Below are 72,089 nucleotides of genomic sequence, written 5' to 3'. Positions count from 1 at the left end.
GATACTTGAATTCCCACCTATAAACTCCCAAAATTTCTGGTTATGCAATCTGCTATTGGGGATACAGGGGAAGCAATATATATCTCACCCAAAACTAACAATCCCTACATCCAAGCTGTATCCATCCGTCAACACATAACCAATAAACCTTCGGAAATCGTGTACCTCAACCTTCGAAACCATCCATTATACTAGCTATGGAAATACTCCCGAACTCCCGCCCCAGTACTGGGTGGCGTCGAGGTTATCTTACCACTAACTGCGTAAAAGAGATTTTCGACGTCGGTGAAACTCAGGTACTCCAGAACTGCAACGATAAAATTGTGACGACAACACCTCGGAGCTCACCTCCCTGGGACACTGCCACAACCCCTAAATGTCAGGAGGCACCAAGAACAATGTTCTCGTCACAAAACTATCAGAACGAATCCAAGATACCTGCGTGAACCTAAATTTTTTTGGGTGAAATTTGAGGAGAGGAAAGACAAAACATCTACGTCAGGAGTCCTCACTAGAGAGACGAAGGGACTGAGGAGTAAAAAGAATCCTACTCTCCAATATATATAATCCTAAGACTCAAAACATTTTGTTCTAGACTCAACAACGTCAGCGAGTCGATCAAGCAGGGGGCTCCTAAGTCGGGGATGGCTCTAATGTCCAACTAGTAACGCCCACGATGCGGCTATATCTCCCACGTGTTGAGGCATGACTTAGAGGCATAACCGCATTGTGGTTTTGTCGCAAGAAGGGTCATTGTCGGTGTCAAAACCGGTGGATCTCGGGTAGGGGGTCCCGAACTGTGCGTCTAGGCGGATGGTAACAGGAGACAAGGGACATGATGTTTTACCCAGGTTCGGGCCCTCTTGATGGAGGTAAAACCCTACGTCCTGCTTGATTAATATTGATGATGTGTGTTACAAAAGTGGATCTACCACGAGATCAAGGAGGCTAAACCCTAGAAGCTAGCCTATGGTATGATTGTTGTTCGTCCTATGGACTACAGCCATCCGGTTTATATAGACACCGGAGAGGGCTAGGGTTACACAAAGTCGGTTACAAAGGTAGGAGATCTACATATCCGTATCGCCAACCTTGCCTTCCACGCCAAGGAAAGTCCCATCCGGACACGGGACGAAGTCTTTAATCTTGTATCTTCATAGTCTTGGAGTCCGGCCGATGATGATAGTTCGGCTATCCGGACACCCCCTAGTCCGGGACTCCCTCAGTAGCCCCCGAACCGGGCTTCAGCGACGACGAGTCTGGCGCGTATATTGTCTTCGGCGTTGTAAGGCGGGTTCTCCTTCAAACTTCATGTTCCCGTCGAATAGTGTCCGGCTTCCTTATAAATGTTGCGCTCCTTGGCTTTTACGCCCAATAATGGCCTTCTCCCACATGTCGTACGAATGCGAAAGGCTGGGCTATTTTTACATTTTACTCCCTAGCCGTGCGAACGAGCCGCCTATAAGAGAGGCGAGGATGTAGATCCAGCTCACACCATCCTCCATCCGCAAGTTCTCATCGAAGCGCCTCTGACAAAAATCCATTCCATCATGGATAGTCGACGCGGATCCTCCTCTCGCGCTCCCAGCCCTAAGCCAGGAGATTAGGGGAGATGCTCAGTTCCACACAGCGAGCTAGTGGCGCTCCAAACCGAGGGATATCTTCCCCCAGCTTTCATGGTTCCGGTTTGAGTCGGACTAGCCACCTACAAGGGTGGAAAGCAGGCGGAGAGCGTCCCCAACCCTTCCAAAGGGGAGCGGATATACTTTGTCCCCTATCTAATAACGGGACTCGGATTTCCCATACATCCGTTTCTCCGGGGGCTCCTAGAGTTCTACGGACTCCAGCTTCACCACCTCACGCCCGCCTCCATTTTGCACATCGCGGGCTTCGTAGCTCTTTGCGAGCTGTTCTTGGGCATCGAGCCCCATTTTGCGCTGTGGAAGAGATTGTTTTGCCTCGTACCCCGTTCTCATGAGGGGTCGATATATCAAGTGGGCGGAGCCGAAATATGGCGCATCGCCGGGACCGGATATCTATCTGGCACCCCGAAGAAGGCATCCGAAGACTGGCCTTCGGAATCGTTCTACATGGAGGACGCCCCTCCGCCGGATCCAGTTCGGATCGGCCTCCCGGAGTTCAGCAATGCTCCCCTGAAGAAACACCTGAGTTGGCGCCCGCGGAGCCCTCAACGAGAAGATGATAGGAGCGTCCATTATCTGATGGGCCGGATTAGATTGCTGGCCCACTCCGGATTGACCATGATTGGAGCCATGGCCACGTGCATTATGCGAGGGGTGCAGCCACTCCAATATAGGGGCCACCCTATGTAGGATTTCAACGAGGAAGATGACGCCACCCGTCATGGCCGCAAAGGGCCAGGCTCGGCAGCCGATCTAACAAAGATCATGTCCGGCTTGTACAAGGGAGAGGAGGAGGACTTCCTCCGCACGAATCCGTTGAATGGATTCTCTATGAATAACCCTCGGAGCTGGGTAAGCGGATGTTCATCTACCCGATCCATACTTTCAAAGTCAAGTATCTTACTCTGTGATTTCGACGCAAGAGCTGCGCCGGGATGTGGAAGGCATACGAAGCCTAACTCCACAGCCCGAGGATCTGGAACGATCCCTTGATCCGACCTCTGAAGAGGATCCGAACATAAAGGTGGAGCTGATTGACGGGGTGTTCCACCAACTTAGCATGGACAATGCCCTAGTCGCCATTACGGCTGACTACCCCGGTTTGTTTCCGGCCTCCTAGGTGACTACGATCGAGGTCTTGACACCATCATTTGATCCACACTCAGTTATGACCATCCCATACTGATGGTGCATCGCAGGAGGTGCCTTTAAGGCGGGAAGCCGAACCCGCGGTGGCCGGCCAACAAGGGTCAGTCCGGCCCAACAGGCGGAAGAGGAGTGCGACGCGAACCGAAACGTCGCCGCAACGGTACGGAGCACCGCTATGTTTAAGGGAAGGATCCCCAGGAGGTATATTAATGCTCATAACTTTTCCAGAAAGAGCGCTTGCCGGACAGTGTCCGGAGAGGTTGCCAATCAAGCCTCCGCCAGCCATGCTCCAACGCATGGCCCGGGAGGGGAGGCGAATACAAGGCATGAGCCGGACGCTCCTCCGACGGTGGATGCCGACAGGCTGTCCGCCACCCGGTCTGAGGTGGAGAGCGCCATGAATCACAGGCATCGCCGGACAGTTCTTCGTGACGCGTGTTTCTCCCCGGAGGCGTTAAATGCCTTTGATGCGGGAAACGCGCACCTCCGTGCCGCTCAAGATAGGTTAACCAGAGCCACGGAGCAGTATGTGAAAGACATACGGGTAAGTAATTTTAATAGTTATATATGCCAGTAGCCCCCGAGACTTAAAATAGTTAAAATAACTGATTTAAAGATCAATTTTTATGCAGGATCTTACGGAGAAGAATACCCATCTGTACCAGGAGCTCCAAGAGTGCAAGGCCCAACTTGAGGCCGCACTGGCCGCCACAGGGGGAGCCACAGAGACCCCGCTGGTAAGACGTACTTTGAAAAGATAATTAATTAACAAAGTGCAGCGTGAATCTGACAATAATATTGCAGAGGGCGCCGGACTAGATCCGGACAAGCAACAGCTACTGCGTTAGCTAAAGGCCGGCGAGAGGGTGCTTATGAAGGTGCAGCAGGAGAGAAACAAGCTCCAAGATGCCCACACCCAGCTAGGAGAAGAGCTGAAAGGTGTTCGGGCCTAGCTGTCTGGCTCCGTGAAGGAGAATCAGCGGCTTCGTCGTGGCATTTATAGTAAGTACTTGAGCAAATTCCTTTGAAAAGAAGAATTCGGCGAGGAAGTCGATTGACAGAAATAGGTCTTTAGGTGTGCTCACAGGTCGCCCTGCGGAGGAAATGCCTGGGTCAACGGGTGACCAACTTCCCGAGCTGGTGCAATTGCTCAAACGTGTTCAGCAGGCAATGAGTGGCATCGTTCAGGCTTTATGGCCATCCGTCTCCCTACCCGAGGGCCTTGGTGAGCTTGCTGAGAAGCTTCGGGGAGCACGGTTACACCTCCATTTGTGGAAGATATCGGCCTGCCGTCAGGGCACCAGGGAGGCCTGGGCCATGGTGAAGACGCGCTACCCGAAGGCTGACCCAAACCACATGGCCGAGGTCGGACCTGCGGGGCGTGATGGGAAGGAGATCCCTGTGAGCTTGATGTACGGCCAAGTAGAACTGGCCGCGAAATATTCCCAACAGGACTGTAAATTAGACAGCCTGTTATATGGGATTGAGGAGGAGTACAATCAGTTGGTTTGACGATGTAATTTGAAATGACATGTAAAATGCCCTCTAGCCGGATTGTAGATCGTTTGTCTTTGCGGACCATTCCGCTTCAACCTCGGGACCCAATAGTCCGGTGTGTGTCCGAATACCCTTATGGTTATAAAAGAACCGGGGCATGCATGGAGTTAGAACAGTGGATACGTAGTACACTGGTTTTTGAAGAGGGAATCTGTGCCCTTCTGTCTCTCGCTCGACGACGAGTACCACGTTGAAAACTTGATGTGTTGCTGCGATATATAATAACATAGGCTCGCCCAGGTTGGGCGCGGCCAGGACCGGATTTGTTGCTAGTATGTCCTTTATTTCTTCGAGTCCGGCTGTGGCAGCATCCGTCCATTCGAAATGTTCGGTGCGCCGGAGGAGGCGGTAGAGGGGCAGAGCCTTTTCTCCCAAACGGGAGATGAAGCGACTTAAGGCCGCTACGCATCCGGTTAGTTTGTGTATTTGCTTGAGGTCTTTTGGAATATCCAATTTTGATAGAGCTCGGATTTTGGCCGGGTTTGCTTCAATTCCTCTACCGGATACGATGAAGCCCAAGAGCTTTCCGGCTGGTACGCCGAAGACGCATTTTTCTGGATTGAGCTTAATGTCATATGCTCGGAGGTTGTCGAATGTCACCCTCAAGTCTTCTACTAGAGTTTCGACGTGTTTGGTCTTGACGACCACATCGTCTACGTATGCCTCTACTGTTTTGCCTATCTGGGTAGCCAGACATGTTTGAATAATGCGCTGATATGTTGCGCTGGCGTTTTTGAGTCCGAAGGGCATTGTGTTGAAGCAGAATGGTCCATATGGAGTAATGAATGCTGTTGCGGCCTGGTCTTTCTCCGCCATCTTGATTTGATGGTATCCGGAGTATGCCTCGAGGAAGCACAATGAATCGTGCCCTGTGGTAGCATCGATGATTTGGTCTATGCGAGGGAGGGGGAAAGGGTCCTTTAGACAGGCCTTGTTAAGGTCTTTAAAATCAACGCAGAGGCACCAGGATTTGTCCTTTTTTGGTACCATTACTAGATTGGCTAGCCAGTCCGGATGTTTTTTATCTCTGATGAATCCGGCTTCGAAGAGTTTGGCTAGCTCCTCTCCCATTGCCTGTCTTTTGGGTTCGGAAAATCGCCGAAGAGCTTGTGTGACTAGCTTGAATCCTTTTAGGATATTTAGGTTGTGCTCTGCCAGCCTTCGTGGGATTCCTGGCATGTCTGAAGGGTGCCAGCTAAAAATGTCCCTATTTTCCCGAAGGAATTCTCGTAGTGCGGCTTCGACATCAGGACTTAATTGTGCCCCAATGGAGGCCGTCTTTGTGGGGTCCGTTGAGCCATCCCTCTAGTAAGGTTCCGTACCCTTTAGGAGGTTTTTTCTTTTTGGTTTTTAACCCAGGTGCTTGAGTATGACGCACCCTTTTATTTCGGACTGGAGTTTTATTCAGGGCCGGATTGTCCCAAAACATGGTTTCGGTTTTCCAGGCACTCTCCATTGCGCAGTATTTTTGTACAATGGTCGCTAGGTCGGCGAAGCGTGAAACTTCGTGATGACTGATGGCATTTATGATTCCCTTGTCCGTGCAATTGTTGCAGAAGATTGAGATCGCGCTTTCTTCACGGCAGTCCTTTATCCTGTTCATAACCAGGAGGAATCTGGCCCAGTAATGATGTACTGTTTCATCGAGCTCTTGCCGTATTTGAGATAGATCGCTTATGTTTGGGTGGGCGGGTGGAATTAAATTCGGAACCCCGCCCGATCTGAGGCTCAAAGGCCAAGAAGCTACCGGATTCGGAAGCTTGGTTTGCTGAGTGCTTTCCAACAGATCTGGTCCGATGCCTGACTTTAGGTTCAGTATTTGATTAGCGTCCGTCCTTCCATGGGAATCCGACATGGAGGGATCCGGAATCTGGACATAGTTGGATTTTAACATAGAAGAAGAGTCGCCGCATTGTTCCTCTACCACGACAACATGGTGGGTAACCTAGGGAGAGTTAATTTCTCTCAGATCGGTTTTAAGCCCAATCTGATCATCGTCGGTAGCGACTCCCAGGGCGGCGATGCGATCCAAGAGCTCGTTTACGGAGGAGAGCTCAATCGGATCTGGCTGCTCGGCGAATTCCGAGTTGACGTGAAGATTGCTTTTAATGACGTGAGAGGTCATTCTCGGGGCGGTGGCCGAACAGGCAGTCATGAGAAAACCGCCTAGCCGGATAGTCTGGCCGGCGGCCAAAGCTCCCTTGACGACGGCGCCATCTTTAAAGACGGGAAAAGGCATCCTTGCTGATGGTGACGGCACAGAGGAACTCTCAATGAAAGCACCAATGTCGGTGTCAAAACCGGCGGATCTCGAGTAGGGGGTCCCAAATTGTGCGTCTAGGCGGATGGTAACAGGAGACAAGGGACACGATGTTTTACCCAGGTTCGGGCCCTCTTGATGGAGGTAAAACCCTACGTCCTTCTTGATTAATATTGATGATGTGTGTTACAAGAGTGGATCTACCACGAGATTAAGGAGGCTAAACCCTAGAAGCTAGCCTATGGTATGATTGTTGTTCGTCCTATGGACTACAGCCATCCGGTTTATATAGACACTGGAGAGGGCTAGGGTTACACAAAGTCGGTTACAAAGGTAGGAGATCTACATATCCGTATCACCAACCTTGCCTTCCACGCCAAGGAAAGTCCCATCCGGACACGGGACGAAGTCTTTAATCTTGTATCTTCATAGTCTTGGAGTCCGGCCGATGATGATAGTTCGGCTATCCGGACACCCCCTAGTCCGGGACTCCCTCAGTCATCTTCACACAATCCCATGTAATGAACAAGAAAGGGATAAATAGAGTTGGCTTACAATCGGCACTGCACTCAAAGATCATATAATTCATACATCATTTAGAGTACAAACATAGTCCGACTACAGACAAATCCAAATGAATAGAAGATAACCCCAAATGTTGGATCCCCGATCATCCCAACTGGGATCCACTATTGATCATCAGGAAAAAAACACGTAGAAACGGCCAAGGTCCTCGTCGAACTCCCACTTGAGTTTGGTAGCATCACCTGCACTGGTATCATCGGCACCTGCAACTGTTTTGGTAGTATCTGTGAGTCACGAGGACTCAGCAATCTCAAAACCCACGAGATGAAGACTATTTAAGCTTATGGGTAGGATAAGGTAATGAGGTGGAGTTGCAGCAAGCACTAAGCAAATATAGTGGCTAACATATGAGTACAAGAGTAAGGTCAGAAACTACACAACGGTCATGAAACTAGAAGTGATCAAGAAGTGATCCTGAACTACTTACGTTCAAACATAACCCAAACTGTGTTCACTTCCCGCACTCCACCGAGAAGAGACCATCACGGCTACACACGCGGTTGATGTGTTTTAATTAAGTCAAGTGTCAAGTTCTCTACAACCGGATATTAACTTATTCTCATCTGCCACATAACCGCGGGCATGGCTCTCAAAAGTTTATACCCTGGAGGGGTGTCACAACTTAGCCCATCACAAGCACTCACGATCAACAAAGGATATTCCTTGTCCCGGAAAGACCCAATCAGTCTCAGAATCCCGGTTACAAGACATTTCGACAATGGTAAAACAAGACCAGCAAGACCGCCCAACTTGGCCGACAAATCCCGATAGGAGCTGCACATATATGGTACTCAGGGCACACCGGATAGGTTAAGCTACGCGTAAACCCGCCCTCAAGTTTCCCCGAGGTGGCCCTGCAGGCTGCCCAGTTCAGACCAACACTTAGAGAAGCACCGGCCCGGGGGAGTTAAAATAAAGATGACCCTCGGGCTCGCGAAAACCCAAGGGAAAGGTAATAGGTTGTTAGGAAAATGTAAAACCTAGGTTGGGCTTTGCTGGAGGAGTTTTATTCAAAGCGAACTGTCAAGGAACATAACACTGGTATGACGGAAACTAGGGCGGCAAGAGTGCCACAAAACACAAGGCATAAGGCCGAGCTTCCACGCTTTACCAGGTATATAGATGCATTATTAAAATAAGAGGTATTGTGATATCCCAACATAATCATGTTCCAACATGGAGCAATCTTCAACTTCACCTGCAACTAACAACGCTATAAGAGGGGGCTGAGCAAAAGCGGTAACATAGTCAAACAACGGTTTGCTAGGAAGGTGGGTTAGAGGCTTGACATGGCAATATGGGAGGCATGATAAACAAGTAGTAGGAAGCGCGACATAGCGATAGAACGAACAACTAGCAAGCAAAGATAGAAGTGATATCGAGGGTAATAGTCATCTTGCCTGAGATCTCGCTAGGAAGAAGACCGAAACCATGATGTAGACGAAACAACGTAGTCGAACGAATCCTCGCAAACGCAATGTTACTGGAACTATCAAGGAGAAGCGCAACTGGAAAGAAGAAAACAACATGGTAAACAACCATCACATAAACATGGCATGATGCAAAATCAAGTATGATGCATGTCCAGTTTAATGAGGCACGCCATGGCAAAGTGCAGCAAACAATAACACAAATTAAGTGGAGCTTAATATGCAACGAGTTGCATATTGACGAAACACCACATCAATTATTTAGTTCTCTCTCGGTTATGTACCCAATAATATTAAATGTTATTAAACCTCGCAAGGGGTGAAGCATATGAAAACTACCTATCTAGGCAAGTTTAAATGAGGCCAGAACAGCAAACAACAATTCTGGAAAATCCTCATGTCCATATTTCGAATTTGGTACTGTTCTGCCCTAAAACATATTTTAATGTTGTTAAACAGTAAAAAAAAGTGCACCAAGTTAATCTATGCATTATTCTACCCCATTTACATATAAAGTTTATTTAATTCGAAGATACGGTTATTTAGTTATGAATTAAACCATTTTAACATGTCATCTAAGCAAATTAATGCAAACAACAATTTTAAGCATTTGAAAGTGGTTATCATGATGCGGATGACATATTCAAGTTATATGCAATTTTATGAAAATGTTGACATGAAGATGATAAGGAGCATTTGGTCCCCATGGCGGAAAGAATTGGGTGCCACGGCGACGAAAATGGAAATGGTGCCACAGCAACATTCCGATGATCCGACAACTCGTCGAGATGTCGGTGCAATAGAAAGTGTGGATGCGCGGAACATGCAAAACATGGTGGGGTGCTCCCGGATTATCGGGTTCCCATAGGTCGACGGCTTGGAAGACAAGGAGGAATGTGCAATGACAACTCGGACACGGTGCACAAACGAGCATCTCATACAAACATGCACTCGACGGTCGTCTCGGAGGTTATACATTTGTAGCGTGCATTCGGGATGGACCGAGTTATGAGCGGTGTAGAGAAAGTAGACATTCTAAGGACGGTCGTAGTGGAAGTAGTAGTACACGGGACATAGTGGGAAGTAGTGGTGCTATCGGTCATCGACGACGGTAGTGGAACTAGAGGTACACGACGTCTTGTCGACAATCTCGGCGGTAGTAGTTGTACACACGCTGTAGTCAAACTTGACGAAACCAATGTCCTCTAGGGTAGTTGTGGTACTTCGGGTCTTCAGACTTTCCGGTCTCATCAACTCGAAGGGGTACTTGGCGTTTTGTAGTTCCATATCCAGGGTCATCGCGTAGTTGTACATGTTCTCGTAGATGTTTGGGTCATCGGTAGAGGAACTTGACGGTCCATGTAGTTGAACTTGGCGCATCCAAAGGGTACTTGGTGAATCCCCATAGGCGAACACGGGTCTTAGAGGAACTTGGTGTCCCCGGCGAGGGTAGTGGTTCCCTTGGCGCTGTAGTCGTGCATGGTGATGAATGTCGAGGTACTTGGCAGGTTCCACATGGAGAGGCATCGATGGCGCTCGAAGGCAGCAGCGGGTGGCAACCAAACGAGCAAGGGCGCAGGAGGTGAGGGAGATAGCCTGCTGCTGGGGACAGCCTGGTCCATGGCGAGGTGGAGATCAAACGGTGGTGGAGTTTGGTGCAAGGCGAGCATAGAGGCAAGGCATGGTTCGAGGAAAGGGCGATAGGAACCGGTGGGGACACGGGGGAGGAGGTTCAACGACGACCGGTGCTGGGGCTCTAGCGAGCTTCGACCAAAACAAAGGGGAGGAGCAGCGTGGGGCTCTTGCTGGGCGCGGAGGACGATGGTTGCGGGCACGTGAGTGAAGCACGGAGGCGAAGGCAAGGCAGCGTGGCGGCGGCCTGTGCTCACCCGCGCGGCGGATGACAGAGCAAGGACAGGCGGGCATGGCGTAGAAGGGGATCAGGAGAGGCGTGGTGGGTAGCTAGTGGAGGCAGGCGCAGGGCGCGAAGGAAGAGCAGCGGCAGCAGGGCGCGGTCTGACGAGATGCTGCGGGCCAGTGGGGAGGTAGCGGCAAGGTGAGGCGCTTGAGGGCGCGATGCGGCTGGACGGCGGGGTCGGACAAGGATCACGGCCAGGAGGGGATCGGGACGAGGGTGCAGCGTGTGCGTTTCTGTGGGTGGCGGCACGAGGGAGATGGGGATCAAGGAGAGGGAGGCAGAAGGCAATTCCTACTTAGCACTGCAGGCGCCGGTTCCTACTGTTTTTTCTAGTCGGCGCCTGCAGCAGCTACTCACGGGACGGCCCATCTCGCCCCCGTTTTCTGTTTTTTTTATGGAACGCAAAAACTGTACGCGCGAAGAGAATCGAACCTTGGACCTCACGGGTCGAATTAAGCTGCAATAACCACTGCACCAACATGCCCGATTTAATTTTCAGTTCTTCCGACGTTTCTTATTTCCTCTCTCCTCTCTCCTCTCTCCTCTTTCCTTTTTCCTTTTTTCATTTTTTTGAGTTTCTGTTTTTTCCTTTTTTTTCTTCTTCCTGGTTTGATGATTCTTTTCAAATTCGGGAATTTTCTTACAATGGATGAACTTTTCTTCTCAAAATTGATTGTTTTTTATTCAATTCAATGAACTTTTTTCAAATTCAATGAACTTTTTTCAATTTGTTAATTTTTGTTTTTGAAAATTCATGAACTCTTTTCAATTGTGATGAACTTTTTTAAAATTCAGTGAACTTTTTTTCAATTTTGATGAACGTTTTTCAAATCGATGAACTTTTGTTTCGAATTTTCAGTGAACTTTTTTCAAATTCAATGAACTTTTTCTCAAAGTTGACGAACTTATTTTTAAAATCGATGAACTGTTTTCTACATTTGTGAACTTTTTCTCGAGATGATGAACTTTTTTCAAATTCGATGAACTTTTTTTTAAATCGCTGAACTCTTTTTCATTTTAGACGAACTCTTTTGAATTTCTATGAACTTTTTTTTTGCAATTTCATACATTATTTCAGTATTTTAATAGAATTCTGCTTCGAGTTTATACTTTCGTTTTAAAATAATTTACACTAGATATATATTATATATGTTAATTAGAGGAAGGGTCAAATAGAAGTTTTTCCTTTTTGTGGTCAACTGAATGAGTTTGACCTGGCGGTTACGAGCGTCTTCTCTCAACCCTGGTGCTCGGGGTTCAAACTCTGGTATTGATGAATTGCTACAGGAATAAGCTTAGGTTTTTTTTCACGAATCGCTACAGCAATGTTTTAATTGGGCCGCGGCCCGCTGCTGGTCGCTGTAGGTGCCACTTGTCCAACGGGCGCCTACAACGCCAACTAGTAGCTGCCGAGGCAGAAGCCTCGCCAGGTTTTAGAGTGAGGGCAACCGGGCCTTGGTGGGCTAGGAGGAACGGGCCGACCTAGCTGGGCTGCTGCACTACCCTCCCTCTCCCTGAATTTCTCTTTCTGTTTCTTAAAGAAAATAGAACTTGCAAGAAAAGAGAAAGAGGATTAGGAAAAGGGTTTGAGCAAGAGAGAATCGAAAACCCAGTTGGTCTGAGAAGGTCAATGGAGACAAACAGTTTGACAACATTCCACGAAGCCAAGGAGAGAAGCGGCAACTACTAACGGCTACGAGTTTTAAGAAAACATGCGGATGCAATGCGGATGATGCGATCATGAAATGCAACAACACACAGCGAAACTCGGAATAGCTGGAAGTCTTTAGGAGTGTCGGTCTCGGGGCGTCACAATGGCCTTCTCCTAACTCCCAGAATCTATATAAAGGCCTCCCGTGTCCAAATCTGGACAAAAACCACCCCTAACCCTAGATCCACCTCCCCTCTCCGGGCCGGACACGTCCGCTGTCACCGGACGCGTCTGCCGCCGCCCCTCGCCCAATCACGCGGTGCCACGTCGCCACCCGCGCCTCCCACCCTGCCGACCCGCGCGGCCCTGGGCGGGCCCTCCCGGCCCGAGCGCCGCCGCCCCGCGCCCGAGCCGGATCCCGCGCACCGCCGCCCCGCCGCCTGCTCGCCATCGCTGCTCTCGCGCGTCGCCGCCCCGTCGCCCGCACTCCGTCGCCGCCTGAGGCCGCCCGCACCTTGCCTCCGCGGTCCCCTCGGTGTCCGCGCCGCTTGCGCCGGCGAATACGACCGGATCCGGGGCGGCACCGCCGGATCCGTCCTCCCCCGCTCCGCCGGCGTCCTCCCCCACCACTCTCGCTGGAGAAGCCGCTGTCATTGCCATTAACCTCGGAACCCTAGATCCCGAGGTAGTTTTTTTTCACACAGTCCCCAGAAAACTCATATTTTGTTGGATACTTTGGTCGCTTGTAACTTTGTGTTCATTTCTCCGTTTGGAGTGCATGATATGTCAAAAGGTTCATATCTTGATGATCTACATTATGGAGTAGTTTGCATTCACGTTACTATTCATATTGATGCCTTAATTGTCGTGGTGAAACTACTAAGTGATATAAAATGCTGGAATCTGCTGCATGTTAACATCATTTAGGCATCTTGTGAGTGCTGTAACTTTGTCCATGTTGATACTATGGTGATGATCTTGATATGAAAATGTTCATATCAGAGAGCTCTTCATGTTCTTTGTTGTTGCATTCATGTTAGGGTGCATTTTGACATGTTTGTCCCTGTTGCAAAAGTGCTTGCTGATGTTAAATGCTGAAAACTGTTATAACTTGCCTATTTGTCTTTTTTATATCCTTTCGCGTGATTTTCTTTTGAGCATCATGTCCACATGTTTTAGGAGCATAATCATGCCGTTTTTTCTGTGATACAATCCATGTATTTTTATATGCCCTTCAGTGAGGGAATCAAGCTTGTGAAGTGCGCTATTTGCTGTTAATGTTCTGTCAATTCTGAATCTGTTTTATTATGTTGCTATGTTCTCTTGATGCTTAGTTCACATATTTTGATGTACATGTTATTCTCTATCATGTCATGCCTTTTTATGCTTCATATATGTCCTGTAGCATATGTTTTCATTGCCATGAACATGCCTAAATGATGTTCCAGTTTTCTGTTAACTTCATGATGCCATGTTGTGAGCTTGTTATTGACTAATATATGCCAATTTTGGAGATGCTCCAGTTACATGTTGACGTATGCTATGAGTAATTTGTCCACATGCCAATTGTGTTAATTTTGGAGTTCATATGACCTATGTTACATGCTTGCAAACATGCTATGGTAATGTTGCCGTTTTACACTTGTTGAAACTGTTACAACTTTCAAACTTGTCTTGATGTTTCCCACTAATCCATGAGCCATATGCATATTATGCCTTGATATTATTTACTCTTTATTATGTTTACTGTGATTCCATTCCCTTGTTTGCAATTATGGCCTACTGTAGCTCTTTGTTATCAGTAAGTTTAGTTTTACCATGTGAATAGCAAGAGTTCTATGCATCCTATGACCATGTTCTTGCCATGAGTGGATGCAAAAATATGCCTTCATGATGTTGGTTACATTCACTTGCCATGATATGGTTTGTTTTGAGTTAACCAAGCTTCCAAATATGTCTGCTTAATGTTGTTTCTGCCATGCTCATCCCCTCTTATAGCATTGCTAGTTGCAGGTTGTTCCATGTCGGGACATGGATATCTTTGGATATCACAATATCTCTTATATTTAATTAATGCACATATATACTTGGTAAAGGGTGGAAGGCTCGGCCTTATGCCTGGTGTTTTGTTCCACTCTTTGTCGCCCTAGTTTCCATCATACCGGTGTTATGTTCCTTGATTTTGCGTCCCTAACATGATGTGGGTTTATGGGCCCCTCTTGATAGTTCGCTTTGACTAAAACTCTTACAGCAAGGCCCAACATTGGTTTTACCATTTGCCCAACATCGTGTAGGAGTTAGCGCTTCCCGAGGAGTAAATCTACATAATATGGGGTGGCTAGTGTTGATGGTGTTGGTCCCAAACAGAGCAACTTGCGGTGCCACCCCTTCACCAGGGGTTTTCGGTTGCCGTACGTACTGCTCATCCAAACGTGGCCTGAGACGAGATACGCGCGGCTACTATCAGGGTGTCGGTAGCCGGGAGATCTTGCTGGACTTGTTTTAATATTGTCGAAATGTCTTGTGCACCGGGATCCCGAGTCTAATCAGATGTCCCGCGATGGAGGATTTCCTCGGTGGATCGTGAGCTTAAGATGGGCTAAGTTGGGATACCCCTGCAGGGTTTAAACTTTCAAGAGCCGTGCCCGCAGTTATGTCGCAGATGGGAAATTTTAATGTCTGATTGTTGAGAACTTGACACCAGATTAGAATTAAAATACACCAATCACGTGTGTAACCGTGATGGTCTCTTTTCGAGCGAGTTCGAGAAGAGAACACGGTGGGCTTATGTTTGAACGTAAGTAGTTCAGGATCACTTATTGATCATAACTAGTTTGTGACCACTTGTGTAGCTTCTCATCTTATTATTGTACTCGTAAGTTAGCCACCATACATTGCTTAGTTGCTTGCAGCAACCTCACCACTTATCCTTTCCATTCTAATTAAGCTTTGCTATTCTTGATACCCATGGTAATGGGAATGCTGACTCCTCGTGGCTCACAGATTACTACAACAACAGTTGCAGGTACATGGTAATGTGATGATCATGACGTGAGAGCGATGTATGCTTGTCTTGGAGTTCTTCTTCTGCTTCTTCTTCGTTCAGGGGTTAGATTCCTGGCCGGAAGCCTGGGCTAGCAGGGTGGGTGTCATTTGAGTTTTTATTTGTGTTTCATCCGTAGGCAGATGTTGCTCTTATGTATGACGTTATAATATTCATGTGGCATTGTATGCCTTTTGTATGTATCCCATCTATTATGTAATGGTACGATGTAATGATATCCACCTTGCAAAAGCATCTTCAATATGTGGCTCTATCCTTGGTGGGACCTTCGAGTTCGTCTCGGATAGGATCGCATATTGGGCATGACATGTTTGTATCAGGGCCTCGACCGACCATAAGAGCCCCCTAGATTGTTCATAGTTTAGCTGTTGTCGAGTGTAGAATAAAACTATTTGTGAGTCTAGTTATATTGGAGAGTAGGAATTATTTTTACTCCTCATCCCCTTCGTCGCTCTGGTGAGGAATCTTGACGTAGGTGTTTTGAATTACTTCTCTTCCCCTTCAAAGTTTCTTTAGGATCATGCGGTTAGTTTTTTGTTTGTTGTGAGGGCAGCTCTTTCATCCGGCGGACTTCTCCTCGAGTTGATCCGAACCTATTCATCCTTGCAAGATGAATCCTCAGATCTTTCTCAACTCAGTAGTTTCCTGGTCCTCAGTTGTCTTCTTTTTCCCACCCACCCACCCTTTTTCTTCTCGGAGCCGGAGCCCATAATCGAGTATCCATCCTACTCATGCGAAGCCTTTGCATTCTTTCCTTAGTTATTTCAACCAGCGCTTTTCTATTCAAGTTATTCGTCGGTTCCCCATTCCAAGTTGCTTTTGTTTTTTCCCGCCCTCCCACCCATTTTCTTCCCGGAGTCTGAGTCTCTATTTGAGCATCAATTTCATTCGTGCGGAGGTTCATCAGTCTTTCCTCAGTCACTTCAACCGACGAATTCTTGCCTAATTCATCATTCTTCATCTTTTTTTCTTCTCTGGTGTATTCAATTCAAGCATTCGGTGTTGATCATATTCTTTCCATTGATCTAATGATTCCTCTTGCTCGTTCGTCTATCACTATTATATTGTCCCGGAGTCCTGAAGTTATCTCGAAGATTCGTGTTGCAATCAATACTCATTCGTTCCATTTCGAGGTTGTCACCTCATTCAAGTCTTCAATCGTTTTGGTGCATCATTTATCATTCAATAATTGTGTTTTAAACGGTGTTTTCTTTTCAGTGGGCCCTAACCCACAGGTGTTTTCCTAGGATCTACCTAACTCTTCTAATTTTTTCGGAGTTATTCTTTAATTCCGTCCAAGTTTGACGTAAGAATGTAGTTCATCAGTCAGACGCCTCCTTTGATATCGCTTTCAAATTATTTTCATCTTTGGTTGAACATTTCCTCTTTTCATTCTTTTGGAGTGTCTCAACAATTTTGGTGGTGTTTCTCATCGTCCTTCTCTACATTTGAAGACCGAAGAAGAGTTTCTCTTAAACCTTGTCCGTTCTCTCGAAGATTCATTGTTCAAGCTTCAAGATATTATCTAAAATTCTTTCCGATTGTGAGCATTATTTTCATACCCATCCGAAGCGTTTCAGGAGTTGCTTTCTCTCTCGATCATCCAAAGGCCATCATTTCAGAAGGTTTCTTCGTTCTAAGTTTTCAGCTTCGTTCTCCAATTATTCTAAACTGATGCCACTTCGTTCATCTCCATATTCGTACTAGTGCATCGTTCAACAATTCTTTAGTCAGCTTGTGATATGTTCGTTATTTTGCATCTGAATTCACTCAAGTATCTTCATTTGTTTTCCAATTCCTCCCGGTGATTCATTATCTTTCTTCAGTCATTTTCAAATTCTTATGGTGGTTTGTTTAAGATTCATTTCCTTTGTTATCATATCAATTCATTCTTTCTTTCTAATTCTACCGGTGGTTCATGAAGACCTTCCCAAGTTCGCGCTATATCTACGTTTAATATTTTCCAACGCAAATAAGTTCTATGCAAATCCATTGCTTCTCATCAATGTAATTGGTGCAGGATAAGCATAACATAATTCTTATTCTTCTTTCATCAAGTAGATCAATCTCTTCTTTCGGAGTTTGTTCATCCTACCACATTCTTGGTTCCAAGCGTTTTCATCTTTTCTTTTCCGGAGTGCCATGTTTTCTTGCTTATGTCATCCCGAATCTCCATCTAAATCATCGCAAGGCTTTAATCTTATCATTTTCATCCTTGAATTCTATCTCATCATCCTTTTGTCATCGGAGTTCTTCATGGTGGTTGAGCAGGATTTAATTCATTCTTAAAATGTTCATCAAGATTCTTGTTGGAGGAGCGCATCTTTTCCTCTTGCGTCTCAAGTGCAAATAATTCTCTGTCTTATTTAGAAGTGGAGTTTTGCATTTCTTCATTCTTCTCAACTATTCAATCATTTGGCAGTGGCAGAAATTCACCTCAAGTTTTGAGATGTTTACATAAGCCCACGCAAATCAATTCTTTTGTTGTTAAGTTTCTCAACTACTTCGTTCAATCCTTCCTTCTAAGAATGCTTTCAAAATCATTCACAATGGAAGATGTCATTTTCTTCTTCGCTATTTTCATTCCACACTTCCAATTCTTCTAGAGGCATTGTGTGGTTCCTCTCATCAAGTGTCATCCGATTTTGTGAAGTTCATGTTCTAGTCCATTCCATGTTCAACTCGGAGGCTATCTGAATTCTTTTGTTCTTATTTCTTTTCTATCTTGTCCTAACCAGAGTGGTGTCATAGTCTATCTTGTTCCTTCAGCTTTTGATTCTTGTCATATTCGTCGTTCCTCTTTTTCTACCGAGTGCTCTCCACATTGTTCCTCTTCTCTCATGCATTCTTATTCCACCTCATCCTCTTTCTCTCCCGTATCGTTCCTGAGATCTCGGGACGAGATCTTCTGTTAGTGGAGGAGAGTTTTAACGCCCCAAGTCCAATGCGTCAGGTGTCTTCCATTTATTCACCGTCGTTGCCATGTCAATCGCTTGCATGTTGCACTTTGCCATGTCATCATGTGCATTTCATCTACATGTTTTTCAAAACTTGCATCCGTCTGGGTTCTCCTGGTTCTGTCCGTTGTCCGTTATGAGCACAGACACACTCTCACGCGCCCGTTGTCGTGGTCCTAAGACTGACAGTAGAATGAGGGGTAGGTATGGAGAGGCAAGATCCCAGCTATGGTGAAGTTGTACACACAAGATTTACGAGTTCATGCCCTTCATGGTGGAAGTAAAAGACCCACGTCTCGGTGCCCGGAGGAAGTCAATTGGATTATATGCATGTAGAGTTACAGGGGGTGCGAGCCCTTGTCCCAGAGGAGGGGTGGCTTATATAGAGTTCGCTAGGACCCCAGCCATCCCCCGTTACAAAGGGTTGAATGTACATAAAGTTTGAGGCATTACTGGTAACGCCAGCCTTAAGTGCCTTTAATGACCTTAAAGACTACGGAGTGAATACTTGCCCGTTGTTGTTCTGACTGACTTCTGGTATTCTGTAGGTCGAGTGGTTTCTTGTATGGTCGAGTGGTTGACTGGTCGAGTGACATCAGGAAGGAGGGGTACCTGAGTGAGATGGTTGGTCGAGTGGATTGCACTCGACACCTTCACTGGGTATTCCTTGTTGTCTCTTGGATTTCCTTGCTTCTAGGGTAGTGACCTTGGGTAGGGTGTATAAGTCAGGCCTGTGACCCTACCCTAGGTTTGTATCCTCATCATTAGCCCCCGAATGGATTAAGGTCCAAGTTGAAAGAAGGTTGAAGTTGATCTTGTTCCGAGCCTTGCGCCTCACGAGTATTTTACGCAGGATGGATGACTCATGTTGGAACTTCAGCTACAATTCAGTCACCATGATCGATTCAGAAAGTTGCTGAGTGAATTTGTAACATCATATGTCGAGTGTTGTTTCGGGGTGCAGAATCTTTGGCGCGATTGGCTGCAGTGTATCCCGGATCTCACGGGATTCAAAATTTCGGGGAAGCACGCAGGACGGAGCATGCCGAGGTAAGCGGGGTGGATAAGCAGGAGCGCCTCGATCTCTGCGCCACCTTTTTTGCCATGTATGTCGCGCGCGACTGTTGTGGGATTTGACAGAATCGCCTGGACCCATGCGTCAGCCACTCGGAAGCGGACCTTTATAAGGCGACGGAGCCAAGGCGCCTGCACTGTGCGCGTCTATTTTCCCCTCTTTCTCTCTGCTTCTCCACTTCATCTGCCACCTCCGCTCTCGATGCCGCCGCTCTGCCACCATGGTGAAGGATAAGACAGCGGCGCTGGAACGTGCAAAGAAGGCGACGGGGGCGGCGAAAGGCAAGAAGCAGAATCGCGGGTCATCGTCGCGCTCTGCGCTGCCGCCGGGCTGGATCCAAGGCGATTGTATCCGTTCTTCGCTCCGCCAGGAAGATCTGAACGAACTGGTGCAGTCTGGATTGATCGCCAAGGGCACGGCGATGTTGCCGGAGGGGGAGGCGGAGCCGCAGCCACGGCCTGGTGAGTGCGTTCTGCTCGCCACCCATGTCGACCGGGTTTTTTCGCTTCTTTCTCACCCCTTTTTCAGGGGTTTCTTGAACTTCTTCGGCGCCCAACTCTATCACATTTCTCCCAATACCATCACATATCTTGCTGCATTCGTGTCCATGTGTGAGAATTTTCTGGGGTGTCGACCGCACTAGGGTCTTTTCAAGCACATTTTCACCATCCGTTCTGAGTCGGTGAAGAAAGCAAATACGAGTCACGAGAAAACACACGTCATTCAGATGTGTGGGGGCTTGGGTTTCCAAAAAAGGCAGAGGAGCTCTTTCCCTTCCATGACTCTTACCGAATCAGTCAGGGGCTGGCAGTCGACCTGGTTCTACTGCCAGGACCTCGCAACTCCAGGTCAGTTGACCGGACTTACCCACTTCACCTTTGATCGTGTTCACACTCCTTCCTCGCTGAAAGTGACTGCTGCTGAGAGCATGGAGACGAACATGCTAGTTGAGAGGGTGGTCCAACTGATCAATCAAGGCCTCACTGGCATGGATCTGCTGGAAGTATTCCTCAGTCGACGCATCCAACCTCTCCAGGCCCGTGACCATCCTATGTGGATGTACTCTGGGGTCGACGACACTGCTCGGGTCCATCCAGAGGAAGACCAGCTAAGACGGTGGCCATGTGGTTGAAGAGCATTACAGGCAACAAGGACAACCCCAGAGGAGCTAGGAGAGTCGACCCCTTCAGGGACAACAATCTGGCAGACATGGTGCGTCTTCCATCGCCGACTGTTTTTGGGTATATATTCCGACTTCTCTTAAACCCGACTGACTTTTACTCGACTTCTTGTCTTGTAGGTTTTTACTAAGATGTACTCGATGCCCAATGGTGAACAAGTTCTGGAGCAGGGCCAGGAGGGAGAGAACAACATGGAGGAGAGCGGTGAATGGGAATCTTCAGATGAAGAAGACGAGGAGGAAAGCGAGGAGTCGGACGACGAAGAAGCGGTCAACTCGCCGCCTCGCTCATAACATCGATCCAAGCAACATCATGACCCAACAGGCGGGCGCGGTAAGAACGTGGCCCCAAGTATCCAAACGCAAAAGCGTACTCGGACATTGACTCTGGAGCCAATAGAAAAAGTGGCCAAGCAGCCCAAGGTTGTTCCTCCAAAAGCTCGGAAGACTCTGCCCAGGATCAAGATGGATGTTCCTATTGCCTCTGGGTGAGTATCCTTTCTATGTTTTTCTCTACCGACTGACTCTTCTGCTCTGACCAAATGGATCGTGCACCTTTCCAGCCCAACCTCAGCCATGACTGACATGGACGTTGACAAGGCTCCAGGAGATGAGGAGACCGATGAAGCGGCCACCTCCCGAGCTGGTAAATCTGTTTGACCAAAAGCTTATTTTGCCGATTGAGTTGTCGGCCAGTTGAATCTCAGATGTTCTCCTTACGCTGCAGCTGTGATACGTCTCCAACGTATCTATAATTTTTTATTGTTCCATGCTATTATATTACCCCTTTTGGACGTTTATGGGCATTATTTTACACATTTATATCATTTTTGGGACTAACCTACTAACGGAGGCCCAGCCCGTATTGTTGTTTTTTTGCCTATTTCAGTATTTCGAAGAAAAGGAATATCAAACGGAGTCCAAACGGAATGAAACCTTCGGGAGCGTGATTTTTGGAATGAACGTGATCCAGAGGACTTGGAGTGCAAGTCAAGAAGTAGCCAAGGCGGCCACGAGACAAGAGGGCGTGCCCACCCCCTCTGGGCACGCCCCCTATCTCGTGGGCCCCTCGGGCGGTCACCAACGTACTTCTTCCTCCTATATAAGCCTACGTACCCCAAAAACATACATGGAGCCAACGAAACACAATTTCCACCATCGTAACCTTCTGTATTCGCGAGATCCCATCTAGGAGCCTTCGCCGGCGCTCCGCCGGAGGGGGAATCGACCATAGAGGGCTTCTACATCAACACCATAGCCCCTCCGATGAGTTGTGAGTAGTTTACCACAGACCTTCGGGTCCATAGTTATTAGCTAGATGGCTATTCTCTCTTTTTGGATCTCAATACAATGTTCTTCCCCTCTCTTGTGGAGATCTATTCGATGTGAACTCTTTTTGCGGTGTGTTTGTCGAGATCCGATGAATTGTGGGTTTATGATCAAGTTTATCTATGAGAAATATTTGAATCTCCTCCGAATTCTTTTATGTATGGTTGAGATATCTTTGCAAGTCTCTTCGAATTATCAGTTTGGTTTGGCCTACCAGATTGATCTTTCTTGCCATGGGAGAAGTGATGGAGTCATGTACCTAGGGTAGGGTCACAGACCTGATCTAAGTACCCTGCCCGAGGACACCCTTAGAAGAGATCACCTTCCAGTCGACCTACGAGGGACTCACTCGACTGACTTGAAGGACTCGACCACGAAGACTCACTCGACCACCAGAAGGTCAAGAGGCACTCTGCACTGCAGCGGTCTGTAATTAAGTAGACTTTATGATAGTAAAGACACTTTATGTGGGGCGTTACCAGTAACACCCCAGACTTAATGTACCTTAAACCCTTCATTACGTGGGTTGGCTGGGGTCCTGGCGCACTCTATATAAGCCACCCCCCTCCACAGGCAGAAGGGTTCGGCACCCTGTAATCCATATACACATAATCCACTCGACCGCCTCCGGGCTCCGAGACGTAGGGCTTTTACTTCCTCCGAGAAGGGCCTGAACTCGTACATCTCTTGTGTTTACAACCTCTCCATAGCTAGGACCTTGCCTCTCCATACCTACCCCCCACTCTACTGTCAGACTTAGATCCACGACAGTTGGCGCCCACCATGGGGCAGGTGTTTTAACGATTTTGTGGAGAAGTTGCGATTCTTCCGAGTACTTTCATCATGGTAGCTGCTGGAGTTTTGGTCGAGGGTCGAGAGATTCGTCTCGGTGCTCTCACCTTCGTCGCCGACGACTCCGCCTGGCTCCAGGAGGCTCCACTCGACGTCGATGCGCTCCCCGTCCGCGGTGCGACGCATTTTCGCGCATGTGTCCGCGGCGTTCTGCTGCGGCAACCGTCGACCCCATATCGGTCGACTCCCCTATCGACCACCCTCCCGGTCTCCCGCCAGCGCAAGCGCTCGGGTCGGTCGAGGCTTCAGCGGTGGGTGAGACACGCGGTGGCTCGCCAGACGGCCACCACCCAAGTTGCGGCAATCGAGCCCGACGAATCTCTCTACGGCCTGTTCGATCTGTCGACTGGCTCCGTAGAGACTGCATCCGAATGCGATAGCAGTGATCCAGCGGCGGAAATCTTGATGGTCGACGGGCCTCGCAGCCCCCCTGGCTTCGCCCGTGATGGTGGGGCAGGCGACGGAGGCGACCCCGCACGAGACCACGAAGAGTACCAGCCCGAGCCACTCGACTCTCTGCAAAGAGAGGAACTTCGCCGCAGGAACATGGATGCCCTGCATACTCCCATCGCAGGAGAAACCCCCGAGGCTCGCGCCTTGGAGGAGGCACGTTTGGCCAATTTGGCCGAACGCGCTCGCCTGGAGAATCTTCAGCGAGCACTCGACGAGCGCGCGCGGCAACGAGTTCCCGACGCCAGTCGACGTCAACTCTTCCCGCCGACTCAGGTATATCGAACCCCAATCCAGAATTTAGCAGCTGCGACCCGTATAGCAGAGTCCATCCAGCCCTCTCAGTCGGAAGCTGGCAGAGGCTTGATGCAGATCAGGGATCTGCTCCGGGCAGCAGGAGATCAGAATTCAGCCGTGTCGCAGTCGCGCAACAGAATTCACAGTCGATCCGTCGCTGCGAATACGGTTCAGTCGGCTCACAGTCCCAGATCGCCTCCGCGGCGTGAAGGGCGCGAGAATCGGCGAGACCAATATGGAGACCGACACGACCGAGATGATAGGCGTCGAGTGCCCACTTCCCCTCCGAGGGGTGGGTCTTACGCTCCTCGGCAGCAAGATGACAGACGTCAGCTCAGTGCGGGGCGAAGAGTTCCAGTCGACCCCAGAGAACCAGGCTTCGACGCGCGATCCATTATCGTGCAAGGCTTGGTCGACCGGAACAGAGCCCATCGAGGTGGACTCGACAGAGATGCGCCCATGAGCAGTCGAGTGCACGTTTCTGGTCCGGAATGTTTCAGCAGAGCTATCAGAGCCGCAGTGATTCCTCCCAATTTCAGGTTGGCAGCAGGAGTCAGCAAGTTCACCGGTGAGTCTAAGCCTGAAACTTGGCTTGAGGACTACCGAGTGGCGGTTCAGATTGGTGGTGGGAATGACGAGGTGGCCATGAAGCATTTGCCCCTCATGTTGGAAGGTTCTGCCAGAGCGTGGTTGAATCAGTTACCTCCTAGCAGCATTTACACTTGGGAAGATCTGTCCCGAGTGTTCGTCAGAACGTTTGAAGGAACTTGCAAGCGACCGGCTGGATTGACGGAGCTGCAAGTCTGTGTGCAGAAGACCAATGAGACTCTCAGGGAGTATATTCAGAGATGGATCACTTTGCACCATACTGTGGAGAATGTGTCTGATCATCAGGCAGTCTGCGCCTTCAAGGATGGTGTCAAGAACAGAGAATTGAGTTTGAAATTTGGTCGAACCGGAGACATGACCTTGAGTCGGATGATGGAAATTGCTACCAAGTACGCCAACGGCGAAGAAGAAGACCGACTCCGAAGCGGCAAGCACAAGCCGAGCCAGTCGGAGAAGGGAAACACCAGTCGGAAACAGAAGCGGAAGGCTGAACCGGCAGCTCCTGGAGAGGCTCTGGCCGTGGCTCATGGAAAGTTTAAAGGGAAACCAAAAGGATCCTGGAACCCTAAGAAGGTAAAGGATAAAGAAGGGAACGACGTGATGGATATGCCGTGTCACATCCACACGAAGAAAGACGAAGAGGGGAATATCATTTACCCAAAGCATACCACTCGCCAATGTCGACTCCTGATCCAGCAGTTTCAAGGAAAACAGTCTAAAGGACAAGGAAAAGGAGTCGGACAAGGCCGAAGACAAGGAGGACAGTGAGGAAGGATATCCGCATGTCAACTCCACTCTGATGATCTTTGCAGATGTGGAAAGCAAGAGTCGATTGAAAGTCATTAACCGCGAGGTGAACATGGTTACCCCAGCAAAAGCAAATTATCTGAGATGGTCCCAAACACCCATCACATTCGACCAATCTGATCACCCGACTCATATTGCCACCCCTGGGAGGCAAGCTTTGGTGGTCGATCCAGTTGTCGAAGGCACTCGACTGACAAAAGTGCTGATGGACGGTGGTAGCGGGCTGAATTTGTTGTATGCAGACACACTGAAAGGAATGGGCATTCCGATGTCCCGACTGAGCACCAGTAACATGAGCTTTCATGGAGTTATACCAGGGAAGAAAGCCGAGTCACTCGGCCAAATAGCTCTGGACGTGGTGTTTGGTGATTCGAAACATTTTCGCAAAGAGAAGTTGACGTTTGAGGTCGTGGATTTTCAGAGTGCATATCATGCCATTTTGGGGAGACCAGCTTATGCACGGTTCATGGCTCGACCATGTTACGTGTACCTCAAATTGAAGATGCCCGGCCCCAAAGGAGTGATCACTGTCACCGGTGATCGGAAAAAGGCAGAAGAGTGCTTTCAGAAGGGCTCAAAGATTGCTGATTCCCAGGTGACAGCGGTCGAGTTTGAAGAATACAAGCAAAACGCAGATCCGAGTGATTTGCTGCGATCCAAGAAACCCGCCACAGAATCTGCATTTCAGTCGTCCGGTGAGACGAAGCCTGTTCACATTCACCCGACCGACCCCGATGCAGCTCCGACCCACATCTCCACAACACTCGACCCGAAATAGGAAGAAGCGCTCATCCAGTTCCTCCGTGAGAACTGGGACATTTTTGCATGGAAGCCCGCTGACATGCCAGGTGTTCCCAGGGGACTGGCTGAGCATCGCCTAAGAGTCGACTCATCAGCAAAACCAGTCAAAGAGCATCTTCGGCGGTCCGCCGTCCAGAAGAGAAAAGCCATTGGTGAGGAAGTGGCTCGACTGTTGGCGGCAGGATTTATCCGAGAGATATACCACTCCGAGTGGCTCGCTAATGTCGTCATGGTTCCTAAGAAGGACAAATCGCTCCGAATGTGCATTGATTTCAAGCACATCAACCGGGCCTGCCCGAAAGATCATTTTCCTCTCCCTCGCATAGATCAAATTGTTGACTCGACCGCGGGATGCGAGAGATTGTCTTTTCTAGACGCCTACTCCGGGTACCACCAGATCCGTCTGTACGGACCCGACGAGGTAAAAACAGCTTTCATCACTCCATTCGGGTGCTTCTGCTATATCACCATGCCATTCGGCCTCAAGAATGCCGGAGCCACATTTATGCGAATGATTCAGAAGTGTCTACTCACTCAAATCAGTCGGAATGTGGAAGCGTATATGGATGATATCGTCGTCAAGTCACGAAAAGGTTCCGACCTGCTCGCTGACCTCGCCGAAACATTTGCCAACCTCAGAAGGTATGATATCAAGCTCAATCCATCAAAGTGCACATTCGGAGTTCCTGGTGGCAAGTTACTCGGTTTTCTCGTTTCCGAGCGAGGGATCGACGCTAATCCAGAAAAGATCGGCACTATTCTCCGAATGAAACGCCCTGTGCGAGTGCACGATGTCCAGAAGCTTACTGGATGCTTGGCCGCATTAAGTCGATTCATCTCACGACTCGGTGAAAAGGCATTGCCTCTTTACCGACTGATGAAGAAGGCAGACAAGTTCGAGTGGACTCCAGAAGCTGATGCAGCGTTTGCCGAGCTAAAAGCTCTGCTCTCCACCCAGCCGGTGCTTGCTGCTCCAATCAGCAAAGAGCCTCTGTTGCTTTATATCGCAGCCACAGGACAAGTCGTCAGTACTGTGCTTACGGTCGAGCGGGAAGAAGAAGGAAAAGCTTTCAAAGTTCAGCGCCCAGTGTATTATTTGTCTGAAGTCTTGACTCCATCCAAGCAGAGATATCCTCATTATCAGAAGCTTGTGTATGGAATATACATGACCACAAAGAAGGTTGCTCATTATTTCTCTGATCATTCCATCACAGTCGTCAGCGACGCTCCACTATCAGAGATTTTGCACAACAGAGATGCAACTGGTCGAGTGGCGAAATGGGCGATTGAACTTCTTCCCCTTGATATCAAGTTTGAGGCAAAGAAAGCCATTAAGTCCCAGGCAATAGCAGATTTCCTCGCCGAGTGGATTGAACAGCAGCAGCCGACTGAAGTTCACTCGGAGCATTGGACCATGTTTTTTGATGGCTCTAAGATGTTGAATGGTTCCGGTGCTGGGGTTGTCCTGGTTTCCCCCAGAGGAGATAAGCTCAGATATGTGCTCCAGATTCACTTTGATTCCTCCAACAATGAGGCAGAGTATGAGGCCCTCTTATACGGATTGCGCATGGCCATTTCACTCGGCGTCCGTCGCCTGATGGTCTATGGCGATTCAGATTTAGTGGTCAACCAAGTGATGAAGGAGTGGGACGTGAGAAGCCCAGCCATGACTGGATACTGCAGTGCAGTGAGGAAGCTGGAAAAGAAGTTCGAGGGGTTGGAGCTCCATCATATACCCCGACTGAAAAATCAAGCAGCTGATGATCTAGCAAAGATAGGTTCCAAGAGAGGAGCCATTCCGAGTGGTGTGTTCTTGGAGCATATACACACTCCGTCAGTCAAAGAAGATCCTTTCACCGAAGAAGCTCCACAGCCCAAGAGTGCCACAGATCCGACTGAGGTTGAAGTCCCAGCAGTGGTCGACTTGGTCATGGAGGTCTTGGTGGTCATTCCCGACTGGACAGTTCCGTATATCGCGTATATCCTGAGAAAAGAGCTTCCGGAGGATGAGGAAGAGGCTCGACAGATCGTCCGTCGATCTAAAGCCTTTACCGTAATCAAAGGACAGTTATATAGAGAAAGCGCGACTGGAGTTGGTCAGAAGTGCATAACACCAGAAGAAGGTCGAATCATCCTTAATGATATCCACTCGGGAACCTGTGGTCATCATGCGTCCTCTCGGACCATCGTGGCCAAAGCATACCGAGCCGGATTTTACTGGCCAAAGGCGAATGAGATGGCAAAGGAAATAGTGGATAAGTGCGAGGGATGTCAGTTCTACTCGAATATGTCGCACAAGCCTGCATCAGCTCTGAAGACCATTCCACTCGTCTGGCCTTTCGCAGTATGGGGGTTGGACATGGTCGGTCCTTTGAGAACAGGTCGAAGTGGCTTCACGCATGTACTGGTGGCAGTCGACAAGTTCACCAAGTGGATTGAGGCTAAACCAATCAAGAACCTTGACGCCGGTACTGTTGTTAGCTTCATCAGGGAACTGATATTCAGATATGGAGTCCCGCACAGCATCATTACGGATAATGGGTCGAACTTTGACTCGGAAGGAATTCAGGGATTTCTGCAACTCTCAAGGCACACGAGTCGACTACGCTTCAGTCGCCCATCCGCAGACGAATGGACAAGCAGAGCGAGCCAATGGCCTGATTCTCAAGGGATTGAAACCCCGACTGATGCGTGATCTCAAGCATGCAGCTGGAGCTTGGGTCGACGAACTTCCCTCGGTGCTTTGGGGACTGCGGACCACACCTAATCGGTCGACCGGAAGAACTCCATTCTTCTTGGTCTACGGAGCTGAAGCAGTCTTGCCGAGTGATCTTCTCCACAATGCTCCTCGAGTTGAGATCTACAACGAAGCAGAAGCTGAACAAGCGCGGCAGGACGCAGTCGACCTTTTAGAGGAAGAAAGGGAGATGGCTCTGATCCGATCGACCATCTACCAACAAGATTTGCGTCGTTTCCACGCCAGAAATGTGAGGGGTCGAGCCTTCCAGGAAGGAGATTTAGTTCTCCGAGTGGATCAGAAGAAACATCACAAGCTTGCTCCTTCTTGGGAAGGACCCTTCATCGTCACCAAAGTTCTCCACAACGGGGCGTACCGTCTTTACAACGTCGAACATAATATCGACGAGCCCCGAGCTTGGAACGCGGAACTACTCCGCCCATTTTACACTTAAGTTTATCACTCGGATGAGTTGCAATAAAGTACTCCTGTAGTTCATGGATTTCAAAATAATAGTGTCATAGTTCCTCCATAATTTTTGTCACTTTTTATTTTGTCCAATAAAATTTTCCCCTCAGTGGGTGACTTAGCCGCGAATCCGTTTCGCCTAAGTTTGTAAAAATCCTTACCGAGTGGTGAGCCAGACTCCCACTCGGAGGCTTAGCTGCGAATCCGTTTCGCCTAAGATTAAATAAAATCCTACCGAGTGGTAAGCCAGACTTCCACTCGGGGGCTTAGCTGCAGTCCAAGTACTCGCCTAAGTTATCAAAATCCTACCGAGTGAGTAGCCAGACTTCCACTCGGAGGCTTAGCTGCAGTCCAAGTACTCGCCTAAGTTATAAAAATCCTACCGAGTGGTAAGCCAGACTTCCACTCGGGGCTTAGCTGCAGTCCAAGTACTCGCCTAAGTTATAAAATCCTACCGAGTGGTAAGCCAGACTTCCACTCGGAGGCTTAGCTGCAGTCCAAGTACTCGCCTAAGTTATAAAATCCTACCGAGTGAAGAGCAAACCTCTCACTCGGAGGCTTAGCTGCAGTCCAAGTACTCGCCTAAGATATAAAAATCCTACCGAGTGAAGAGCAAACCTCTCACTCGGGGGCTTAGCTGCAGCCCAGTGCTCGCCTAAGTTATAAAAATCCTACCGAGTGGAAGCCAGACTTCCACTCGGAGGCTTAGCTGCAGTCCAAGTACTCGCCTAAGTTATAAAATCCTACCGAGTGAAGAGCAAACCTCTCACTCGGAGGCTTAGCTGCAGTCCAAGTACTCGCCTAAGATATAAAAATCCTACCGAGTGAAGAGCAAACCTCTCACTCGGGGCTTAGCTGCAGCCCAGTGCTCGCCTAAGATATAAAAATCCTACCGAGTGGTAAGCCAGACTTCCACTCGGAGGCTTAGCTGCAGCCAAGTACTCGCCTAAGTTATAAAAATCCTACCGAGTGAAGAGCAAACCTCTCACTCGGGGCTTAGCTGCAGTCCAAGTACTCGCCTAAGTTATAAAAATCCTACCGAGTGAAGAGCAAACCTCTCACTCGGGGGCTTAGCTGCAGCCCAGTGCTCGCCTAAGATATAAAAATCCTACCGAGTGGAAGAGCAACCTCTCACTCGGGGGCTTAGCTGCAGCCCAGTGCTCGCCTAAGATATAAAAATCCTACCGAGTGAAGAGCAAACCTCTCACTCGGGGGCTTAGCTGCAGCCCAGTGCTCGCCTAAGATATAAAAATCCTACCGAGTGAAGAGCAAACCTCTCACTCGGGGGCTTAGCTGCAGCCCAGTGCTCGCCTAAGATATAAAAATCCTACCGAGTGAAGAGCAAACCTCTCACTCGGGGGCTTAGCTGCAGCCCAGTGCTCGCCTAAGATATAAAAATCCTACCGAGTGAAGAGCAAACCTCTCACTCGGGGCTTAGCTGCAGCCCAGTGCTCGCCTAAGATATAAAAATCCTACCGAGTGAAGAGCAAACCTCTCACTCGGGGGCTTAGCTGCAGCCCAGTGCTCGCCTAAGATATAAAAATCCTACCGAGTGAAGAGCAAACCTCTCACTCGGGGGCTTAGCTGCAGCCCAGTGCTCGCCTAAGATATAAAAATCCTACCGAGTGAAGAGCAAACCTCTCACTCGGGGCTTAGCTGCAGCCCAGTGCTCGCCTAAGATATAAAAATCCTACCGAGTGAAGAGCAAACCTCTCACTCGGGGGCTTAGCTGCAGCCCAGCGCTCGCCTAAGTGGATTAAGGAATAAGTCGACTGCAGTGAGCGTCTTGCTTTGAACCTGCAAAAGACATTTCAAGCCAAAAGCAATCATATTCAAACATCAAATTCAAGTTCGGAACGATACCTAAAGGAACCGAAAGTGCTCAGGCGCTAAGCCTGTTAAGGTTTATCGGTTACAACTCCACTCGGCATACCGAGGCAAATTTAAAGCGTCGAGCTTAAAAGAAGTTTTTTACCCCTCCTGTGGAGGGCTGGAAGGTGCAACAAACTCATCAAGATCAATTCCATCTGCGATCCGAGTGGCAGCAGCAATGAAAGTTTCCATAAAGGACCTGAAGTCGTGTTTCTTGGTGTTGGCCACCCGGAGGGCCGCCAGCTTGTCTTCTCGCGCATCTTTGCAGTGGACTCGGGCCAGACACAGAGCAACATCTGCACCGCACCGAGCCGAGGACTTTTTCCACTCCTGCACTCGACCAGGGACCGTGTTCAAGCGAGCCATCAGCGACTCGAGGTCGTTCTGGAGTGTCTCCCTGGGCCAGAGCGTTGAGTCGATGCGAGATGTGGCGACCTTCAGCCTTGCAAGATAGTCCACGACAGCTGCAACACGGGACTCCAGTCGGAAAACATTCATGGCAACTTCGTCGTTCACCGGAGAATTGACGGGGTCAAGGTTTGGTTCCAGCCGGCTAGTCTCTTCTTCAAAGTCTTGACAAAATTCTGCAAGGGCGATCACCGAGTCAAGGCAATGGTCGAATGGAAAAATCACAGTTGAAAATGATTGTTGAGCGTAAAGGTTTACCTTCAAGCATAAGGAACAGCTTCTTGGCAAGACCACTCAGGAAGGCCTCCAGATCATTTTTCTTCCCAAGAGCAGCTTTCAGATTGGTATTTTCTTGTTCAAGCTTGGTGACTGAAGCTAACTTCTCGTCAGCAAGCTTGATCTTCTCAGCTAGTTCAAGGTCTTTTTTCTGTTGGGCCTCCTTCACCTTACCTGCAAGTTACAGCAAGATCAGATTTTGAAACAAATAAAGGGAAAAAGCAGTCGTCGAGGTCTCACCAAACATACCTTTGGTCTCCTCCTTTGCCTTCGTCAGATTCTCCTGAGCCAGCTTCAAATCCAGCTCGAGCTGAATGTGCTTGTTTTCCAGCTCAGTGTAGCGAGCCGCAAGGTCACAGGATCTCTGCGAAGAATCAATCGACTAAATGTCAAAGATAATTCACTTCCGAGTGGAAAAGGAAAAATCATGCGTTTCTAAGACTACAGCCGAATACAAGCATTCGACCGTAGTCTCGGGGACTACACCCAGTGGGTGCACTCAGCGTGCCCCCACTAATCCTATTGAAGACAGAGTCGACCAGTCGACCTCAAAAAAAACAAGATGTATTCTTTAAGACTGTAATCGACTGCAAGCAGTCGACCACAGTCTCGGGGACTACACCCAGTGGGTGCACTCAGCGTGCCCCCACCGGTTTGCGAAATCCATTCGCCATAGTCGAATGACGGAAAGACTGAACTTATAAAGCCTAAGGCCGACTGCCAGCAGTCGACCTTAGCCTTGGGGACTACACCCAGCGGGTGCACTCAGCGTGCCCCCGCTAACACGGAGTTTAAATCGGCACACCCAGTGGGTGATTACTATAAATTCTGGAAAGAAAAGTTTTGATAGCATATCCTAACAGAACAAGCGGTGGTCGACTGACCTGAACATTGCTTTGAAGGGCGGAACTGGCGTCGTAAGCTGCCTGGCTCGCATCCCGGATGGTCTTCAACTGCTCCATCATGATCCCTGCCTGGCGTATCGCCTCCTTCGCGGCGCCAGCTTGGTCCTCTGGGACGTGGTGCGTCGTGAAGAGGGAGGGCTGCAGAGCACTCGTCAGTGGATCTGCGAAGGACACAGTGTGTCGAGTGGTGTTCTCCTCCTCCGCGACCAGAGTCTCAGGCACCGTCACATCCTGGGGCACCCTGCCGGCAGACGCTTTCCTACTCCTTCTGTGCTTCAGCGGTTCCTCATCTTCATCATCATCAGGGAGAGTGATAACAACATTGGATGGAGCTACAGAAAAGAATCAGAATTAGAGATCATGAGTCAGTCGACTAGAAACGGTGTTAAGAGTATAGTACCAGGTTTTGAGGTTGCTGCGTCCTCCATCTCATGGTCGTCAGCCCGGGCTGAGGTCTCAGAAGTAGCAGCACTGCAACTCCAAAGAATCAGTCGACTAACTCCAGCGCCAACCAGAGATAAAGTTCGCACAAAACAAGAAGACTTAAGCAGCATGATTACCCTGATATGGTGGGGATGGACACCTTCATCTTCGGCAGGAGCTTGGTCGGCTTTGACGGGGCCGCCCTGGGCTGCTTCGACGCCTTTTCAGTCGGCGCCGGAGAGGTGGTCCGAGGGCGCTTGGTCGACTGTGTAACAGTCGCAACCCCCTTGCCACGTTCAGTCGCAGGGTCATGGACAAGCTTCGACCGCCTTTTCGAGCGCGGTGGTGCGACCTCCTCCTCCTCCTCTTCTTCGTCCTCCTCCTCATCATCATCATCATCATCGTCATCGTCGTCATCATCCTCAGCGGCGTCCGAGTCCCACTCCTCCTCCTGGCTCTCGCCCCCGCTCGCTTCTCCCTCCTCAGTCGGAGCCTGTGCTCCATTGGGCATCGAGTACAGCTCAGTGAGGGCCTGATAGACATCAAGACAAAGATCAGTCGACCGATCGGCAGAGAAAACAGAAATAAATGTGACGAGAATACAATGGGAAGTGGAGCAGACATACCTTGTTTGGATCACTGTGGCAGTCGAGTGGAGGAATCCTTCTGGCTCCGCGAGGGTTATCCTTGTTCCCAGTAACAGCGGCCATCCACCTTTCCAGAGTGGCATCGTCGACTGCTTCTGGATTGACCCGAGTCACATCCTCAGTCCCGCAGTACAACCACATGCAATGGTTCCGGAACTGAAGAGGCTGGATACGGCGCCTAAGAAAAACCTCCAGGAGATCCATACCCGTCACTCCCTCCCGAACCAACTGAACTACACGCTCCATCAGCATCTTCACGTCAGCTTTCTCCTCCGGAATCACCTTCAGAGAGGAGGGCTTGTTCACTCGGCCCATGGTGAACTGAGGGAGTCCGCTCGACTGCCCCGGTGTCGACTGATCCTGGCAGTAGAACCAGGTCGACTGTCAGCCTCTGACTGACTCAGGAAATGTCATGGCTAGGAAGGTGCTCTTGTTCCTCACCTGGATCCCCAGACCCCCACACATTTGGACAACTCGGGTTTTTTCGTCGCCTGGGCTCGCCTTCTTCACGGTCTGAGAGCGACACGTGAATATGTGCTTGAACAAGCCCCAATGCGGTCGACAACCCAGGAAACTCTCACACATGGACACGAATGCGGCAAGATAGGCGATAGAATTCGGGGTGAAGTGGTGGAGTTGTGCTCCAAAGAAGTTCAAGAAACCACGGAAGAAAATGCTCGGCGGCAAAGAAAATCCGCGGTCGACATGGGTAGCTAGAAGCACGCACTCACCCTCTTCCAGCTGGGGCTGCCACTCTTTCCCCGGAAGCCTCGCAGCTCCATGAGGGATCAGGCCCTCGTTGGCCATGTCGAGGAGATCCTTCTCCGTGATGGTCGACTGAATCCAATCTCCCTGGACCCAGCCTTTCTGTAGGTGAGATCTAGACGAAGACCCAGCCTTCTTCGCGCGTTCCAACACCGCCGTCTTCTCCTTGACCATGGCTGCCGGCAGGATGCGCGAGGGGAAGTTGTGCGGAGGCGAGAGCGAGCGCGTTGGGCGGAGACGAAGGGAACAGAGAGAGAATGCTGAGGCACTGTTCAAAAAACCCTCGCCGGGCGCATTTATAAGATCCCTTCCGAGTGGATGACAGGTGGGCCCGGTCGATCTAATCATATCCTGAACAGTTACGCGGACGCGATACGTGGCGAAAAAAGCGACACGGAGATCAAGGCGTCTATGCCCTGTCCCGTCCGAACACCGCAGTCCGCCCCGCTTCGCGCGCTTCCCCAAATTTCGCATCCCGCGGAATCCGCGAACGGCAGATCGGTCTGCCAAACGCGGGATTTCCTGCGATCCGTCGCTCGGAAATCGGCGAAGTCCAAAAGATCACTCGACGAAGGAAAGGAATGGATCGAGTCGACTGAAGAAAAGTTGCTCACTATCAACAAAGAGATTTTTTGGTTCAAAACAACGCACGACCAGTATGCGAAGGCTAATCGGAAACAACATCAACTCCTTCATCACTCAAGCCTCAATCCATTCGGGGGCTAATGATGGAGTCATGTACCTAGGGTAGGGTCACAGACCTGATCTAAGTACCCTGCCCGAGGACACCCTTAGAAGAGATCACCTTCCAGTCGACCTACGATGGACTCACTCGACTGACTTGAAGGACTCGACCACGAAGACTCACTCGACCACCAGAAGGTCAAGAGGCACTCTGCACTGCAACGGTCTGTAATTAAGTAGACTTTATGATAGTAAAGACACTTTATGTGGGGCGTTACCAGTAACGCCCCAGACTTAATGTACCTTAAACCCTTCATTACGTGGGTTGGCTGGGGTCCTGGCGCACTCTATATAAGCCACCCCCCTCCACAGGCAGAAGGGTTCGGCACCCTGTAATTCATATACACATAATCCACTCGACCGCCTCCGGGATCCGAGACGTAGGGCTTTTACTTCCTCTGAGAAGGGCCTGAACTCGTACATCTCTTGTGTTTACAACCTCTCCATAGCTAGGACCTTGCCTATCCATACATACCCCCCACTCTACTGTCAGACTTAGATCCACGACAAGAAGTGCTTAGCTTTGGATTCAATCTTGCGGTGTCCTTACCCAATGATAGAAAGGGTTGCAAGGCACGTATTGTATTGTTGCCATCAAGGATAAAAAGATGGGGTTTATATCATATTGCATGAGTTTATCCCTCTACATCATGTCATATTTCTTAAGGCGTTACTCTGTTCTTATGAACTTAATACTCTAGATGCAGGCAGGAGTCGGTCGATGTGTGGAGTAATAGTAGTAGATGCAGGCAGAAGTCGGTCTACTTGTTGCGGACGTGATGCATATATACATGATCATGCCTAGATAATCTCATCATTATTCGCTTTTCTATCAATTGCTCGACGGTAATTTGTTCACCCACCGTAATACTTATGCTATCTTGAGAGAAGCCTCTAGTGAAACCTATGGCCCCCAGGTCTATCTTTTATCATATAAGATTTCAATCTACTTTTATTTGCATCTTTACTTTTTGCATCTATCTTATAAAATACCAAAAATATATTTATCTTATCATACTATCTCTATCAGATCTCACTTTTGCAAGTGGCCGTGAAGGGATTGACAACCCCTTTATTGCATTGGTTGCGAGTTCTTTATTTGTTTGTATAGGTGCGTGGGACTTTTGAGGAGCCTCCTACTGGATTGATACCTTGGTTCTCAAAAACTGTGGGAAATACTTACGCTACTATTGTTGCATCACCCTTTCCTCTTCAAGGAAAACCAACGCAAGCTCAAGATGTAGCAAGCTCCACGAGACATCGTCATGCTTCCCGATGATGAAGAAGAAGAAGTGCCTCTGAAGGAGAGGAGGAGGAGAGGCAAGGGCTCGAGCGGGAGAGGGCTTGAAGTTCAAGTCCCTCAGTCAACGCCAGTGCTTGAGGCGGTGGTCGAGCGATCCGAGGATCTGGTTCGGACCAACGTCACATTCGCCGACCCGCTGATGACTGATTGTCCATCAGGGTCGACTGCTCCGGCTCGTGCTGCTCCAGTGCAAGTCCATGCGTCCGACCCAGTGGCTGCTTCAACCGCCTTGGCGCCGTCACTCTTTGCACATACCAAACTCCAGACGACTCGCCAAGTGCCGCCAGGGAGGCTCTTCGCCAGGTGAATCTTGTTATGGAGCAGGTGAAGGTGATGCATGAGGCCAGTCAGGTGGCATATAATGCCAGCACCACTCTACAGACCAATGTTAAGGTCAGCTACCTCCCGACTGAACTTTTGAATCGTGAAGAACTGCCACTATAGCTTCATTACCCATATGTGCATCTACTATCATAGGTCTGTGTTTCATATCCGATCACCCACTGGGGTGTGCCTGCCTTTGAGTTTAACAGGTCTTCTACTTCACTCAACTCATGATGAGTCGAGTGTTTTGTCTGAACCAGTGGGGGCATGCCGAGTGCACCCACTGGGTGTAGTCCCCGACACCACGGTCGACTGCTGGCAGTCGCTGGGGTCTGTGAGTCTACTTTTTTTCTTTTTTTGTTGACTCATGCTTGGTAGACCATGCTGAGTGTTGATCCAAACCAGTGGGGGCACGCTAACTGCACCCACTGGGTGTAGTCCCCGAGACTACTATTGAATGTTTGATTCGAAAGTAGTATTAGAGTAATTTTCACTATGATTATCATTTGTTTCTGTCGACTGATATCTCTCTCTTGCTGATTGCAGAGGTCTTGTGATCTTGGGGCTCAACTTTCTGAGTTGAACAAGAAGCAAATCAGGCTCAACCTTGATCTTGAACTGGTGAAGAAGAACCTCAAGACTGCACAGGAAGAAACAACTATCATGGGAGGTAACCAATCGTCACCTGTCCACCTTGTGGCTCGTGCTTCTCAGTGTTTTTTTCTTTCATTCTCTATGAACCGAGTGACTTCACATGAACAGATGTGCATAGTGAAAACCGTCAACTTCAAGCTCGTCTGAAGAGTGTTGTTTCTTTAGAGAAAATGAAGGAGGCTCTAGAGAAGAAGTATCTGGATCTTGTTGCGGCTCAGAAGGAGGCGCGAGAGAGGACAGCGCTCGCGGACAAGAAGCTGGCCTCTGTCGGCAAGTTGGAAGAGGAGAACTCGAACCTGAAGACCGCCATCTCTGAGGCCAATTGGGAGGTAGAGCAGCTGAAGAAGGACAAGGAGAACCTGACCAGTGAAGTCGGAAGCCTCAAAGGCGAGATGGCGAGCTGGAGTCCTATCTGGGAGATCTTGCTACAAAACTGGTCCTGAAGCTTGAAGGTATCATCATTTGACTGATTAGTTGTCGTCGATTGGAACGTTTTGTTATACGAACGACTCACCATTTTTTCTGATTGTGCAGAACTTTGCAAGGACTTTGAGGCTGAGACTGGGCGGGTCGAGACGGGTCTCGACCCCATCAAGTATCCTGTTAAATATGACGTTGCGATGAACTTGATGCGGTTGGAATCATGCATGGACAGTGTTGTTGCTTATCTGGCTCGACTGAAGGCGGTGATGACTCGGGTTGATGCCGAACTCTAGCCTCAGGCGGAACTTTCACAAGATCTCGAGTCGCTGATGACTTGACTGAATCAGATCCCTGGCCGAGTGCAGGAATGGAAGAAATCATCCGCTTGCTATGGCGCTGACGTTGCTCTGTCATTGGTCCGAGTGCACTGCAAAGACAATAGAGAAGACAAGCTGGCGGCCCTCAAGGTTGTGAATACTAAGAAGCACACCTTCCAGTCTTTCATGGACACCTTCCTTGAGGCTGCTCCTCGCATTGTAGACATCATTGATCTTGATAGTTTCTGTGACCCAGCCAGCCCTTGTCCCGACGAGTGACTGAAAAACATTATGCTCCACCTTTCTTTGCCTCGGTATGCCGAGTGATTGTGTAATCGTTAAACTCTTTCGAGTCTGATGCCTGAGCACTTTAATCCGTGGTCTAGAACTTTTGGATTTATCTAAACTTGGTTTATCTCTGAATATGTTGTGTTTGTCTTTGAGTGGAACTTGTTCTTCACTCGGAATAGTTCTGTACTTGAGATGCAGCTCTGAGGAAGAGGTCACAGTCGACCTGTACCTCGTCGTCCTTGCGGATCAAGATGGAGCACACATTATACTTATGACGCAACTCTGAGGAGGAGGTCGCAGTCGACCTGTACCTCGTCGTCCTTGCGGATTGAGTTCGAGCGCACATAGAACCTATGGCGCATCTCTGAGGAGGAGGGCGCAATCGACCTGTACCTCGTCGTCCTTGCGGATTGGGTTGGAGCACACATAGAACTTATGGTGCAGCTCTGACGAGGAGGCCGCAGTCAACCTGTACCTCGTCGTCCTTGCGGATCAGGATGGAACATTCTATTTGTGGCGTAGCTTAGAGGTGGTGCTCAGTCGACGCCTCGTTATCCTTGCGAATAGAGACGGAACATTGTATTTGTGGTGTAGATCAGAGGTGGTGCTCAGTCGACGCCTTGTCGTCCTTCCGGATAGGGATGAAACATTGTATTTGTGGCATAGCTCAGAAGTAATGGTCAGTCGATGCCTTTGTGACTCGGGCGATTACAGGGTCGCGGCCATGTCCCCGAGTGGGAGGATTGCTCCTCACTTAGAGTGTTTTTAACTCAGGCGATTACAGGGTCGCAGCTAAGCCCCCGAGTGGGAGGATCGCTCTCTAGTCGGAGTGTGTTTTTAAACTTACGCGAGTGCGGGACTGCAGCTAAGCCTCCGAGTGAGAGGATTGGTCACCACTCGGTAGGATTTTTTAAACTTAGGCGAGTACTTGACTGCAGCTAAGCCCCCGAGTGAGAGGATCGCTCTCCAGTCGGAGTGTATTTTTAACCTTAGGCGAGTGCGGGACTGTAGCTAAGCCTACGAGTGAGAGGATTGCTCACCACTCGGTAGGATTTTTTAAACTTAGGCGAGTACTGGACTGTAGCTAATCCCCCGAGTGAGAGGATCGCTCTCGAGTCGGAGTGTATTTTTAAACTTAGGCAAGTGCGGGACTACAGCTAAGCCTTCGAGTGAGAGGATTGCTCACCACTCGATAGGATTTTTTAAACTTAGGCGAATACTGGACTGCAGCTAAGCCCCCGAGTGAGAGGATTGCTTACCACTCGGTAGGATTTTTCAAACTTAGGCGAGTACTAGACTGCAGCTAAGCCTCTGAGTGAGAGGATTGCTCACCACTCGGTAGGATTTTTTCAACTTAGGTGAAACAGGTTCGTAGCTAAGCCCCCGAGTGAGAGGCTTGCTCACCACTCGGTAGGATTCTTTTCAACTTAGGCGAAACAGGTTCGCAGCTAAGCCCCCGAGTGAGAGGCTTGCTCACCACTCGGTAGGATTTTTTTCAACTTTAGGCGAAACAGATTCGCAGCTAAGGAACCCACTTGGGGATTTAGAACATGTAAAAAAGGAACAACAATCATACAGGAGACTGTAAAATCGTGTCCTTGATAATCAAACTAGAAGGTATTTCTTATTAAATCTCAATAGTCAGAATGCTTAAGTGTAAAAGGGGCGGAGCAGCTCCGCATTCCAAGCGCGTGGCTCGTCTTTGTCGTGCTCGACGTTGTAAAGACGGTATGCTCCCTTGTGGAGCACTTTGGTGACAATGAAGGGGCCTTCCCAAGCAGGAGCGAGCTTGTGTGGTTTCTGCTGGTCCACACGAAGAACCGAGTCTCCCTCCTGAAATGCCTGACTCCTCACATTTCTGGCGTGGAATCGACGCAGGTCTTGCTGATAAATGGTCGATCGGATCAAGGCCATCTCTCTTTCCTCTCTCAGGAGATCAACTACATCTTGCCGAGCCTATTCTGCTTCATCTTCTAAGAAAAGTTTGACTCGGGGTGCATTGTGAAGCAAGTCACTCGGAAGTACAGCTTGAGCTCCATAGTCTAAGAAGAACGGAGTTTGGCTAGTCAGCCGATTAGGAGTTGTCCTCAATCCCCAAAGTACTGATGGAAGTTCATCAGCCCAGGCGCCACCTGCGTGCTTGAGGTCACGCATCAATCGGGATTTCAGTCCTTTGAGAATCAATCCATTTGCTCTTTCAGCTTGTCCATTCGACTGAGGATGGGCAACTGAAGCATAGTCAACCTTAGTGCATTGGGAAGCACAAAAGGCTCTGAACTCGTCAGAATCGAAGTTCGACCCATTATCAGTGATGATGCTGTGCGGAACACCATATCTAAATGTTAATTCTCTGATGAAACTAACAACTGAACTTGCTTCAAGGTTTTTGATGGGCTTGGCTTCAATCCATTTGGTGAACTTGCCGACTGCTACGAGCACATGGGTAAAGCCACTCCTGCCAGTCCTCAGAGGTCCAACCATGTCTAATCCCCAGGCATCAAAAGGCCAGACGAGTGGAATAGTCTTTAGAGCTTGTAAGTGCATCTAGTGCCACCCCTAGTTGGTTTTGGAGTATTGACGACAAATTTGGTTGAGGGACTAATGCGTTTGTGAGAATTGCAGGATAACGCAAGTAGTGTCCCTCATTGATTCGGTTTACCTACCGGAGATGGCCCCTAAAAATGTATGAAGACATTGCTGACAATGGTGGTATGTGAAGATATTCATATTGAAGACTATGACAGGAGAAGACATTGAGTGAAGACTATGGAGCACGAAGACTGTGTCGTTTCGTTGTTTCCTTTTTCTTCTTTGTTGAGTCATAGGAACCACCGTACTGTTAAGTGGGATCCAAGTGAACAAAGTCAGAATGACTGAAGTGATGCTCAACCCAAATCCTATGTCTTTGAGCGAAGACAATGAGAGCAAATCTTATCCAGAGCTGGATGAGTCAGCTTTGCTTGTAGCCCAAGTAAAGTTGCCGTGTGTGTTTGAAATCTGACCGTTGGAACACGTGTCAGCTCCTTAGTGACCCAGGGTCATTTTGGATATATAAGGTCGGGTTGCCTAGTGGCTATAAATAGCCCACCCCCTACACCATAAATTGGTGGCTGCTCAGAGTGCACGGCTTTTGTCATTCGAGAGCAACCCACCTCGAAGCCTTTGAGAGAGAGAAATCCTTGCGAGGACAAAGCCCAAACACCCAGAGCCAAAGAGTGTTAGGCATCACTGAAGTCTTTCTGTCTGCGTGACCTGAAGACTTATTACACTTGAGGACTGTGAATCCTCCAGCCGGTTAGGCGTCGCACTCTGAGCATCCAAGAGTCATTGTGGATTGCCGGTGAACGAAGTCTGTGAAGGTTCGGAAGTCTACCTTGAAGACTTACCAGAGTGATTGGGCGAGGACAATGTGTCCTTATCTCAAGGGGAATAAGGTGAAGACATGGTCTTCTGAGTTGAATCTCAGCCTCCCTAACCAGACGTACAGTTGTCACAGCAACTGGAACTGGTCCAACAAATCCTGTGTCTTCAACAAGTGACTGTTTCTACCCTCTCCCTCCCTTTACTTAGACTTTGTCATTATGAAGTCATTGCCTATTTGTCATACCTGTTTGACTTCATTGCCCTACTACTATCGTTGGTTGGCTTCATACTATCTTCCATCCTGATCCTTACTACTAAGCTGCTATTAGTCTTTGTACTTTCACATTATTGCATACTTGACTATGGTTTGCTTGTTGTAGTTTATCTTCCGCTGCATATCAATTAGGTCATTTCTATTGTTTGTCTTCGAAACTTCCACGTTTTGAAGACTTTCATAAAAATCGCCTATTCACCCCCCCTCTAGTCGATAACTAGCACTTTCAATTGGTATCAGAGCAAGGTACTCCCTTGTTCTATGTGATTCGGTTTAACCACCTGGAGTTTTAGCTATGTCGACTGCAGGGATAATCAAAGTCTCCGCTGCTTGCCTGGTGTTCGATGGAACTGAATATCCATACTGGAAGAATAAGATGCGCATGCATCTTGAAGCCATTGATGTCTACCTCTGGTATGTCGTCAAGAACGGCGTTCCCAAAACTGGTAAAGGTGTCACCCTTGCTGATGTCAAGAAGTTCATTCAACTGGACTCTACTGCCAAGAATATCTTCTGTGGTCATCTGACCAAAGGACAGTATGGCCATGTGAGTGCTCTGGAAACGTCGAAGCTAGTCTGGGACTGGCTATCCAAGGTCAACGAAGGCATCTCAACCCAGAGAGATCAAAGGATCAGTGTTCTTCGCAACCTCTTCAACCGCTTCAAGAGAAACGACAATGAAAATGTCCAGCTCACGTTTGATCGCCTCACCGACATCACAAATGAGCTTCGTGCTCTCGACGCCACTGAGATTACCAAGCATGAAATTGTCAAGACACTACTAAGATCACTTGACAGCTCCTTTGACACCCTTGCCCTGATGATACAAGAACGCCCTGATTTCAAGACACTCGATCCATCTGATATACTTGAGAGGCTTAACACACATGAGTTCCAGCTTACTAAGAAAAGAGATATCTATGGTCCCAACTATGGTCGAACTCGCGCTTTGAAGGCAAAAGTTGTTTCCTCATCTGAAGAAGAATCTGACTGCAGTTCTGATGATCCTGAAGACATTGGAAAGGAACTTGCTATGCTTGTGAAGAAGTTCCAGAAGTTCACTAAGAAGAAGGGTTTCAGAAAGTCTTCACGATCTAGCTCAAGAAATGATGAAGCTTCCACTCATGACTACAAGAAGAGAACATGTCACAAGTGCAAGAAACCTGGACACTATATCTCTGAGTGTCCATAGAGGGACAATGAGAAGAAGAAGAAGAAGAAGAGCAAGGAATATGATTCTGATGACAAGAAGAAGAAGAAATCTTGAAAGTCTTCTTCCAAGTCCTCATCAAAGTCCTCATCTCATAAGAAGAGCTCATCTGGCTAGGCTCGTGCTTTTGTTGGCAGGGAGATGGATTCAGAGGAGGAGTCTGCTTCTGAGGAGGTGGAGGTGGAGTCTGAAGAGGAGTCTGACCTTGGCGTTACAAGTCTGGCTCTAGCCACAGCCTATGTTGCCAAGTCCATCTTCAACACTGAAGACAATGACTTCCACACCAACGCTGAAGCTGATGACAAGGACGACCCTTCTCCCACCTATTGCTTCATGGCACATGGTGCCAAGGTAAAATCACGTGATGCTTACTTTCAAACATCAAGTGAAGATGACTCTGATTGTGAATCCAAACCCAGCTACAAAACACTTGCTAAAATTGCAACTGAACAACAAAAAGCTATGGAACATACTCAAAAACTGTTAGACAAAAGCGATGACCTGTTGGACGCGGAAATGACACGTTCACAGTCCTTAGTTGAAGACATAAAAAATCTTCATGCTAAGTACCAAGAACTTGAAAGTCGTCATGAAACGCTGTCAACCACTTATGAAAATCTCTCCTATGATTATCTTCAAAGCAAGCAAGAGCTTGAGAAATCGAGAGCGGCTCATGAAGATCTTCAAAAAGAGAATGAGTCACTTCGCGCTCAACAGATCAGTCCCGCTCAGGATGGATTTGAACCACCATGTCTAAAATGCCTTGAGCGTGATATCGCTACCTCTGTTGCTGAATGTTCCACTGCTACTACTGTTGCATTGTCTTCAACTACTGATGTGGTAACTAACCCCTCTGCGGAGGATACCACTACTATTGCTGATGAAAATGCTAGGTTGAAGACATTGCTTGAAACAGGGATGTATAAAATTCTGAAAGGACATCAGACACTTTGCGATGTCCTCAAAAAGCAGATTCTGAACCGAAACCCTAGGAAAGAGGGTGTTGGGTTCGAGAGGAAAATGAATGTTGATGGTTCCTACTGGAAGCCTGAGCAGTATCCCAAAACCACATGGGTTGCTGCAAAGGGACCTTCAGTGGATCCATCCACCTTATCTGGCTTTACCTGTGCTAATCCTATTATCATTGATGAATCCCTTGATGCAAACTATAAGCTGTTCAAGAATCAGAATGGTGAAGTGTTTGCCAGGTATATTGGTACTAACTACAGGAATGGACCATCTATGAAGAAGATCTGGGTTCCCAAAAGCTGTATTGAGAATCTTCCTGTGAATGTCATCATGACACCACCAAGGAAGAAGACAAACCCCAGACCTATAGCATCATATGGCCAAAAGGCTTCATACAGATACAGAAATCACCTGAGTAACCCTAACGCTAATGTTTTGTAGGGAAACCGTACTCAAACTTATGAATATGTGGGGACCCCGACTCATAAGTCAAGATCACCGAATGCACGTGTACAGTGATCCCAGAGATCAATGCTCACCAAACACACAGAAGCTGAATAACAAGAGTCTTACATCCATACATACCGTCTTACACAAATTATGACCATTATGGTCAAGTCTTACATTGATAAAGCCTTAAGGGCTGAACATCAAATGAAACACAAGCAGCAGAAATCTTCGTCGATAAGTAGAACCCATGCCATCTGCCTTAACCCTACAGGCATTCTGACTGGGAAACGTCCTAGTTCGCATGTTCGTCTCCAAAGAACTCTTCTTCGAACTCCAGTTCTTCCATGCATGGTCAATTAAATAACCAGTGGCAAGCCAATGAGTACTTTGAATGTACTCGCAAGCAACCCATGTTTTTGGTTCATCAGGAAAAACATCGGGATATTCGCATACTACCGACACTTGCTCCAATCCAACTTCAGTCAGACAGTTGACTTGGTTGGCTTGAGCAGAGGAGGGGTTGGAGGCAAATTTAACTTCGACTCCTTGCTCATTGGTCACAGTGACAGTCCGGTTGGCGCAATCTATCAAGACTTGGTGCTTGATGAGCCAATGCATTCCTAAGATCACATCCAAGCCTTGTGATCCTAAGATGATAAGGTCTGCTAGGAGGTCTACCCCATTAATGATAATCCTGACTCCTCTACACCCTATCTTGGCTCTCATCTCTGCTCCGGGGGTTTGTACCACCATAGGGTTATTCAGGAGTGTAGGGGTCATGCCACTTTTTAATGCAAACTTTTGGGTGACAAATGAATGCGTGGCTCCAGAATCAAACAAGACAGTTGCAGGTGCTGAATTAACAAGGAACATACCCAGCACGACGTCCGGGTCTTCCTGGGCTTCTTCTGCAGTGACATGATTCACACGACCCTTGCCCTTGTTGGGCAGGTTGCGGGGAGCTTGGTTCCTTGGTGGCATTCCACGGCCTTGTCCTGGGTTCTGCGCATTGGGGCGCGGGGCGTCGGGCTTCTTGTTGGGGAAATTCTTGGAGTAATGTCCTTGCTAACCACATCCAAAGCAAGTGACTTGGTTGAGGTTGCTGCTCTTGACAGCATTATTATTGGGGTTGTTGTAAGCTGGCCTGGGGTTGGCATACTGCTGAGGTGGATAGTTGGTGCGGGGTGCAGGAGCTCTTGGCTGCTGATAGGTTGGCTTGACCGGGGCTGGTTGCCACGGGCGAGGCTTCTGGTTGCTGGAGCTACCATTGCTGATCATCTTGCGCTTACGGGTGTCATCCAAAGCACGTCGCTTGTCCTCAAGCATGAGTGCCTTGTTCACCAGATCAGGAAAGGTCGGGCAGTCACACACAACAAGCGAGTACTGCAGAGTCTGGTTAAGGCCTTCCATGAAGCGCTCCTTTTTGGCAGCATTAGTGCTGACATCCTCAGGGGCATACCTTGAGAGAACACTGAACTTCTGCATGTACTCCTTGACAGTGCTACTTCCTTGCTTCAGGGCTCGGAACTCACGCTTCTTGATGGCCATGATTCCAGAAGGAATGTGGGCCTTGCGGAATTCTGCCTTGAAGTTATTCCAAGTGATGTTTTGCTCAGCATGCATGGCCTTGAATCCATCCCACCAAGCTCTGGCAGTTCCCCTGAGATAGTGGGCAGCATATGCCACCCTCTCACGGTCTTCAGTGCAGCCGACTAGTTCCAACAAGTCCTCAATGGTGCGGACCCAGTCGTCTGCATCCAGGGGTTCAGCAGTCTCGATGAAGGTGGGTGGTGCATGCTTCTTGAACTCCACCAACGTGGAACGTCCATTGCCGTGTCCCGCCGGCTGGCGATTGACAGCTTGAGCAATCACCTGGAGGGCTGCAGTGTTGGCTTGGCATTCCTCTCGGAAGGCTTGGAGAATCTGAGCCATGTCCATGTTTGGAGGAGGTGGTGGGGGTGGAGTCTGTCCTTGGGCTTGGTCCTGGCTGACTTCTGCTTCAGCAGAACCTCCGGCTTCTTGCTGCTGGGTAGAGGTACCAGTACGTGTTACAACAGGCATCCTGTTGGACTGGTCAAGGTCTCATGATTGGGAAAGATGAGGAAAGCAATATAGATGGGACGCCTAGTAAGGGGGTTGGTATGGCACTAATTGTGTTCATGCATGGGCCAAAAGGGCCAAACACATTCATTAAAGTCCAAATGGGTGATGTAGTCGCTTACAAGTTACTGAAGGAAAGCACGACGTCCATCAAACACATCAAAAGCAAACACAACACTACATGGTTTCATATGAACCATTACATGGACTCGACTTCGCATAGGGGTACACGACTGTCACATCCCTAGTTCTGGTATGCAGTAGGCTAGCCTTTCATGTGTGCATCATGTTTAAGTCTCAATTAAAGTTGAAATGGGGATTGATCAAACCCTAGCATCAGAAAGAATCCAACTAGGATCAAAATGAAATATTTTCAATGAACCCAAAATGCCCTTTGGAAATGTTCATCAGTTCTGATAAAGGTAAAAACCTCTGCCAAAAATGATGAACATATTTCTAGGTCATTTCTGGATTTTTGAATTAAATCATATTGTATTTGATTTTGGGCATTTAAATACTATAAAATATTTTAAATGCTCAAATAATCATAAACTAAAATGTTTACTGTTGGTTATATTCCAAACAGTAGTCATGATTAGTTTCATGATTTTTGGAATAGCCCTGACATTTTTAATAAAGCCCAGAAGTTATAGAAAAATAGAAAAGTGGAAAGAAAGAGAGAGAGAACTTACCTGTTCAGCCTGGCAGCCCAAGTGGCTGGCCCAGCCCACCACCGCTTTCCCTCCTGTCGTCTTCCTCTTGCCAGTAGGAGCAGCTGCGTGCTCGCACGCGCGCGGCCGAGGAGGCCAGCTCCTCCCTGCCTTGTTGCCTCCTCCTCCCCCGGGACGTCTCCGGCAGCGCCACGCCACCCCCTCGGACCCCTCTCACTCTTCCCCGAGGCCCCCGCCACTCTGCTCCCTCTCTTTCGCCCGAACCCGAGCGCAGCCATCGCCGCCGACTAGAACCACCGTGGCCACAGGCCCTCCCTCGCTTCTCCGACTGTATGCAGAGATGCGCGACGACACAAGGCTACTCCACGACGAAGCAGGTGAGCCCGGAGGCACCGCTGCGACGCCATCGCCATCTTCTCCATGATTTGCATTGAACATCCAGCTAGTATTGGAAACTTTATAAGCAGTATCTTCATGTTCCGTTCGTGAAGCATATGTTTGGATGAAAGAAGTGAGTCCCTCTAATTCATGTGCACTTGATGCAAGTTGCCGCCATAAATTTGAGAAGGCTTGTTTTACCTCCTTTGGAATCATCCCAAGTCAGTCATGCACGTGCAAAGTATTCTGTGTTCTGTTAGACTGATCATCTTCATCCCATATGAACTCCGTAGCACACTAAGCCACTGATTGATTTGTTCAAGGAAAAGGAGTTAAGTGCTAATCCATGGTAATGCACAAGACTTCGATATCCCCGATGATGGTTCCCAACCTGAACTCGGTAGTGTTTCATTATAAGACTACTACGTGGGCATGATTGTTTGGGACATCGTATTCACATGTGTGTAGCAGAACCAACTCATGTTTTGGAGCTTACTATCGTAGTTCAGTTCCCGAGAATCTCGCAACATCATCTCGTCGATTTGTGTTGCAAACTTTCATTTTTCTTTCTAGACTCGATGAGTCTGGAATATCGTGACACCAACCAGATCTGAATCTCAGGCAGATATGATGGTTGGAACATTTTCCCAAGAACTATAATATTGGTCCCTCGATAACCGGTAAAGTGGATGTCGTGGCCAACACACCCAGCCGGAAGACCTATTATTGTAGTATCTTGTTTGAGGAAGTTGGCCACCTCCCCATAAGGATTTCGTAGGATCTACTCCCTAGTTGTTCCTTATGATTTTTGTGTTTCCGAAGTCCGACCTTTTACTTAATGTTCTAGATATCAAACCATAATTATCTATGGATTACGCTAGCACATCAAGGAGAACATTAGAAGCAGAGTGCTAAATGTCTCTCGGTCGATCATCCAGATTTTGTTTCCTTGGCCTCGCTAAGGTGAAATCTGAGAAGTTGTTATCTTCCTATGCATCTGCATCGTCCATCGCTATCCATCATGGTAGTATGTTGTGTTGCCAGGATCCTTGACACGGATGTTGGTAAAACCTTGATGAATATGGAAATGCTCAAGTTCTTGAAAGCACGCGCAAGCGCTAGGTGTTATCATCGGCACTAACTGGGTTTCTTCTCAGCTTCCTCGGTTATGCTATGACTTTCAAACAGTGGACTCACCCTCTACTGTTGAGCTTCTCCCCAGTTACTAAGATCATCCCTTGTGTTGTTTTGAACAAGGTAATCCACATCATCCATTCTAATCCGGGTATGCCATTCTACCGAACCCCTCCAAATGGTCGCTCGGGAATTGCCTTAGGTTGGTATAAAATATTTTCGATGATCTCTGAATCAAAGGTAATTCTTTTTACCACTTATGGTAATAATCTATGAATCACCCTCCTCCAGGATGTCCCGTTGTGGCATCATGGCAACTCAACTCCTCGCTACGTTGACAACCATTCACCCCCCTTTTTAAGCGTGGAATTGTTGTCCACCTAGTGAACCTTCGTCATCCGTTTCTTTCCACCCCTCTTGATGTGTATTTTGTGTCTCAACCCGAGAGATGGTTCTATGTCGCATTCCGTGAGTTGCTCGATCTTCGAGAAGATCGATTCTTCTAGAGTCACCGTCGTTCGCCGCCGTCCGCGCTTCCCCAAGGCCGCCGACCAGCTCTCTGGATCCGTCGTGAGCTCCTCTACCTAGCCCCCTACCTCCCGTGCTCGATTACGCCACGTAGCCACCGCCCCCTTCGATCCCGAGCGCTCCTCGCCGCCGGCCATGTCGCCGTCGTGGCTACGGCCGTGCAAGCACGCGTCCGAGCGCACCACCGCATTCAGTGTGTCCTCAGGAGCCTAACGCACGCACTCCGTCGCCCTGCCGTGCACCGTAGCCCTCTTTTCCTCTCCGCCCGAACTCCGGCGCCGCCGCGAGCTCTTCTCCGGCGAGCTCTGGCCACCCTGCGCCCCGCTGCTGCCTCTGCTCGATGCGGCCGAGCGAGGGCTTCCTCCTGGTGCCCCCAGGGCGCCAAACGGTGACCCGCACGAGAAACCCAAGCAACTCCGGCGAAACCCCGCAGCGTTTTTGGTCGCCGCCGACCAAGCTCCGGCGAGCTGACGTGGTTTAAACCTGACGGGCGGGGCCCAGGCATCAGCAAGAGAGAGAGAGGAATGATGGAGGGGAGAGGCTGACAGGCGGGGCCCGCCTGTCATCCCTAACCCCGAGTCCAGACGGCTGGCGAGCTCACCGGTGACGATGCAGGGCACGGCGAGGTCGGGCGAGGGCACGGATGGACTCAGCGTCGTGTCGCCGTTCGGGTGGAGGTGGTGGACATCACCGGAGCGGCCTGGTTCATCGACGGCAAGGAGGCACGGCGGAGGAGCTTCGGGCGGCGGTGGCTCCGGCCGTTTCCGGCTGCAAAAGAGGCGGGGAAGAGAGGGGGAGTGGTCAGTGAGCCGCGTTGGTTCCAGATCGAGGAAGAGGAGCGGTGGAGAGGGCCTGTAGCCGGAGATCGACGGTGCCCCGAGGCGGCGGAGCTCGAGCTCGATCTCGAGCTCGGGCTCGTCTGGAGAGGAGTGAGTGGTGTAGGGGGTGATTTAGGGGAGTGAGAGAGTGAGTGGTGAGGAGAGTAGGGCTCGGGGAGGCCCTTAAATAGGTGAACGGCGGTCCACCGAGGATCCGTGCGCCGGCGAGCCTGCTGCGGTTGCTACGGGTCCCGGGGTCTCAAATGAGCGTGTCTGGGGCGTTCCTGGACGTCGACTACGTCGGGTGAGACAGAGAGAGAGAGTGGGGAGAGGTCAGAGACGCGCGCGTGTGAGCCGCGCCATTGGCGCGCTCGGGCGGCCGGTGTTTTCTAGCACGGAGGCGCGGGGAGGAGGAGAGAGGAGGGGGTCGACCACGTAGCGTGTTGCGGACGCCGAGGCGCATCAGCAGGCGTGCGGGGGAGGCCCGAGGTGGTCGGAGGCGTCGGGCAGAGGGCGGCTACAGTACGGGAGCGCACTGTAGCGCGCTCCAGAGTGCCCAAATGGCCGGCATGGCATTTTCTATGCCTTGTGGGCGCGGCCAACCGTGTCCAGTAGCTCAAGGGTGGAGTAAAGAAGTAGGGGGAGGCATTGGGTGCTCTGGATGGCCGCTGGGGCGAGGAGAGCGGTGAGGAAGAGGGAGAAAGGGGCTGTCCAAAGAGAGAAAGTGGGGTTTTACCCATCCAATAATTGAGCTGTGGACTTCCCATTGTTACTGGAGCTGAAAGGGGTCTAGGAGGATCTGTGGTAAAAAGTGGAGGTCATGGAGATTAGTGGAAGTGGTCAAAAATAGGATTCAAATATTTTTGTGGTTTATGGGAGTCCTACATCTAATAGGATTCAAATATACTTTTTGAAATATTTTTCATACCCCAAATCAAGTACTTGCAGTGCAAACCTCAATTTAGGGGTTTTTGAAAAACTAATTTTAGAAAATACTTTTTGGCCAAATTATTTTTGTAAGAAAATATTATATTGCACTATACACATGGCATGGTCATTGGGCAGAAGTTTGGGGCAAGGAGATGAAGTATATAGGGTGGAGTTGTTGACTTTGAGGAGCACTTGAAAAGAATCACAGAGAGAAAACCAACTCCAAATAAAAGCCAAATAATGCAAAAGTTTTTGTTGGTCCAAATTTTCATGTTTTAATAATGCAAATGAAATGTTACAAAATGCAGGGTGTGACAGAATATGAGCGTGTGTCTTCAAACCGCTATGTTCATAGAACTAAGAACTTTTCTGCTTATTCATATGAGTATCATTCATCTCCTGCAAGGCTATTTGCTAGGGCTCCAAAGCCGAAGTTCTCAGATGCTGCACTTAGACTCATTGCTTCTAAGCCACCCCTGAAGATGTGGGTGGTGAAGAAGAATTAACTTTCTTTTGCAGGGAAAGGTCTCCAGCCTGTAATCAAAGGCATCTGATGCTATTGCTGGGGACCTAAAACACATTAAGGGACGCATGATAAAATGGTATTACTATGTATTTCACATCTGAATCGCTTACCAGTCATACTATGAGTCCTAACCTTGATCTAAGCTGTGATAATCCTCGTGTGCGTCAAATGCTTATGCTTCACAACACTCTCTGTGAAGCCTATCCTCCTAACTGCACTGTAGGGTATGACACCTCATGCTTCAGAATGGATTATGGACAGCGGATGCACTAATCATATAACCAGTGATCAAAGTCTTCTCATGGACTCAACCTTACGTCCATCAGACAAGAGTCACATCACATTTGCTAACACTGGTAAAAGCAAGGTATTGGGTCTAGGTAGAGTTGCAATCTCAAAGGATCAACACATGGATACACTGATGCTTGTTGAATCCCTTGGTTTCAACATAATGTCTGTCTCGATGCTTTGTGACTTGAACATGATTGTGCTATTCGGAAAATATCGTTGCCTTGTACTAATGGAATCTGACAAGTCTCTAGTCTTTGAAGGGTATCGGAAAGATGATCTATACATGGTAGATTTCTCAGCAGGTCCACAGCTTGCCGTATGTCTTCTTGCAAAAGCTTCAGAATGCTGGCTCTGGCATCGGAGGCTGGGGCATGCTGGCATGAGGAACTTACACACACTCGCCACGAAGAAGCATGTCATAGGCATCGAGGATGTAAAGTTCAAGAAGGATCATTTGTGCAGTGCCTGTGAAGCTGGAAAGATGACTAGGGCCAAGCATCCCTCGAAGACAATCATGACGACATCTCAACCTTTCAAGTTTTTACACATGGACTTATTTGGCCCTACTCACTACTCTACCCTCACAACAACTGCTTGTCTCTATGGCTTCGTCATTGTTGATGACTACTCAAGATATACATGGGTGCACATAATTCTCTACAAGACTGAAGTGCAAGATGTCTTCAGACGCTTCGCAAATTGAGCCATGAACAATTATGGCGTCAAGATCAAGCATATCAGAAGTGACAACGGCACTGAGTTCAAGAACACTGGACTTGATCTTTATCTAGATACAATGGGAATCACTCATGAGTTCTCTGCTCCATACACACCTCAGCAAAATGGCATCATAGAGCGCAAGAATAGAACCCTCATTGAGATGGCTCGAACAATGCTCGACGAGTACAAGACACCAAGAAAGTTCTGGCCTGAAGCTATTGATACGGCATGTCACGTCATCAACCGTGTTTACATCCATAAGCTTCTGAACAAAACATCCTATGAGCTCCTTACTGGCAAGAAGCCAAATGTCAGCTACTTCAGAGTATTTGGAGCTAGGTGCTGGATCAAGGATCCCCATCACAAGTCAAAATTTGCACCTAAAGCTCACGAAGGCTTCATGCTCAGTTATGGAAAGGACTCGCACTCTTACAGAGTCTTCAACCTCTATCTCTACAAAATCGTCGAAACTTTGGACGTGCATTTTGATGAAACCAATGGTTCACAAAGAGAGCTCCTGCCAAGTACACTAGACGAAGCTCCGCCCAGCGAATCTATCAAGCTGATGGGAACTGGTGAAGTCATGCCTTCTGAAGCACAGCCTGAAGAGGAACTTATCATTTCTGCACCTAACCAACCTGAAGACAATGCTCAGACTGAAGACAATCCTCCTAATGATGACAATGATCAGCAAGAGCAAGGTCTTCATCCAGTTCATCCTCGAGTTGCAAGTGAAGTACAAATTGAGAAGATAATTGATAGCATCAATGCACCTGGTCCACTTACTCGCTCAAGAGCAACACAGTTAGCAAATTTCTATGGGCACTTTTCTTTTGTGTCAATATCAGAACCCAAGAAAGTTGCTGAAGCCTTTATGGAACCTGAATGGATACAAGCTATGCAAGAAGAACTTCAACAGTTCAAGCTGAACAATGTTTGGGAACTTGTCAAGCGTCCTGACCCTCGCAAGCATAACATTATTGGCACAAAATGGATATATCGAAACAAGCAAGATGACCATGGTCAAGTCGTCAGAAACAAAGCACGTCTTGTGGCTCAAGGATATACTCAAGTTGAAGGGATTGACTTCGATGAAACATTTGCTCCTGTGGCTAGGCTTGAAGCTATTCGCATACTGCTAGCCTATGCTAACCACCACAACATCTTGCTATATCAAATGGATGTGAAGAGTTCATTTCTCAACGGTAAGATTGAAGAAGAAGTATATGTCGCTCAACCACCTGGCTTTGAAGATCCAAAACATCCTGATATGGTGTACAAGCTAAACAAAGCACTGTATGGCCTCAAACAAGCTCCTCGCGCTTGGTATGATACGATCAAAGACTTCCTGAAGAGCAAAGGCTTCAAACCTGGATCTCTCGATCCCACACTCTTCACGAAGACATATGATGGTGAACTGTTTGTGTGCCAAATATATGTGGATGACATTATCTTTGGCTGCACCAACCAGAAGTATAGTGATGAGTTTGGATACATGATGCAAGAGCAATATCGGATGTCCATGATGGGTGAGCTGAAGTTCTTCCTTGGTCTTCAAATTCGTCAGCAAAGGAATGGCATCTTCATATCTCAAGAAAAATACCTCAAATATTGTCTAAAGAAGTTTGGAATGGAGGATTGCAAAGGCTACACGACGCCAATGCGTGCCAAACACCATTTGGGTCCCGACAACAATGGTAAAGAGTTCGATCAAGAGGTATACCGCTCCATGATTGGTTCCTTACTTTACCTATGTGCATCTAGGCCAGATATTATGCTTAGTGTTTGCATGTGTGCTCGATTCCAAGCGGCACCAAAGGAATCGCTTCACTTAGCTGTGAAACGAATTCTTCGATATTTGGCTTACACCCCAACACTCGGATTATGGTATCCAAAGGGCTCAAAATTTGATCTGGTTGGATTCTCGGATGCTGATTATGCTGGTGACAAGGTGGATCGCAAGTCTACATCAGGCACATGTCACTTTCTGGGACGATCACTTGTCTGTTGGTCTTCCAAGAAGCAGAACTGTGTATCACTCTCAACTGCTGAATCTGAATACATTCCTGCTGGATCTTTCTGCGCTCAGCTTATATGGATGAAGCAAACTCTCAAGCACTATGGCATCAATTTGAAACAAGTACCTCTCTTCTGCGACAACGAAAGCGCCATCAAGATTGCCAACAATCCAGTCCAGCACTCGAAGACAAAGCACATTGAAATTGGTCATCACTTTCTCAGAGATCATGTCATGAAGAAAGATATTGACATCATTCACGTCAACACTGAAGAGCAACTGGCAGATATCTTCACAAAGCCCTTGGATGAGAAAAGGTTTTGCAAGTTACGGTGTGAGCTAAATATCTTGGAATCCTCAAATGTCCTGTGATCAGGCACGCATCTTAACACATATGCATGTTGATGACTTAGATGTGCAACACACGAAGTAAAGTATATCGTCAATCAATGAAGACTTACATTCTAAGTGTGAATACATTAACATGGAATTTGACTTCGGAGCGCCACGATAATTGTGCGCCGTGTCTGGGTCTAATACTTCCTATACGGTGGGTAATGCCACCACCAAATTTCTCGGTTTGAAGTGTTTCACTCATGGCGTTATTTTTGCAATATCTTCGCATTTGGTTTGTCTTCAATTTCAACTTATCTTCATGATTTTCTTCACTATGTTGATTCGATCGCTTTCTGATATGTATACTAGTGTTCTGTCCTCTACAGCATTCACTTATAGCTATGTCTTCCTAGTTGAATCTTTTGAACTAAGTGAATGTGAGCAGACCCTAATCTCTCTATGCTTTCTATCTCAAACTCTATCTGTCCAAATCATATGCATTCTATGGAAACTGTCGAATGTCTTCTCTGCGTCCTTGTCAGTAGAAGACACAGAGACAAACATTAAGTCTGTTTTAAATGATTCATCCTTATTGTTTGAAATCCAGAGAAGCCGGAACAACCATTCGACAAACCTGGCGGGCGTGGGAACATGGGACAACTCTGAGTGTGTTGCATGCTTGCCACGTACCCCACAGATGTGAACCGCCAGGGGCACCTTCGTAATTGCGCTGTGCCGCACACTTCCTTATAAATACATATCCCCTGCGGTAAAGAAAACCTTCTTCCACCTCTCCACCTCGTCAAAACCCTAGCGCCACCGCTAGCTCTCGACGACGCCGGCGACGAAGCGCTTAGCTGCCGCGACTTCTCCGATGCCGTCCTCACGCCAGCCGCGGACATCGTCCTCTCTGCCACCGCCGTAGGTGTCCTCTGTCGCCAAGTTAAGGCACGGTGGATTGAACTGCTCGGTCTCCTACTCATTCCATCTAGCAGTTCTTCGTGTGGTAAATACAACTCTATTTTTACCATCTTTTTGATCCTCAAAGATTCATCCTATTCACCAAAATTGGTTTCTGCCTATGCAATGTTAGATCTATTCGGTCTGCATCTCATACCGCCTAGTATATTCACTTAAGCTTCATATCCAGTTAGATTCCTCACTTGTACTTATTCACGGATTCGTACAAATCTGGAACCAACTCTCAACATATAAGTGAATGTCTTCGCATCATGAGGTCAATGTCTTCAAACTAATTTATCTTCAAAGTCTTCTGAGAGTGCATATGACCTCTTCCCCTTCCCCCGCATCTCTAATGCTGTCACAGGTACATGTCCGTTGGAGAATCCCTTGGTTCTCATAGTCTGCATTCGTTTGCAGAATTCTTACAGCATCACATTAACTCTCCCGAAGCCAGTTCCTGTTTGTCCAGCAAGCGAAAGCCTTTGAAGCCTTTGAACATGTTGAAGCCATTCAGTTTGAAGTTAATGGCTGCAGAGAAATCAGTAAGGAAGGGTGGTAGACAGCGTCGTGGGGGAACATCAAGAGATTTGCATGATGACCTCGCAGAGCTTTACAAGACAGATCCTGAAGAGGATTATAATCAGCGCAAGACACGAATCCAATGGATTCGACGATATTGGGCAGAACAATGGTTCAAATACAAGTTTGTGACCCAGGAATACGTTGAGAAGAATGCTATCAAAAGTCCTTGGGGTGATATTCTCTATCGAGGCCTTCCACCCAAGAACAGAGCTGAAGCTATTGTACAGGGTTTCTATCCTTGTATGGTCCGTGGACCTCAGCCTGAAAATGCCGACCCATCGTCATTGCTCTGGTGTCGTGACGATAATCTCTTCAAGCACAACTTCCAGCACACAAAGGCATCAGCCAAGGAAAACACGAAGTCATTGGGATTAGACTTCAACCCTGGCACCTCTGCTCCCCGTGCTGATGGCTCACGTGATGCAGAACCCAATGTCATCGGCCCTTTCTACAACCTTGATGGCCTCATCACTCACATATCGGTCCAAGGTGCCAAAGTGGATCATTCTGATGATGATGCTGACACTGATGAAGCCCCAACTCCTACTCCAAAGCCGCAGAAGCCAAAGAAGGCTAAGGCTTCAAGATCAGCTGCTCCTGCAAAATCTTCATGTGCGAAGCCACTGGCCACCGCACCTCCTGAAGACAGTGTGCAGTCTGAAGATCTATCACGTATCTCCAAGAAGACGGAGAAGAAAAAGAAAATCCTCAAGCATACTGATCAGACATTGACTCCTGCTGCCATTCTGCGAGAAGATCACATTGATCTGTCCAGCGATGAAGATCTTGCAGATGATGCCCTTGAGCAACTGATCAAGAGCAAGGAAGAAGCAGAGATCTTCAATGATTTGCCTCTCTTCGATGTGGCAATCATCCATAACTTCATTGATGAGTGGTTTGACACCCCAAATCTCAGCTTTGAAGATCTGCAACTTCCCATTGGCCTCAGCGTCTCCTTCAATGGCGCCATTGCTTCTGAGCTAGCTCTTGCTCAGCGCATCGTTGAACTGAAGCACAAGATCGACCATGAGAAAGCTCAGTTCAAGAAGCATGTGGCAAAGCTCAGCGTGCAAGATGTCAAAAACTTCAGGATCATGTTGCACGAGCTCAATGAAGAGTCTAGCTGACAAGTGTGTGCTAGCCTACAATGAGGCTGAGAAGCGCAAGGCTCTTGGTTGTCCTGGTATTGACCCCAGAATGGCTGCAAAGAAGAAGAAGCCATCAACTGACCAATCTGCACCTTCAAGGCAGGAAGAGCCTCGCATAGTCTTCCCAAGCAGCATGACTGGCTCGAAGCCAAAGGTCAGGTCAACCGCTTCAGAACTGAAGAAGAAGAGGACTGCCGAGGCTAAAGCCAGAAAAAGGAAAAATATTGAAGCCTCTGAAGTTGCTCCCTCCAAGAAGAAGCGCAAAACCAAGAAGAATTGGGCTGCTCCCACAGAGCCCTTAGTTGTTGAACCTATCTCAATGGTTCGCCCTGCATCTTAACACCAAGAACGACGGATGATAGTTCATGAGCCTGCTTCCACAGAGGCTCATGAAGCTGAAGACATTCCAGCAGTTGATCCCATTGCTGCTGAAGACATTGGTCACAATGACAATGTTGAAGATGATGAAGTTCTTCCTCAGATCAAACACAACTTGGTATCATCGCCTGTTCTCACGAACAGCGAACTCATCAACATTGGTCGTCCTCTGACGCCAATTGCACAGGATGCATCATGGGCTGATCACCCACAACAACAAGACTCCCCGAGTACTCCCCAACAACAACAAGTCACACCACATGTGCAAGTAGAAGAAGATGACTTTGAGGCCCAGCCAACTCCATCCCCAAAGGCGTCGCCAGCATTACGCAGGCTTCGCAAAGGACCAAGGCCTCAAGTCCCTCTTTCGAGCGTTCCAGAAGGAGAAGTGCACCACCAATCTGTTGCACGTCAAGTGTTTCCAGAAGCCACTCCAACTGTGAATGTCTCCGTGTCTGAAGCCAAAGCTGCTAAAGACAATCCGGCTGCATCAGTCGATGACAAACAAGAAGAAGAACGTGTCTCTACTCCCCCCATTACTAAAGAAGTTGTTCCTGAAGTGAACGTGTCAGTGCCCGACCCTCGAGCTCATCAAGTGGAGGTTGAAAATCTTGAGGCTGCCACCACCAACACAAATGAAGCCAATGACGTAGTCATGGCTGATGCAAATGTGGAGCCTGCACCAACCAATGTGCCAGAAGCCAATGATGCAACTGCTCTTGAAGCATCTGTTGTGCAGCCGGACGCCTCTGTTGTTGCCACTGCTCCTGTTCCGCCACCAAGGCCCCATACAATTGAGAAAGCATACAACCATGGTCAGCTAATTACTATCAAATGGCCCAGTCTGTGCCCTCTGCCTAATGCCTCTGGTCCTCAGTTTGATTATCATGTTGAGCATAGGCCTCTGGTCCAGAAACCAAAGCCACGACTGCCAAGGTTCCCAGGTACTGCCACCTCTACAGGGTCCTTCAATGCAAATGGCTTCAAAATCCACAACACCTTCTTTGACACAGCAAAGAACCCCTCCTCAAGGCCAAGAATATCATCTGATCGTTTCTGGAGTTATCAGCAGCGAAGCTATTACTCCTGCGTTCTGTATGATCAAGGGCGTATTTTCCCTCATATGCGCCTCGACACTGAAGCCATTGCTGGACTGCCATGCTTAGAAGAAGCACTTGACTGCTTTCATGATGCAGGTCTGCTCAGCTTTGTGACAGACAAAGAACATTGGAATGAGGAACTTTTGCTTCAATTCTATGCTACCCTCCACATTCGCGGCTACTACAGGGATACAAAGACATGGGTTCTCGAGTGGATGACAGGAAATGTTCATCACGAAGCCAAAGCTCTTGACGTCCTTGAGCTTAAAGGCCTACCCTCTCCCGGAGAGTTGTTTGAACCTGATTGTCAACTCCACCGCAATGCACTGGAGAGCATGTTCCATAAGCCATGAAGACATTGGTCTTTTACATCCTCAATGGCATCAGCTTCAATACACAAGAATTCTTCATCTGACAACTGGCTGCGTCTGGATCTGACCTTTTTGGCCTGAAATTCTATGCTCCATGGGTTATGCGCCTCATCAAGCTACACTCTACTATCAACTATCAGCCCTCTGCTCGCAATCATCTGATCTTTCTACCAGAGGTTGATATGTCAGTTGAAGCCATATACCCTGAGCCAGCCAAGAAGCCTCTTTGTCTTCAAAATGCTGATCACCAAAGCTTCCCTCAACCCATGGAAGGAGTCCAAGCATTAACTCGTGTCTATCCAATGGCTGGGAACACTCGTATGCCTCACCGTGCGCAAACTGAAGCTACTGAGAGCATAATTGCCCAAAGGCCTAAGAAGCACTCTCGCGTCCTAAATGACCGAGAACTTCTTGTGGCACTGCATCAGACACAAGACAAGCATCACTTTTGGCTCAAGCGACAGATGCAAAGCCTCTTGGTGGATGTCAATCGCATTCGAAATCTTGCCACCAAGAATGCTTTTGTCACTCACGAGACCTGTCGGCGATCATGGAAGAGTTTGACGCTGCTCAGTGCTGAAGCAGATCTTCAAGACGATGGCTTCACTGAAAGATTCAAGTTTGACTCCACTCCTCCACGGAATGCTGTCCTACGTCGAACTCCATCCCTTGAAGACTCTGACTATTCTTCCTCCGCGGCAACAGTAAATGCCAAAGTGATCGATGATGAAGACGATGCTACTTCACCACCCCCTACTTCTACACGCATCAACACTGCACCAAGTTCGTCTGCGCCGCCAAACAACAACGACAACCCTGCTGCTTCACCTACTCCTCATGGGAACGAGTAGATGCTCTATGTCTTCATACCTTTTTGGTCCTTACTGACAAAAGGGGGAGAAGCATATGAGTTTGATAGTCTTCAAGCGGGTTCATATGGGCGGTTGCTTTATATTTTGCCTAGTGTTTACAACTCTCGCTTTTGATACATTTGGTTCTTTGAGTTGTAACACTTAAACTCGATGGTCGTCTGCTACTTATTTGCTCTTCTGTGATGCGATGATAAATTCCGCATGTGCGATGATAACTTCCGCACTTAGATCATTCTGCAGACGTACATTTTTCGTTATGCATGTCATTCTCTTAGTTATATCATTTCATGCATGATGAATTATCTTCATAAGTTGAAGAGGATCTCCACAAGTACAACCTGCCATGTGCATTTGCATTCCAAAAGCAAATTACTTATATGCACATCTTCACGGGGATCCTTTGCCACTTATGAAGATAATACCCTATCCTTTACAATTTCACATACTTTATCCCCGTTGAAAACTTCAACCAGTTTGTCATCAATCACCAAAAAGGGGGAGATTGTAAGTGCATCTAGTGCCACCCCTAGTTCTGTTGAGGGACTAATGCGTTTGTGAGAATTGCAGGATAAAGCAGGTAGTGTCCCTCATTGATTCGGTTTACCTACCAGAGATGACCCCTAAAAATGTATGAAGACATTGACGACAATGGTGGTATGTGAAGTTATTCATATTGAAGACTATGACAGGAGAAGACATTGAGTGAAGACTATGGAGCGCGAAGACTGTGTCGTTTCGCTGTTTCCTTTTTCTTCTTTGTTGAGTCATAGGAACCACCGTACTGTTAAGTGGGGTCCAACTGAACAAAGTTAGAATGACTGAAGTGATGCTCAACCCAAATCCTATGTCTTCGAGCGAAGACAATGAGAGCAAATATTATCCAGAGCTGGATGAGTCAGCTTTGCTTGTAGCCCAAGTAAAGTTGTTGTGTGTGTTTGAAATCTAACCGTTGGAACACGTGTCAGTTCCTTAGTGACCCAGGGTCATTTCGGACATATCAGGTCAGGTTACCTAGTGCCTATAAATAGCCCACCCCCTACACCATAAATTGGTGGCTACTCAGTGTTAGTGCACGGCTTTTGTCATTTGAGAGCAACCCACCTTGAAGCCTTTGAGAGAAAGAAATCCTTGCGAGGACAAAGCCCAAACACCCAGAGCCAAAGAGTGTTAGGCATCACTAAAGTCTTTCTGTCTGCATGACCTGAAGACTTATTACACTTGAGGACTGTGAATCCTCCAGCCGGTTAGGCGTCGCGTTCTAAGCATCCAAGAGTCATTGTGGATTGCCGGTGAACGAAGTCTGTGAAGGTTCGGAAGTCTACCTTGAAGACTTACCAGAGTGATTGGGCGAGGACTGTGTGTCCTTAGCTCAAGGGGAATAAGGTGAAGACGCGGTCTTCTGAGTTGAATCTCAGCCTCCCTAATCAGACGTACAGTTGTCACAGCAACTGGAACTGGTCCAACAAATCATGTGTCTTCAACAAGTGACTGGTTCTATCCTCTCCCTCCCTTTACTTAGAGTTTGTCTTCGTGCAGTCATTGCCTATTTGTCATACCTGTTTGACTTCATTGCTTGACTACTATCGTTGGTTGGCTTCATACTATCTTCCATCCTGATCCTTACTACTAAGCTGCTATTAGTCTTTGTACTTTCACATTATTGCATACTTGACTATGGTTTGCTTGTTGTAGTTTATCTTCCGCTGCATATCAATTAGGTCATTTCTATTGTTTGTCTTCGAAACTTCCATGTTTTGAAGACTTTCATAAAAATCGCCTATTCACCCCCCTCTAGTAGATAACTAGCACTTTCAGAGCTGACGCGGGTTTATGGGACAAGTTAGAGTAAAACTGACAGCCTTCACATTTGTCTACTATTTCTTTCACCATCTCGTTGGCACTTGGCCAATAAAATCCGGCTTGGTATGCTTTGGCCACAATGGTCCGAGAGGACGCATGGTAACCACAGGTCCCCGAGTGAATTTCATTGAGGATCATTTGGCCTTCTTCTGGCGTGATGCATTTCTGGCTGACTCCAGTCACACTTTCTCTGAACAACCATCCTCTTATCATAGTAAAGGCTTTGGATAGTTGGACGATCTGTCGATCGGGAGTGACGACCAAAACCTCCATGATCAAGTTGACCACGGTTGTGACTTCGACTTCAGTCGGATCTGTGGCACTCTTAGACTGTGGGGCTCTTCAGTGAAAGGATCTTCCTGAACTGAAGGTGCGTGAATATTTCCAAAAACACATTGTTGGGAATGGTCTCTCTCTTGGATACTACCTTTGCCAAGTCATCTATAACTTGATTTTTCAGTAGGGGTATATGGTGAAGCTCCAACCCCTCAAACTTATTTTGCAACTTTCTTACTGCCTTGCAATAACCAGTCATAGTCGGGCTCCTGACATCCCACTCGTTCATTACTTGATTAACCACCAAATCTGAGTCACCGTAGACCATGAGGCGATGGACGCCGAGTGAAATGGCCATACACAACCCATATAAAAGTGCTTCATATTCAGCTTCATTGTTGGAGGAATCAAAATGAATCTGGAGAACATAGGTGAGCTTGTCCCCACGGGGGGATACCAATACCACACAAGCACTAGAACCATTCAGCATCGTGGAGCCATTGAAAAACATGGTCCAATGCTCCGAGTGAACCTGAGTCGGCAGTTTTTGCTCAATCTACTCGGCAAGGATATCTGCAATTGCTTGGGACTTGATAGCTTTCTTTGCCTCAAACATGATATCCAATGGAAGGAGTTCAATCGCCCATTTTGCCACTTGACCAGTTGCATCTCTGTTGATCAGAATTTCAGATAATGGTGCATCGCTGACGACTGTAATGAAGTGATCAGAGAAATAGTGTGCAACCTTCTTCATGGTCATGTAGATTCCACAAACAAGCTTCTGATAATGCGGATATCTCTGCTTGGATGGAGTCAAAACCTCAGAAAGATAATACACTGGGCGCTAAACTTTATAGGCTTTTCCTTCTTCATCCCGCTCGACCGTGAGTACTGTACTAACAACTTGTCCAGTGGCTGCAATGTAAACCAGTAAATGCTCTTTGCTGATTAGTGCAACAAGCACCGGCTGGGTGGAAAGCAGTGCTTTGAGCTCTGCAAACGCTGCGTCAGCTTCATCAGTCCACTAGAATTTATTAGATTTCTTCACCAGTCAGTAAAGAGGTAAGGCCTTTTCACTGAGATGAGAAATGAATCGACTCAAGGCGGCCAAACAACCAGTAAGCTTCTGAACGTCATGCACACTCATAGGGCATTTCATTCGGAGGATGGCACCGACTTTCTCAGGGTTCGCGTCAATCCCCCGTTCGGAAACGAGGAAACCGAGTAACTTTCCACCCGGAACTCCAAATGTGCACTTCAATGGATTAAGCTTGATATCATACCTTCTTAGGTTGGCAAAGGTTTCTACGTGGTCGGTCAGCAGGTCGGAACCCTTACGCAACTTGACCACAATGTCATCCATATATGCTTCCACATTCCGACTGATTTGAGTGAGCATGCACTTTTGAATTATCGTCATGAATGTGGCGCCGGCATTTTTGAGACCAAATGTCATGGTGACATAGCAAACGCACCCGAATGGGGTGATGAAAGACATTTTTATTTTATCGGGTCCATACAGTCGGATCTGATGATACCCGGAATATGTGTCTAGAAAAGACAAGCGCTCACACCCCGCAGTCGAGTCGACAATCTAATCGATGCGGCGGAGAGGGAAATGATCTTTCGGGAAGGACCGATTGATATGCTTGAACTCGATGCACATACGAAGTGAATCGTCCTTCTTAAGGACCATGACCACATTGGCAAGCCACTCAGAGTGGTAGATCTCTCGGATGAACTCTGCTGCCAAGAGCCCAGCCACTTCCTCACCAATTGCTTTTCTCTTCTACACGTCGGACCGTCGATGATGCTCTTTGACAGGTTTTGCCTTCAGATCAACTCGCAAACGGTGCTCAGCCAGTCCCCTGGGTACACCTGGCATGTCATAAGGTTTCCATGCAAAGATGTCCCAGTTCTCACGGAGGAACTAGATGAGCACTTCTTCCTATTTGCTGTCGAGCGTTGTTGAGATATGAGTCGGTGCAGCATTGGGATTGGTCGGGTGAACATGAATTGGCTTCGTTTCTCCAGACGACTGAAATGCAGAATCTGTGGCAGGCTTCTTGGCTAGCAACAAATCACTCGGATCTGCATTTTTCTAATACTCTTGGAATTCAGCTGTTGCCATTCGTGGAATCACCAAAAACCACATAAAGGGCGATCTGGCCGAGTGATTCGGCTTTCTTTCTAGGGATAACGCCATGAAAACTCATATTGCTTTTGCTAAGCTTGTACATCGGAATGCCCATCCCCTTTAAGGTTTCAGCATAAAGGATATTCAGGCTGCTACCACCATCCATTAGCACTTTGGTTAATTGAGTGCCTTCAACAACGGGGTCGACTACCAACGCTTGCCTCCCAGGAGTGGCTATACGCGCTGGCTGATCAGACTGGTCGAATGTGATGGTTGTTTGTGACCATTTCAGGTATGTCATCATTGCCGGAGCAACCATATTTACTTCTCTGTTGATAACTTTCAATCGACTTTTGCTCTCAACATCAGCAAAAATCACCAGGGTGCAATCGACCTTAGGATAACCATAATCTTCCTCTTTTTCCTCGTCCTTGTCCGACTCCTTTTCCATTTCAATGGACTGTTTCTCTCAGAATTGCTGGATCAGGAGTCAACATTGCCAAGTGGTGTGCTTAGGATAAATCAGATTACCCTCTTCATCCTTCTTCGTATGAATGGGACATGGCAAATCCAACACATCATTTCCCGCTTGATCTTTTACCTTCTTAGGGGTCCAGGGCCCCTTAGGTTTTCCTTTAAACTTTCCTTGAACTACTACCATAGTTTCACTAGGCGCTGCAGGTTCAGCCTTACGTTTCTGTTTCCGATTGGAATTGCCTCCACCGATGTCCTGGCCGGCTGGTTTACTCTTTCCACTGCGGAGTCGATCCTCTTCTTCTCCGTTAGCGCACCGAGTGGCTATTTCCATCATCCGAGTCAGAGACATATCTGCAGTCCGACCGAACTTGAGGACCAGCTCTCGATATTTAACGCCGTCCTTGAAGGCACGCACTGCTTGGTGCTCAGATACATTTTCCACTGTGTAATGCAAATTGGCCCACCTCTGAATGTAATCTCTTAGAGTCTCACTCAGTTTTTGCACTCAATGCTGCAATTCTGTTAATCCTACAGGTCGCTTGCAAGTACCCTCAAAAGTTCTGATGAACACACGGGCAAGCTCCTCCCAACTGAATATACTACCAGGTGCTAACTGATTCAACCACCCTCTGGCCAAGCGTCAGGCTTGGACTCTCCAGTGAACTTGCTGACTCCAGTCGCCAACCTGAAGTTGGGAGGAATCACTCCAGCCTTGATGGCTCTACTAAAACATTCTGGACCTGAAACATGAACTCTGCTGCCAGTCGGACGATCTCTGTCAAGGCTCTCCCTGTGCGCTCTGTTCCGACCGATTAGACCTTGAATGAGAATAGATCTCACATCAAAGCCTGGCTCTCTTGGGTCGGCTGGTACTCTGCGCTCGCCACTGTGAGGGTGTCCGTCATCATATTGCCGAGGCACATATGATCCACTCCTCGGAGGAGGTGTGGGCACTTGACGACGGTCATCATGGCCGAGTCGGGGATCATGCTACCCATGGTTCCTGTACTGATCCTGCTGATGCCCACGACCTTCATGCCGCAGGGGCGATCTTGGGCTGTGGGCCGACTGAACTGTATCCACCATCACGGACCTGCTATGAATCCAATTCCGTGCCTGAGACACTGTTGTGTTCTGTTCTCCTGCTGCCCGGAGTAAGGCCCGGATCTGCATCAAACCTCTGCCAGCCTCCGACTCGGAAGGCTAAATTGACTCTGCTATACGGGCCGTAGCTGTGAGATTTTGAATCGGAGTGCGGTATACCTTTGGTTGAGGCAGAAAAAGCTGTCGTCGACTCGACTCAGGGATCCACTCCAGAGCATGCTTGTCGAGTGCATGCTGAAGGTTCTCCAGTCGAGCGCACTCAGCCAAATTGGCTAGGCGCACCTCTTCCAAGGCCCGAGCCTCAGGGGTTTCCCCAACGATAGGCGTGTGGAGTGCATCCATGTTGCGGCGACGAAGTTCTTCTCTCTGCTGTGAAGAGAGGGGTTTGAGACGGTAATCCTCGTGAACGCGTGATGGATCGCCGCCACCATCACCGCCGTCGTCGTGGTGGAAGCCAGGCGGACTACATGGTCCATCGACCATCAAAACATCAGCCGCAGGGTCGCTTGTAACATCCCAAATTTAAATTTCGAATGTTATACATTAGATCATCATTTGCATATCACATTTCATTGCATTTTGGCTTGATCCTAGAAATTCTACGCAATTCAAGGAACCACAGAGAGAGTTGGGGATTTCGTTATTTTCATATTTGAGTTTTCTAAAATTTTGAAAATAGGATCATTTGATTTTAATTATTTTATCTTCAATTATTTCTATTATAAAAATATGAGAGAGGGAATAAACTGACTTTCCCAAAATAAAGAAATATTGAGGATTTAATAATAAAATCAAATATGATTTTATTTTGGAGTTTATCGCTATTTTATTTGAATTTAGGAAAAATGCGGGTTTTTCAAAATTGCATTTAGGCCCCAAATAAATGATCATCTTGTCTGGCTTGATTTTAGAAGTCAGGGAAATTTTATTTCAGGATTTTTGGAGTCCGTTTAGTATTTCTTTTATTAGATTTTCTACGCGTAATTATTTAAAAAACGCGAACCGACCTAACCGGGCCGTGTCAGGCTAGGACAGTTGGCCCGGCCGGGCTTTATAAGCGCCGGGAGGCCACCCCGCGCCCACCCGAAACCCTAGCTGCCGCCGCCCTAGCCAGCCGCCGCCGCCGCCTGCTGCCGACGCTGCCCACCGCCGACGCAACCTGCCGACGTCGTCGCCTCGCCGGACCACGCCGTCGTCCCCGCCGCCGTCGGACCCCGCCGGAGCCGCCGCCACCCCGCCGGACCCCGACACCAAGGTAGCCGCCGCCGCCGCCGGTATTCGCCTGTTAATCGCTTGGTTTTTTTATAAAAACCACGGTCGTTTTTCTTAATTAGATTGGTTTTTTTTCTTCGGTTTAGTTTATTTAGCAGACGTTCGTCCGTATGTTCGTTTTAACGAACGGTTTTCGTCGTTTAGCCGCAGACAGCGAACGTTCGTTCGTTAGCCTATTCGTCCTTTTTTCTCGGATTTTCCCGATTATTTCTGATCGCGATCTCTGATCCGATTTTCGTTTTAGTATAACTTTTCGCTCGTTTATCGGAATCAGGCGATTCAAGCGCCTAGAGTTTCGTCTCGAAACCCTATTTCCATTTAACCAACTCACACAAGTTTTTGCTACTGTAAAATTTGACTTAGGTTCAAATTAGTAAAACGAAGCTTGTTTCTTTCGCCATTTGAGTTTCGTTGCTTCGTTTGGTTTGATTCTTTTTGCAAACCAGAGTTCTTAAGTTGAACTTTCTGGTTGGATTTCTTATTTGTGTTTTACCTGTGCATTAGATGAGTGCTTATTTTATGCTTGTTTGTTTGTGATAGAGTACCCGGAGTGCGCCGCTTGCTACTTCGAATCTCTAGGTTTCACGGATCATCAGCAAGGCAAATAACACTTTGATCATACCTCTTTACTACCCAATTTTATTGCATTAGATCAATCCTCAAACAATTGCATGATTAGGATCTAATTAACATGTGGGTTTGGGAAGTAGTTGAGGTAGTACCTATATACTGTTTTATTATCAAACCTTTGGGAGTTACTTCGACGTTTGCTTATATTGCTATGCTATGCTAGTAGACGTGGATTGGGTGAGTGTTTCCATGACAGATGAGAGATTGTTAATTTAACGGTCTATTTAAGGTGGCAACTTTAATACACATCTGGGTGGATTGAGGCACCTGGGATTCCAGTGATTGCCTATTATTTTATGGACCGCCACCCAGGCTCAAAGGGATCATGAGATTATTCATGCTAGAAACTTCCGTGTGCAACCGCTAGCTACTATGGGCTCTAGCATAGTTGATTAAGTCGTGTGAACTCTTACAGTGGTAGACCAGCAGATGTAGGGGAAAGTAGGTGTAACGGTCTACCGATCGTAAGGTGCAAACACTTCTGAAAGACTATGTCTCGGTCATCCATTTCTCAAACACCATGTAGTGCGAGAATCCCAACGGAGGAGATCGAGTCTTGCGGGAAAAAGTGAGCAAACCTCTGTAGAGTCTATAAACTAATCATGGTTAGCCATGTCCCCGGTTATGGATGTTTTGAATATCTAGTACTTGGATTATCATGTCAATCTCATCATGTTACTTTAATTAATTTTGTTGGGTTTAATGATGATGCTTAATTGGGATTGAGTTGGGTGAACCTTCTCAATGTTTAACAACCACCATGATAGTTAAATAAAATTTATTCCTTTACAGTAGGGAAAAACGGTCTTTATGCAAAAACTGTAACAATAGAGCTTTCCACCAGCCATATATGCATGTAGAATAGCATAATTCTTTCATTACTCTCTATGTGTTACATTGCCAGCATATTCCATGTGCTGACCCGTTTTCGGGCTGCAACGTTCATGTTGCAGACTTTTCAAACAACGAGCAAGGTGCCTTAGGTCGTGGTCTTATACTCAGTGATGCCGTTGGAGTTGATGGACTCGCTTATCTTCCAAGTCTTCCGCTGTTATCGTTATTAGATGGCCTTAAGCCATATTTATTGTAATAAGCTCTCTTTTGAGACATTCGATGTAATAAGTGTGTGATTTCTCCTCTGTTATAAATCCTTCAAGTACTGTGCGTGTCACCATTACTGATCCAGGGATGACACTAAAGCACAGAGATCCGACTGTTTGAGGTCTGGTCGCTACAAGATGGTATCAGAGCACACGCTGACTGTAGAACACGACCACTAAGCTAAAGTCCTAGATCACTACTCTCTCTTCTCATTTCTGACTCCTCATCTTTTCTACTCTTTTAGGATGGCAGATGCAAGGAACAAGTTCACGCAACCAGATGACGATACACCCTTTGGACGCCACTTAAAGGAAGTCACTAGATACCTGAACATTGGAGTACCGAGCTTCACCGGGACCTACATTGCCACTTTACCAAAAGAGGAGCGATGGATGATTCAAGTTCAAGTTCCAGGAAGGACGTTCATGCCCGTCACTGAACCCATAGAGTTTTCCTTTGTTGCACCAACCTGGAGTCTAGAAAGAGCATGGCAGCTCACATCACCATGGGACGCCTTGGAGAAGTTTACCATAAGGAACTCAAGGATACTATTTACCAGATTTGTGGGCGCCGAGATGAGCAATGGGAGATGATCAGCACCAGGAAGGATAGATCAATTGCAGCTTTCATCCAGGAGTTAAACCAGCACATTCGTCGCCAGGAGAACCAGATGTGCGCATGCATGATAGACCTGAAGAAGGCTATGACCAAGAACATGGAGCTGGAAGAAGAACTTAAGTCTACACGCAATGGATACGAGGAGGAAATAGCAACGCTTGTGGAGAAGAATGATGATCTGAAGAAGAAGCTAAAAGTATTCATGGGATTTCCTGCGACTGGAGGAGAAGATGATGATTGCACTTGCCCGGAGAACTACATCATCATCAACGACACCGACTCAGACCCAGACGATAGCGATGATGACTTTGTTGATGAAGCTGGAGCAGATATCATGGAGTCTTCGACCGAGCAGTTTTTCTAGTCGACCCCCATAACAGTAGTAGTATTCCCCCATGTATATAGTATAGTCCGAGCACTTTTGTAACGATAATTAGACCGTTGTATGCCCCTATTTGCATTGATTGAAGTGAAATTGATTGAATTTGTCTCATGTGCATACGGGTACTGTTTTCTCTATAGACCTCATTCTATTCTATTTCCTCATCTTTTCTAAACCCTCAGATGCCTCCGAGACGTGACAATGGATTTGCTTTCCCACCGGAGCTCACTCAGTTGATCCAGCAGCAGAATGCATTGATGCAGATACTAGTCCAGAATCAGAAACAAGGGAACAACAATAACAACAACAATAACCCACCACCACCACCACCACCTGTTGATCACTTAGCCCATTTCTTGAGGCTGAATCCGCTGGTGTTCTCCAGTAGCACCGAGCCGATAGATGCAGATGATTGGCACCGCAATATGGGAAGGGAGTTGACCACTGCAGGATGCACAGATGCGGAGAAGGTGCATTTTGCCGCACATCAGCTTGATGGACCTGCAACATCATGTTGGGAGAATTTCACAGCCACTTATCCTATCGACACTCTCACATGGGATCAGTTCCAGCAGGCTTTCCGTGCTGCCCCAGTTTCAGCAAGAGCTATGGCCATGAAGAAGCGTGAGTTTTGCAACTTGCGCCAAGGAGGACATACAGTTGGCCAGTATGTGGATGACTTTAGTAAGCTAACATGTTATGCCCCAGATGACGTTGCTACGGATGCAGCTAAGCAAGAGAAGTTTCTGGAAGGATTAAATGATGAGATGAGCATGCAGTTGATGGTAGCAACCTTCAACAACTACCAGGAGTTGGTAGATAGAGCCCTCATGATTGAAGGGAAGCAGCAGTAGATTGACAACCGCAAGAGAAATTATGTACAAGGGAAGTACAATTCTGGAGCTCAGCAGAAGCCTCGTTTTACCCCGAATGCGGGAGGACCTTTTCAGCATACTCATGGAAGAGGGAGCTGGCACAACCATAGTGGCCCCAAGAATGGTAATGGGAATGGAGGAAGCAACGGCCAGACCCGTACCAACCCATTAACCCCAGCCAAGAGGGATCTAAGCCAAGTCACTTGCTACAAGTGTCAGAAGACTGGACATTATGCCAATGAATGTCCTGAAGCTAAGAATGGAAATGGCAATGGAAACTCTGGGAAGAAGCCGAACCCTTTCAACAGGGGACAGGTGAACCACGTTAACGTGGAGGAGGTTGAAGCCTAGCCGGATGCAGTAATAGGTAAGTTTTTGGTTAAGTCATTTACTGCACTCGTTCTTTTTGATACTGGTGCATCACATTCATACATATCAAGTGGATTTGTGGATAAGTATAAACTACCCACCAAGGTTCTTAGAACACCTATGCTAGTAAGCTCACCAGGAGCGGAGTATATGGCCAGTCGAGGATGTTTTCAAGTGCCATTGAGTATAAGTAGGTATGTTTTCCCCTCGGATTTGATCATTTTGGAATCGCAAGTTTGGGATGTGACTCTGGGTATGGATTGGCTATCGATGTATGGAGGAAACATCGACTGCGCCAGTAAGTAGATTTTGCTTACCACCCTAGAAGGAAGAAGGATTAAGTATGTATCACGGCATGAGCCGAAGAGGACTCAAGTAAATTCCTTATCAGGAGTTGTACAGGAGGAAGTACCAGTGGTGAAGGATTTCCCTGACGTATTTCCAAAGGACTTGCTATGCATGCCACCAGATAGAGACATTGAATTTTTTATTGAGCTTTTGCCAGGCACAGGGCCGATATCTAAGAGACCGTATAGGATGCCCGCAAAAGATTCAGAGGAAATTAAGAAGCAAATCAGGGAGTTATTGGATAAAGGCTATATTCGCCCAAGTTCTTCACCTTGGGGATCGCCAGTGCTTCTAGTAGAAAAGAAGGATGGATCATTGAGGATGGTTGTTGATTATCGAG

The sequence above is a fragment of the Triticum aestivum genome, chromosome 6B (genome assembly GCF_018294505.1).
Source record: "Triticum aestivum cultivar Chinese Spring chromosome 6B, IWGSC CS RefSeq v2.1, whole genome shotgun sequence".
NCBI lineage: Eukaryota > Viridiplantae > Streptophyta > Magnoliopsida > Poales > Poaceae > Triticum > Triticum aestivum.
This window is presented reverse-complemented; position numbering follows the sequence as displayed.